Here is a 62662-nt window from a genome sequence, read left to right as displayed (position 1 = left end):
AGTTCGAATGGAGTGTCTTGAAGTAGTTTGATCATTGTACATGAATACATATACTGCATGCCACTATTAAAAAGCATAACAGGCACCAATACAGTCCCTAGGGGTAGGGGTACCTCAAGGCTCAATTCTTGGGCCACTGCTCTTTTAAATTTACCCTCATGCTTTTGACTAAATAATACACTTTTGCATACAAGTCTCATTTTACATAAGAATACTGGGGCACTTACTGTATGTCTAAATCCTTAGAGAAGCTTTTGCACCAACTCCAAAAAAATCTGTTTAACCAAACAATCAAACCTCTCCGTGAGTTCTTCACATCTGTGCTGTGAAAATGTTTTAGTGTTTTGGTCTAATCATTGTATTTTGTATTTCTTTAAAAATGTGTATCTTTTTTATTTTTCTCTTGTGTACCATATGGAGTCACACAAAGTCAAACAAAAGATTAATGAATGAATGAAACTCAGTTCATGTTCAACCATGCTTGGTTTTAAATTATCACAGGACCTTTTGATGGCACATGAGGGTGAAACATATGCTACATTGAAAAGCTTGTACAGTGCATGGTAGTATTTGTCATTCCTCCAGTTACCTTGTGTGTGTGTGTGTGTGTGTGTCTGTATAGAGACACAGAGAGAGAGAGAGAGAGAGAGGGTTACAGAGAGAGTGAGAGAGTATCTATCCTCCTGCCCTGTCCTTCAACTCCAGTTAGCAGATTGATCTAACAATGGGAATTAAATCAGTGAATGCCACAGAAGTGGTAGATGCATCACTTTTATTTTTGTTTCCACCGATTTCTGTGTCACAAACTATTTGCAATTTGAGCTCAAATGTTCATTAACATCTATTACCAGTAATTACGCTACTCATTAAGTACAGAGGCAGAGGGACCCATTAGAAGTGATGATTTTGACCCTGACTCAAAGTCCCATTATGAGGTCATCAGAGCACCCTTTGTTTACGCATGACGCATAAACAACAGCGTCACCATGTAAGTAGAGAGGGATAAAAAAAAACACTGGGCTTTCTTAACTTTTTTGGCATTAATTAAAATATGACATTTAAAACCAAATAAATGGGATAAAAATATATGCACGCTTTTCAACCCACCTGTTGTTTTCCTCTGTATGTTGAATTTCCACCACCTGTCAAAGATTTCTGGATACCATTTTTATTATTTCAGGTTAACTTTCAAAGTCAGCAAAAGCAAAAAAGCAATTAGGGTCAATATCTGGATCCCACAGACATCTGTGGAAGACAATGCAAATTGTTTTTCTTCCCTGGTACTATGCTTTACAAACCTCGGCTTAACAAGCTGACCTTTTCATGACAGGCCCACCTGCCTATGAAGCACTAATTAAGAATCATAATAACATCGGAGATTTTGCCAGCAGTTCCTTAGATATAGGCGCAGATGGAGAATAAAAGCTCTGGGGATCTTCTGAAGTTAGTGGGGGGCACTAGTAATTACAACTCAGACTTTGCAGAGAGGCGATGGTAATTGGCTATACTGCTGGTACAGTGTCATAAACATGTATGTGCTATATAATATATATGGATTAACAGCAAACATAATATTACAATATACAAATAGACTTGATTGCCAGCAAAGGAAATAACCAAATGAATTTAATTTATAATGAAGTTAAAGTAGATTTTTTAGGTACTCGCACTTTACTTGAGTGTTTTCATTTTATCCTGCAACACCTATATTTTTAAATAAAACAATGTTTTAGTCATCTAGATGTGGCCTATTTGACATAGTTAAGTTGTTTGTAGATTAAGATTTTACAAAGAAAACAACAAACAAGAGAACCTTTAAAAAAATCTGTTCTTAAAGATGAAACTACCCAATAGTGTAAAGACCTAAATTAAAGAAATATCAGCTAGATCAGGAGCTGCAGCATTGCAAATGCTCCATAGAAGTTAACATGTTAAATGTTCCAACAGTATATTAAATATATAACATTAAATAGGGCCACTCTGCATGAGTACTTTTAATTTGAAGCTCAGTCATCTGGTCCTGTAATCAAAATTTAGGTAATAAAAGTCACAGCTTTCTCAGCTCCCTAGTAAATTTTTATTTTGTGATATTTAATCCTGAGATTAATCTAAAAAAAAAAAATGTCCTAATGGGCTGTTCAGGAGCGTTGTTCGACTGTGTATCTTCACAAATATTTAAATGCAGAGCAAACAGTCCTCCCATTCCTCTGCGTTAATTGATATGCAGCCTCTGTACCTGAGGACAATGAAGTCTACTTTAGTGAAGGCTGCGGAGAGGCACTCAGTGACCAGGAGAGGGCATCTCAAGTCCTGAAACGAGCTCCAGTGAGCTCAGTAAAATCCTACCCCAACATCATTCCTGTTGCTATACAACTGATTTATTCTTGATGCCACGGTCAACGGGTCTAATCCACAGCAGACTGCGCCTTTTTCCTCCTACTGTCCACATCTGAATTGAGACATATCTAACTTGTCGGGTTTGGACCACAGTTTATTCTTTTTAAATTTCTTCACTTGGTGCGTTTCCAGTCTCTTTTCTGCCACTTCACCTACACTCAACAATTGGCGACTCGGGTGGAACAGTGTAGGCTATTTTACAGCCTCAAAAACGCGCTAAACAATGTCGTTGTCGTGAGGACACAAGCTTGAGTGCGTCCATCCAAGGGCTTAGGAAGGTGGCAGTCAGAAATATGCATTATCAAGCCCATGTTGTGCGGTAACGTGGGAAACTACAGGCAGAGGCTGATGCACACCTTCTGGAGCCACTCTCATCTCCGACAGGTGTGCGGCAGCTGTGCGCAAAGCGGATCTGGCTGCGGCGCAAAGTGCGTGTATTTTCCGTGCAGACAGGCGTCCTGGATGCTTGTCCAACTATCTGGACAAAACGCCGAGTGCGTCTAACATGTGGACGTGGAAAGCCTGCAACAGAGAGCCCTAAAACATGAGGAGGAGCCGACACCGCGCAAATATGGGTATGTAGGCTGTTCTGCAAGGTACTTAAAGCCTTATTTCTGTGCAAAGTCTTTAGTCGTTTGCCAGTTACAATTCACTTCAAGCTAATGTTCCTGGTGTCTTTGCCCCCCCTTCGGTTTGTGAATGATGACTGCAGGCTGTGGGATGTGAAGGAGCCTTTCCCTTTACAACTGTTTGACAGATTATGCCTGATGCATGTGGTTCTCAATCACCTTTTCCATGTCTCAAGAACATGACTTTGACTGTGATAATGGATGTAAGTGTGCGTGTAGATTTGCCATCAACGCAGGGATGCAAATCAAGAAAGCTGCAAATAACCCACTCTGTTATCAAATGTCTGAAAACACAGTATGGGTGATAATGTTTTTAATTTCTTTAATTCATTCCTATTTTATTCAGTTGTGCCTTATTCTAGTCTGTGCAGATTGGTTCTGTTTGGTCCATGTTTTGTGCTCTGAAATCTATCACTTTTCTGTGTGTCTGCAGGACTTCCTGTGCTTTTCAGATGGCTTGTATTCACAGTGGTGGTGCCTGCCTGGTTGCTTGCTGCTCCAAGCGCCATCCGTGAGCGTCCCTGCCCCCAGAGCTGTAGATGTGATGGGAAAATAATATACTGTGAATCCAATGCCTTCCGTGATGTGCCAAGCAATGTGTCTGTAAGCACACAGGGCCTGTCCCTGCGTTACAACAGCCTGGTGAACCTCAGAGCCCACCAGTTTGCAGGGCTGAGTCAACTAGTTTGGCTCTATCTCGACCATAATTACATCAACGCTGTGGATGGCCAAGCTTTCCATGGGATACGGAGGCTCAAAGAACTGATTCTCAGCTCGAATAAGATCACACAGCTAAAAAACAACACTTTCCATGATGTTCCTAATTTACGCAATCTTGACCTTTCGTACAATAAACTCCAGGTTCTCCAGCCCAATCAGTTTGTGGGCTTACGGAAACTGTTGAGCTTGCACTTGAGGTCAAATTCCTTAAAAACCATCCCAATGCGAGTTTTCCTTGACTGTCGCAACCTAGAGTTTCTTGATATTGGCTACAACAGGCTACGGAGCCTCACACGTAATGCCTTTGCAGGACTCCTTAAGCTCATCGAGCTTCATTTGGAGCACAACCAGTTCTCAAAGATAAATTTTGCTCATTTCCCTCGCCTAACTAACCTGAGGGCGCTCTATTTACAGTGGAACCGTATCAAACTGCTAACCCAGGGTCTGCCATGGATGTGGACTTCCTTGCAAAAGCTGGATGTTTCAGGAAATGAACTCCAAGTTCTGGACCCAAGTACATTTCAATGCCTCCCTAATCTCCAGACTCTTAATCTGGACTCTAACAAACTCAGCAATGTGTCTCAGCAGACGGTGGAGGCTTGGATCTCCCTCACCACCATAAGTCTGGCTGGTAATTTGTGGTATTGTAACCCCAACATATGTCCCCTGGTGGCCTGGCTCAAGGCGTTTAAGGGTAACAAGGAGTCCACTATGATTTGCGCTGGCCCTAAGGAGGCGCAAGGAGAGAAAGTGACAGATGTGGTGGAGACTTACAACATCTGTACAGCAACGCCGGCTCCTGTCCCCTCAACAACATCGCCACTCACTTCTGCATTTCAGCCAGAGCTGCTGCCTCTCCCCACACAGTCTGTGGTGGATAAGAACCTGATCTGGAACATGACAGCCTCCCCGACTCCTTCCGAGGCCTACCCCACCATCCCCTTGCCAGAATATGTGTCCTTCCACAAGATCATAGCTGGTAGCGTGGCCCTCCTCTTATCTGTGGCTATAATTCTACTGGTTATCTATGTCTCATGGAAGCGCTATCCCAGCAGTATCAAACAGCTTCAGCAGCGCTCGGCGGTTAAAAAGCGCCAGAAAAAGGCACGGGAGACAGAGCGCTCCCTTAATTCACCACTGCAAGAGTACTATGTGGACTACAAGCCTTCACACTCAGAGACTATGGATGTGCTGGTTAATGGGACAGGACCTTACACTTACACCATCTCAGGCTCCAGGGAATGCGAGGTATGACCGTTGCCCTCCAAAAATCCATTTCCACTGCGAGGCATGAGAGGTAAATTTTCTAACAATCTGTGGAGAAAACTGTTTTTCTCCTCTGCTCTTGTCTGTTTTTTTGGGATAAGGAAGTAAAGGTCGGTGCATGGTGACTTGTTCTGCAATATGCTGGGTTTGTTCAGTTCCATATGATTACCCAGCTGTTGTTCTGAATCATGCAGTTTTATTGCTAAAATATGATTCCCATTAGCTGAAACTGCAGTGGCAGCTCCTCTCCCTGCATAACTTACATACAGCAAGATGCATTACACACAAAGTGGGTTCATCTTTCATTCCTGACACAAAAGAGCTCATTGATGAATCTATGTATTATCAGCCAGCCTGTTATTTATTTATTCATAAATGGCTTGCAGTCCTGAACGAAGTAATAAAAATTTATGTGATCAAGTCACTGTGCAGGTGGTCCTCTCCTATCCTGTGTGTTTGCTACAACATCTGTAGTAGCAAATACACAAGCCATTTGAGTTTTGATATTTTTCCCTGTATTAAGTATGTGAATGTTTACAACCACACCTGCTGCTCATATATCCACTTCTGTTTTTCTGCCTCCAGCAGTCATGTACTTAAGATTTTACTCTTAAATTTAATTTACAAAGTTCAAACAGTCACCGCAGGCTGGAGAACACTCACAAAGCCTGAAGCCAAGAAGAGGATAAATTATGCATTTGGGCTTGATTTTTGTCTGGCTTTTGTGTACTACTGCAGTACCAAACTGCATTAAACTACTTTTGTTTAATCCCAGAAGTATAAGAAACTATTTGGCTACACACGTGAAACTTTTTCCCAAAGTGAATTGAAATTGAAATTCTCATTCTAACGCTGGTCTCCCCCACATGACTGACTCTGAACCACTGTGCAGCACAGAGGGATTGAGCCAGAAAGACTAATCAATTTGCTCATGCTTAATTAGCCACTTTTTGCCTGTGTACCCCCCCCCCCCCCCCCCCCCCCCCCCCCATGCCATGCATCTGTCTTCCTTTGTCGAGCAGCTTTTTTTTCTGTCGGAGGTATGGTTAAGTGTGATTAACAGGACATGTTGTGTTGAGAGAGATGTAGTGTCACTGGAATCTTAGCTGCATCTTTTGTCAGGCTAACCAGACGTGCTGTGGGCTGCAGGAGACATCTTTCTTCTCCATTATATCCGTCAGCACAGCTCAGAGATGAAGTTTTATCTCACACTGCCATGCAGCTCATTTCCTATATTCCACGTTGACTCTATAAGTCATTTTGGAAAATGTTTTAAGTCATCGGATTGTACTGTAGCACCACTTACATTCTTGTTGTCTCCTTTCCTGAGGTTGCTGGAGAGTCCAACACAAATTTGTTCCATTGTTTTCAGTAATGTCACATACCACAAGGTACACAGGTTGCTAAATCAGCTCTTTGTCAGATTATCTGTGGCAGAGCATTTCTCAAACACAAGGGAAGCTTAAGGTGAGATGGCCGGCTTATCAATCTTGTAGCTTTCATGTGAGAATGTGGTGTGGGAGCATTAAATGGCAGACCTAATGGGGCTTCTGCTAGCTAGAATAACTAATAGCCCATCAGAGGTAAGGAGCCGAGACTTCCCTCTGCTTTGTTATTCCTTGCCCTCTACAGCTCAAGGGAGCAGCCTGAGTTGTTAAAAATGTAATGGGATTTTTTTTTCTGTGTGTGTGTGTGTGTGTGTGTGTGTGTGTGTGTGTGTGTGTGTTTATGCCAAACACTGCAATGCAAAGCAAGAGTATACAGTACAACAGGGGAGTTTTAAAACCACTATCAGGGTTTTATGCGTGTTTAGGTTGGAGTGCACTTTTAAACTGTTTCAAACTGTCAGTCCAATACTGTATCATGTTTATTAGCCTGACACCAGAATACAGTGGCCTATAGGTTGTAGTACAAGAGATCCAAGATGTGCAGTGAAAGTGCTGAGGTCTATTTGCATCACTATAAAGGAAATGTAGCGCGACATCTTCTAGTGTTTGAGAAGGTTTTTCTGTTTTATTGAATGGCACAGTGGAGAGTGTCAAGGAAGATGAAAGTGAGACCAAGGTTGCATCTGAAAAAGGCTGCTCCGGGGTTCAAACCCACAGTCGGAGGCATAGTGTAAATTTCCAAACCCAGAGAGCCTGCTGCACATTTTAGCTATCCCAGATAGCAAGCACTTAAGCTATTAGCTGCATTTTCAATTAGGAGAAAGAGCTTTGTAATTGAAGCCTGTTATCTTCTGCACATGCCCAGACCAACAGACTTGGAGTTAATTTGTTTCTATAGATTTTCCGCAGCACAGCTCAGCAGGTTGACTTCGACGCTGCAAACCGAGCTCGCCGAGTGTGAATTTTGATGAACACTTTGAACTGTGCGGTTCCACGATCTTCCTGTGACACATTATTTTTTTAAAAAAGCCCTCTCCCTGCCTTGTATGCCATCCACTTCTGTGCTCACAGAGCAGCTGCAGTGGTTGTCGTCCACCCACAGATCATCCCCTGCAGAGTTAGTTCAGAAAATATTAAGGTGAAAATCCCACCGTCTCAGCCAAAGGCGATTCTTGTGCTCGGGCAGAATTTTCAAGCATTAACAAGGCGAGGGGATCCTGCTCACGGATAATTAAAGTGGGCTGTGAGAGGGCAGATGAAGTGAGGAGAAAGGAAGGTTTGGCACTGCTGGTGCATCTAACTGACTGATAAAAATGCCTGAAAGATTAGACTAATAATTGCAAGGGTCAGAAATATTGTAATGTCAACACTGGCGAGCAGCCCAGTTTTTAAAATAACAATTTAGGCCAACACAAGCCTTAATCATGCATTACGTTGTTTTCATTTTTCTCTGCATTTGCACTCAGAAATGTGGCACCCAGTGTCCCCCTCCTGGTTATATTAAAAACTAATGGCCCCTATGGATCTAATTAGTGTTTGCCTAGAACAAATCCTGCAGCTGTGGGTACATTTTATTCAGCAAATATTTGTTTTAATTTTTAGGCGCTAGAGTATGAGCCCTGTCTTTACAATGTCAGGAATAAGACACAAAGATGATGAGTGATCAAAATACACTGCCTCTACTTGGCGAGAGAACAGCTTGCACTTCATCTGCACGTAAATGCACAGAAGGCAGGTTTCCATCATGTGGAGGGAGTTTGACAGCTTTCTGTGTTTGTCATTCACTTGTCAAATAAAGGGAAGCTGCATGGGCATCTGATGGCATCTAAAAAGGATGTGTCATATTTGAATACATTAGTTTGTAAGTTGTGTGTAACTTAAACGCATTTTAATGACAGTACTGCACAGCACACTATTGTAATAAGAAGTAACACATACACTGTATGACAAATGACTCATCATTTTTGTTGGTGGTTAATCCAGAGAAAAACTATATCTTTTGCCATTAATTCTCATTTTGCTTGGTCGTCCTCTTGTTTGGTGGAATTGAAAATTACTGTAAGTGCGAGACTGGATGGCAATGATCCATGGGTCCACAGAAGTAGACTACTTAGCTTTTATCATACCTGATGATTTTGTGAAAAATGAGCTTTGGTCAACTCCATTCAAACCAACTGCAGCAAAATGCAGGAAGAAACAACCTTTTAAGTAAATTGGCTGAAATTGCTGTTACACAACATCATTATTTTAGTGTCATGCTTCACATTTTGTAAGTCGTGGTAGATTTCTGTGTATGATCAAGCACATCAGACAAGGTGCTTTGATGCACTGGGGATTTGTATATAATTATGGAAATTTTACTTTTTTCAGTTTGAAATTCATATTTTTATGGCAGAGCCAAATAAATTACTCTTGACAGCAACAGGCTCAATTATATAATTTATATTTTAGCTGTTTAAAGTTATAATATGTAACTTTTCCACGTTAAAATGTCTGAAAATGACTAGACCTGTGTTATATATTTTTTGAGTTATGTACTTACATTATTCCAAATGTTTCTAGCAATTCTCAAACCAAATGAATAGTGATTTTAATCATGGTAACTATCCATTTAATTTGGTCGCCTGTCAATCACACCATGTCCCCTATGCTTCAGCCTTGTGCTTCACCTGAATGTTTTTCAGTAAAGATTGAAAAAAAAGGTTGTAGTTGATTACCAGAATCTCAAAATGGACTTTTGTTGTTCTGTTTTACGCCACATTTATAGATTATAGTCATCATATTTCTGGATCTTAAGTTATCAAAGATAACTTAAGATAACAGGCAAATGCTCAGGCCCCCGCCACCTTATGCTAAGCTAAACTAATTGGCTGCTACAAGTAGCCTCATATTTAACTCTAACTCACTCTGTGAAAGGGCATGTTTCACAAAGTGATTGATACTTCAGCATTTACTTACTCAGTGAAGACTAATAATGTGCATGACATAGTCTTTTCTGAGTTTTCGAATGTTCACCCACTTTTCCTGCGCATCACTTCAAGTTCTGAGGCTGGCTTGCACCCACAGCATGTTTGCAGTTGGATTTACTTCTTATCACTTAGTAAGTCGACAGAACATAGAATTTGCCAAGAGGTGCCCAGACTTTTACATACAACTGTAGTAGACTTTATACAGAATTACCCCCCTGCTGCGCCTTTCATTCTAGTCAAAGCTGTGATTTCATGCTGAGTTAAAACGTTGCAGTGGGATTCATTAGCACAAATGCACATAATCACACCTCGGACCAATCTTTGGTGTTAAGCATCTCTCAGACTGCTGTGTGTGTGAGGTGAGATCTCCCCCAAATAAACATACTTGGCGATATGTATGATTCAGACTTATGACAGATGTTCCTCTCCGATGTGCGATGTCTGCTCCGGTGAGGAGGTGGAATACATTTAGCAAACTCGAGGAGAGGCAACACAAGATCTGTGCAGTAATAGCCTGCAATCTGAAATGGCTTGTTACAGTGAATGTGACAAATTCTGTTGTTTCATAATGATTAATCTTAGCATCTCTTCTTTCATCCAGTTGCTGTTTTGATGATTTTATTGTTCATATTATAGTGCACTAATGGCACATGTGCCAGCCTACTAATAGCTTAATCTGGCACAGGCAGAAAATATGATGTTCTTCCTCCACGCTTCAACACAGACAATATTGAATTTCACTCTGGGTTAGATGTTCTTATTTACAGAACATATACGATGAACTGCTGTTTGTGTCTCTGACTGACTCATTACAGACTCTTGCAGGAGCCTAAAGCCAGGCGGGTGATAGTCGTTGGTAGATCACTGAGAAAACATTCTGCTGCTGAGAAAAAGAAATGAAAGTCATGGCTTTGTTGACCTCCAAACCTCCATTTTAAATTGTGGTCAGCATTGATTGACAACATCATTAACTCTGATATGCACTTGATATTAAACGATAACCTAGTCCTTCACTTAAGTCCAAGATCAAATTAACTTGTCTGTTACAAACAAATCAGGTGAGTCGGTACATATTATGACTATACTATATGGTTTAATGTACAAACGAACTCTGGAAATTATGAAACAGAATTTATCTAAAGGCCTGTTTTTACCCAAACTAATTTGGATATAAATAAAAAAAGACCACAGAGATAAATCAAACTAATTCATCCTTTCCCATCATACAATCTCCAGTGGCCCTTCCCTCCTGCAGCCACACACAAACCATGATGAATATTTAATGTGATATTAAACTTTGCTGTTGTGTTCAAGGCCATTTTGTTCAGAAACAGAGAATCTGCCAAAAAACAGTTTTGTGTTAATTACAGGAATGTTTTGATGGAAATCTTCTCTGACAGTGAAACTCTCACATTCGAGACAGTGGGAACAGCTGGATACATTACTGAAAGCAAGCGCTTTGCAAAAACAATGTTCAGCATTTTAATTGAGTGTGTTAGCATGCTAACATTTGCTCATTAGCACTAAACGGAAGCACAGCTGATCCTCATGGAAATGTCATTGTTTTTACAAGTATTTAGTCATAAATTAAAGAACTGGCCAAACTGAAACTGTGACCTCATAGTGGCACTAGAGGAAAAGTTACCAAGGTGAATCAAATTCTTTCCCCAGACACCATGTTTGGTATGTCTGTACCCAGTATCATGGCAGTCCATCCATCCTTGAATTTTTTCACTTAAAACCACAAATATCAACTTGATGGTGGCACTAAAGTAAAAGTCAAGGGAACAGTAAGGGTTGAATGAATCTCTGGACCAATCCATGAAGGAGGTACTGAGATATTTCACTGGATAAGTAAAAACTTTGACCTGCTGGTGGCACCAGATGAAAGGTCAGGGAATCATTGTGGCATTAGGATTCATCCACTGGAGACCATAAATGTCTGTACTGGCAATTCACCCAGTACTTGTTGAGATATTTTAGTTTGGATCAAAATGCTGACCAACAGACCGACACTGTCATCCGTAGTGTCATCTGTAGCATGGCTAAAAACCCAACTCCAATCAATACTGTTACAAATAACTGTAAAAATGCTAAACTGGAACTGTTGTCTGATGATCAGAGCTGATCAAAGATGGTTATGTAAGGTTTACACACAAATGACTTGGTTAAGGTTGGAAAACATTGTGCTTTAGGCTAAAATTTCTTCTTCAGAAAAGTTAGGGGACTTTTGTTGTCATGGTTACAATTATATGCACTATTCAAGGACAGTGAATGAACATGGTCACAATCAAAAATAAATCAACAATGACTGTCAGGGAGAAACTGGAAATGGACTGCTATCTCCCTTATTAAAGTCCAAATATAGACCCAACAAACTTCTTCAACTTCCTCCTTGACTTTCTAACAGTAGCTGCATTTCTTTTACATTTTTGTGCAAAATAATATAACTTCAATAAACACGGCGAGGGATTTCCAGCGTTTGCTAAGTGCTTTAATCGAAGGCAATGATGGCATCTGGTGCACGTAATGACCGAAAGACAAAGTCCTTATATCTGGGAGCAGTCACATTCAGGGATTTTTGGGAGATAGTGGTCTACCATGTTTTTGGATGTCATGTCACTACTCATGTCATGTCATGCGACTTAAATGAAGAAAAAGTGTTTCCATTTCACTTTTGCGAAATATTGCTTTGTCACCTCATGCGAGCGTACAATTTTTTTTTCCCCTCAAAATCATATACAATACATTTCCATTACTTGTTTTTTAGTTTACGATTTCAAATCGTGCATTAAGCAGGTTAATGGAAGCGTGGCTAGTGTCATAATATCTTCACGTCTGCTCCTGACAACAATAATAATTCCTACAGCCACTAGAGGGCTTTGTCATTAGCACAGAACATATTTGGTTTTGGGGAATATGTTGAAACAGCTGATCACTTGTTTTTCTTGGGAGGACAGTCTAAAAAAAAACTGAAGTCAAAAGTTTTAAATTGTTGTTTTTCAGCAGTTTCAACATTCTGCTATCAGGGGATATGTCTTGCCTTTCTGGACTGATATTGCTGTTTGAAGATGCAATGTCTCCTCCACTGCAACATTTCCAGTTGGCTATAACTTCAGGGGTAAACATCTAGTTTTGGTGTCAGACAGTCTCAAAGATTGGCTCACAATTTTACACTGGCATTCAACAGCCCATCATAAAAGTGAATTGCATTGTAGAAGAGGCACAGAAACCAATTTCTCCACTGACAGCAACCTCAATAGACCACAATGCAGTGGAGTCTCATGATATGCTGTGGTTTGAGTGAGGTGTGTGACTTTTTTGCCTCTCATACTCTTACTCTATCGCTGTTGCTATAATCTGTCTGCCAAAAACATTCACCAAGCTCACCCGCATTTTCTGTCGGTTATCGAAAGGCATTCAGGGAAACGCAGGAAAACTCAATCTGAAGCAGATGTGAGAACTTGAGGGAAGCTGGATATCCAAAAAATAATTTATGTCAGCCTATTGCTAAATTACTCCCGGCATGCACTGAGCATCATAGTTTGATGATACATAACAATGTAAGTGTATCCAAGGGTGGATTTTTTTCCATTAAGTCTTCAGTCTGTTGGAGCTGAGGAGCAAAAGAACTATTTCACCTCTCTGGGAGTATGGACAAATTTTTCTCTTGAAATAAAGTATTTGCAGAAATCCGTAAATATGCCTAAGAAATCTGAATCCCATATCGAGTGTCCTATTATCATGGCATATCTATCAATCAGTAATCACATGCCCTGGATTCCCTCAGTTTAAGCGTCTGTTCACTCAATCAGTGGCAATTTTGCTTTAATAGGATTTGACAGCTTATCTAGCACTTTATGAACAGTCGGGCGCTGCAGACAGAATGAATAATATAACATGAAAATATTAGACATAACATTTTATGCTGTTTTATGGTCCCAGCAGCCACGTAAATTTTTCAAGTTGGCTCGAAGCAGTTGCTGCCTATTTAGTCCACTGTTTAATAAGGATAATTAAGTTAATTTTTCTTAATTTTTAAGATTCTGTAGTTCTGCCTACTGTGTCGCTTTCATTTACTAGGACTTGAAAGTGATTCTTGAAAGAGAATGAAGTGTTGACTTGACACATTACCACATGTCTTAGTAAGTAGGTGGACTGCAATTTGTATCTCCACCCTCGCCTCTATGAAGACAGAACAGCTTCTTTTACCTTTTTCCAGTGGGAAGGATTTTGATGTTATGTTGAAGTCTTAGAAGAATAGTATTGTGATTTCCCCAGAAACTAAAACCTCTTCTTCATGTTGCTACAATGTCTCAGGCTGTCTGACGGGACAAAATGGTGAGTTAGTCAGCAGAAACTGAGAATGATGCAGCATCTCTGCCAGCTTCTCCTCAGGTTATTGTGAAATGCCTGTCAGACGGCTGCATGTGTGGGGGAAGATTTCCCCAAAAAAGCACAAGCCGAGACTTTTCTGTTACTGACTACCAACATTCTCCTTCTCTCTTTTATATGAACTACCACTTCTGAAATGGAAACAAATATTTGCTACATGGCAGATTTGAAAAAGACTAAGAGTCTACAGCCCTGCTAGCCACTGTGTGAGGCTGTACTTTGACAAAGTGGTAGTTTGTGCTAACTGCTAACATCAGCATGTTAGCATGGCTTATAGACACAGTGGTATTCTGAGCTGAATGTGAATGACAGCACGCTGACATGCTAACATGCTGATTTTTAGCATAATGTTCACCATGTTCACCATTAGCACATTAACAATGCTAACATTATTAAAAAATTTTAAATTACCCAATTAGCTGAGGCTTATACCCTTATTTGTAACTAGTTTTACAGGATTGGACAAATTGAAAATTTCACCTGATAATGATGTTAGATTAAAGGACCTATTTCTAAGTTTCGCTATTGCTACATAGCCAAGGTTAGCATTAACAGCTGTTTACTTACCAGTGCAGAAGAAATGTTCAGCATCAAACTTTGTTCCTTTACTCACCAAGAGCTGTCTCCAGAGGTGGAAAGCGATGCTAATGTTAACTCTTGTCTCTGTCATGTCTTTCCCTCTACTGTAGTAGCACGCTAACCAGCTAGCCCTGGCCCATGGTCACTTTCCAAGAGCGACTCACTGTAGCCTCCAGTCTAACCTCAAGATGTAGCGCTGCTCAGAAGCTGTATTATAACCTCTTGTCTTGTAAACGCAGCACAGCTCTTGTCAAGCGACAATCACCTCCACCTGCTCCCTGAAACCACTCGGCAGCAGAGAAAACTCACAAATAGCCAGCAGCATAACAATTATTATAATTCATCTGCACCATATTTCATGGTAATCCATCCAAAAGTCATAAAAGTCCATTGATATCTGTACAAAATTTCATTGCCATCTATCATATATTTGTTAAGAGAATTCAGTCTGGACCAAAGGAGAAGACTGACAGACAGGCTGACTATGCCTTCTCTAGAGCCACACTGCTAGTGTGGATTTAATGTGCCCATAAAGAGCAGAAGTGGCAAGAACCAGCCTCAATCCCCAAATCTATCACACTTTTAATCTCAATCTTATTTGAATAACTCCACAGCCTTCCCAGCAATCTGAGTTTATTGACTCAAGCAATGAAATGTTGCCAGTGTCGGGCATCATTTCTGTGTGCAAATGACAATGAGTGCTGTAGAGATGTTTGAGTATTTGCTGCCGTATAATTTGTTGTGACATGTATTGTGCCCAGGTGGAGGGAGAAGAAGGATTCAGCTCTTAGCTTTCACTCTGGATGCCAATGCAGCCTTTTCAAATCAAACAAATGGGTCAGCCCTTTGTTCCAGCAGAATATTTTTACTTGCCCTATCTAAAAAGGCGTGTAATACACTCTGATCAGCGGGGTGTTTCAGCGCTCCAAAATTAAAACGTTTTTTAGATTTGAGTTAGCAGACGTCAGGCAAATATCAACCTAAAATGTCACTGCATGCTGGGAAAAATCAGAGTAAATTTGGTCATTCACACAAAAGAAAAACAGTACTATCTACACAATACAGTATGTGGGGCAGATCATCCTGTTAGGATTAAATGTGCTCTGACTGAGCAGAATTTAAACAGACCTCAGCTGATTTCAGGCTTTCTTTCCTCTCAATTCTCCATTCCCCAGGTACCTTACTCCATGTTTCAGTGCCATGTTTTAATCCCCATCGTCCTCTTCTAAACATGTTCCCTCAGTCAGTGAAAAAATAAACGTGCCAACAAACCAGGTAGAAAGACAGAAGGAGTATAGAGAAGACAGAAAGCTGCTACCAGCAGAATGTCAAATAGGATACAGGACATTGTTTTGGTCAGAAAGAAGAAATCTGTGAGACTCTTAAGTGCATTTTGCACAAAATCATAGCAAGGGACTCAGGAAATAAACACACAAGAGAGCAGCAGAAATAACCAATTTTCTTGGAGATGAGTTAATTTCCCTGCCATTATGCTCTGCAATCAAATTAACTTGCTAATGACAAATTGAGATAAAAATTCTATTTTGGCTTTGATGCTGCTAATGGGCATTACAAATAGTGAGAGCCAGTGTAAAGGTTTCTTGGTTTGGAGGTTAAGTCATCATTAACGCATGTCATCTATTTTTCCCATCAGTATGAACCATTTCAGTTTTTGTGAGCCGCTCTTCAAACAGAGACGCTGAAATGAGATGTTATCACTTATATAGGTTTGGAAAATGTCACATTCCTTGAAGTGAGCCTAGAGAGTTGATGCCGTACCACCAGTTAGCAGCTTTAGGGTGCTGTCACACCTAACCCGTTTGGTTCGGCTCTAGTGAACTCTGGCATGTTTGCCGTCTTAGTGCAGTTCGTATGAGCTGGTCTGAAAGCTGGCACTCAAAATCTCGAGCGGTCTCGGTCTGGTTGCTTCCAGGTGGACTCTGGTGCTGTTCGTTTGTGGTGTGAAAGCAGATGAGCCAACCGCAGGATTTCGTGATAGAAGTTATGTGACCTCTCAATAACTAATGATACATCCATCTCCTGAGTGTCCCCCGGTCAGGAACTAATCTTAAGCGATCTGTATAAGTTATATGTATTTATAGAAATAATTTTATATCCATGGTAACACATAAGTGCAACAGCAATTCTGATAAGTTGAATATTTATCCTACTCTGTGTATTTCATTCGGTTCATTAAAAACTGTGTGACATAGCTATTCAACAGTAATCCCTGTGTAATATTCCTGTACATTCAAGCTCTTTGTTTATAAGAAGCCAGTATGAACATGAACTGTGCCAGCAGTAAAATGTATCATTTTTTCCCTGTGTCTGGTCCACGTGAATCGCCCTACGGGTGCAAAAGCAAACTGTTTGCTGCAGTACTGCACACACTATAAGTTTTTCTTGAAACACAAATGCTATTACTTCACCTCACTACACATTGACAGGTTCTCAAAAAACAAAATACATTTATCTGTCATTGTTTCCCATTTCCTGATCTGACACCGCCCATAATTTCATTATTTTATTCTCCATTTTGATCTACTAAGGCCAATTGTAATGTAGATTGGGTTGCTACCAGGGTTGGGAGGTTGTTGTTAGTTGTGCATTTCCTTTTATATGTCTTTTGTATGTTCATTGTCATTTGTGAGGACCCCCCTAAATTCAACACTAATCCCAGCCACTGTAGTGATGTTATGATGGTTATAAACCAAACATTAAGATGTGTCTGTAGACTGCAAGAAAATATTTTACTGGGCTCCCCACCCTTGTGGCAGCGCTGCTTAAACTGGGCGAGCTGGAAGCCCCTCCGAACACCAGGCAGTTGTACCTGAATAAACCCTTGTGTGTGCTTATGATATCTCTCTTTATCCAGTAACAGGTGCTGGTCGTCATGGCTCTCATCCATCTTTGTAAATGTTAACTTTGTAAAGATCAAGGTATGGGTTAAAATAACTACTGTCAAGCTTAGAGAACCTTCACTGCCATGGTTAAAATAGTACTATTTGTTAACTTGACAAGGTCCTCGCCAGGGTACGTTAATGTAAGTCGTTAATTTTAACAGTTGATCCAACATGTACTGTATGTGATTTTAGTGTTTAATGTGGTGTCACTCTGTGGTACCATATAGATTTAAACACAGGGATACCACACGTTGTGCAGAGCACAGATAAATCAGTGGGTGAGATAATCCCGTGAGCCAGCAGGAGAGGCATTTCATCAATTGGAGATCAGGACTTTGTATTGATCTCGCAGCCCATGCATGTTTGACATTACTGAAACCTCCCTGTTTTTGGTGACTCTTGGATCTCAGTCAATCCCCATTTCCATAGAGCACAGAGGTGTGAGCTCACTGCAGTGGCAGGGCTGCGAGGTCGTGTGGTTGTGTTGCTCCAAAGGTAGTTTTTTCTCCTTTTTTACACCCACCTGTCAAGCTGTTCTTTTTTGTAATAGTCTAACTGTATTGCGCAGACAATGTGCTCAAATCCAATGGATTTTCAGCCTTATGGTCTTTGGTTTTCTGTTCTCCTTTTGACCCAAGCCTGATTTTGTGGTCTATTGTCTAAGCTAATCAAATTGACCACTTTTAAATAGCAAATGTAGTCCTCTGTGTTACACCAACTTAATTCAGACTGTAATGTCTTTCTTTGTGGAATCAATGATTATGTTGCCCACAGCGCATTTTTAGTGCTAATGTTTTTCCAACCACATCTCATCTATTACAGGGACTCAGCACTCGTCTCTTTTTTACTCTAACTTGACATTTCGGTGCCACAACACACTTGAAGTAATCAAGAAAGGGGCTTCATGCATTTAGATGTCTCAAGTGAGCAGAAAACAAGGCAGCTGATATGAATCGTTATTTAGTTCAGTCTGCATAACCTCGAACCACAAGTCACACAGATTCACATTCGCACACACTGCTGGAGTCATGCGTGCTTTGACTTCTCTCCACAGCTTAGTTTTACACACACACCCACCCCACAGTCACACTGTAACATTCATTCCCAGTGAGCTGTGTGATGCGGACATGGTGGCAGTTACATCGGGCTGCAGAGTGAAGAAAGCCAGTGTTTTTTTTGTTTTTTTCATTGTGGAAATTATGAATAAATCCTTCATCATGCTCTGTTTGTCAGCAATTTTCAGAGTCAGGCGGCTGGTGGTTTTCCAATTCAGTGACAATTACTGCAACAGATAGTGGAAACCCATGACAAGGGCCCTAAAGCAGCCCCCAAAGCTTGTGTATTGGCAAAAGGGGCCAGCTGACATCCCATCACATTTCTGTTAATGTACTTGAAAGATGCTGAATGGGGAGATTTTTCAGTCTCCTGAATTTCTCTCTTGGTTAAGTGTTCATTTATATTACTACTGGTTAGACTCACAGAAAAGCTTTTCTCATACAGTTATGGAGGCTCCGCTAAGATTGCAATAAGTGAAGCCAGGGCCACTGTACGCTTGTGAATTTTCAAAACAAAATAAGAATTCATGTTCTTTTACTTTCAATTATCTTTCAGGGTTTTTGTTGTTTTAGGAACTGACAGTAGCATTCTGTGGCAATTACTCTAATTTTGCATAATTTACAGGACTGAATTTTTGAGCAAACAAGAAGACCTGGGTATACTTGACAGAGAAACTGGAGAAAAGAAAATTCTGAAGTCGAACTTCCTGACATCTCAAAATTACTTCCATTAATCATTGCTTATATGGAGGCCAACAACCATGGGCTCTATTTACAGGAATCAGTGGTGCAGGTTATCAAGTTCCTAAAAAGCCTCAGCTGGTCCTTTCAACATGGCGGCATAGCGGCGGCAGGACACTGAGCGCCACTCAGATCATTGAACTTCTCACCCTATTATGCAAAGTGAGCCCAGCCGCTCTGTGAAGGAATCTCATTTAGCTGTTTGTGACAGTAATGATGGCGTTTTTAGGCCCTCGTAGCTGATAAGCCTGTGAAACCCATCACAGTTTTTTCTTGAAGTCGGTATTGAATCAACATTTATAACCACAATTTTTAACTTAATCAAGGGCCTCCAGTTGCCTACACATATCTACACCCTTTACTTCTCTGCAATAGAACTAGCTTTACGTAACTACAGCAGAAACAAATGTGATTTCATTTTTATCTGCACACACTTTTGGTGTTGGTGTTCAATTCAGTGATCATTTATCCTGTACAGATATAAGTGGATCAGCAACACATATGGATTTTGAGATCTTTTGATAAGAGTGTGTTTTGTATTTGAAACTGTCCTTAAAGCTAAATGAAGACATTTATGACCACAAAGAGTCAGAAAACTTATGAACCCACATAAACAAACCTTGGTTGTGTACGAAATGACCCCTGATTGACTCATCTTTTATTTATTGTTTTGCTGCACTTCTCCTATTCAGGAGTATATTTAGTACAACAAATAATCTTAAAATTTTATAAATATATTTAGTGGGACAGCGCTGATAATGTATTTTAAATTGATTACAAATGAAGTCCTTTAGTGAATTGTACATATAATGATGCCAGCATGATGTAATCATTCTGGTGTCCATATAAATTTTGTTCTTTGCCTGGTTGGCTATTTGCCTCATGAAGATGTGATGGGGTTCAACTTTGCCTTTTCAGTGTAATAAAACATTTCGGAGCTATAATCCAGTGTACTTTTTTCCTCCTTTAATCCTGTTGTCCTGCACCTGGTCTAAGAAGCGGATGGGAGGGAGACACTGCCTCAGTACTTTATCCCGGAGTGAGCAGATTTCATGATTCTTCATCATTTTGCGACAGATGTAGCTTTACAAAAATTGAATTTTTGTTTTGTAATTTTCTAAATACAGTTATAACAAAATGTAATTCCACCAAAATGTCTTCATACTTTAATTGTTGTTTAAATGTGTTATTATTTCCTGTGTGGTGCTATACTCATAAGCTGAGGTGTTGAAAGTGTTTGTGGTTGAGGGTATTACTGCGTCTGTACCTGTGTTTGACTCAGAGTCTGATCTGTCCACATAAGAACGTTGCAGTAGAACAAACAGTGGAGCTACATCCACATTGTTGGTACTTTGTTTTCTCTTTCTCTCGCAGCCTTGAACGTGCAGCTGTTCAACAGCAGTACAGTGCAACTGGTGCTCCTCATTATGTAAATAGCTGTCATAATGAATATTAACAAATAGCGCTTCTTGTTCTCAATGATGAACTTGTCAGGACACACTTGCCTACACACTCTATCTGATATCATACACAACCTACACTACACACATGAATATCATAAAAACACACAACACACCTACACAAACACTGAAACCCAGCCAGATACACTGATGACTCCAAATTGCTCATACTGTAGGTGTGCCTAAGAGTGTGTGTGTGTGTGTGTGTGTGTTTGCAGTGGACTAAGGGCCTGCCCACAGTGTTTCCCTCCTTTCAGCCCAGTGCACACTGGGACTGGCTCCAGCCATTGGACATGGATAGGACTTACAATCCAGTACAATGAAAACAGATGTTTACTGTCACTGTGGAAAGGTAGTACTGTCCGAGTCAAGCACATTTGCATAAAGCACAGGAAGGTGAGAGCAATGATAATTCATTTCTGACAGCAATTATAAATGTAATATGGGCAAAATGCATCTGCACATTATCCTGACTGTTACATTATCCAAGTAAATAATTATTTTATGAGCATCATTAGAATATAAAACATGCAGAGGATTTTTTTTTAATGTACATGTATGTTTTTGCAACCCTCTGTACTGTGTCTTTGCATTATATTGTTGGTTGTGTTGATAGTTGTGAAGATAAACAGGAACAGAAATGGAAGCCGAATATCTGGTCTGTCTAACAAGGCTAAGATGAAAGCAGCCGTGTACTAACTGTGTCCATCGCCTCCTGTTGTGCCCACACTTTGTCACACAGTTTGGTCATGAAAGTGAAGTAACACACATACAGAGAGCAGTATTCTAATTAAAAATAATTAAAGTAAAAAGAAAAGACAAGAAAAAAACACTGCATGTGTTTCTTAGCTTCAACATAGCTGGCGGTGGTTTCTTGTTGAAAGTGAGAGCTCATGTCCTGGTTGGTCTGAGGAGATCTATGGATATGGCCTGAACCCACATGTTTATGTCCTCCTACTAACACAAAGAAACAACAGCTGACAAGAGGCAACACCTTGAAGTGTTTTGAAAGAGATATATGTTTGTCTACACTTACTCCCTCCCCGTGATAATTAATATGAATATTTGTTAATGTGACCTTAAACACTTTTACATGATAAAGGATTTTTTGAGTTGAAATTATGACTTCCGTGTTTGCAGGTTTTATAGTGAAATAAAGTAGTAAAAGCTGGTGCTGAAGAAGCTGATGGTCATAAACTAAAGTATCTAGCTGGATGAAAAGTCAGGGGATCACCAAAATTATGAGCATCCATCCTCAACCCATGTGGTGAACTGACTCACTGACTTTGCTGTCTCTCCCTAGACCCACACAAGTAGCAACACAAAGAAATGTCAAATTAAATGTACACTACTTTTATGTTTCTGAGATAACAAGCCCCACCTTGTGTCCTTGTGTCTGCATACCATCCCATCATGACTTGACATGACTTGGACCTGAGACAAGTCCTAAACTGCTCTTGATCTTGTGACTTGAGAAAAGATGAGTCAGTTCACATCTTTTGTGATTTTCACCTTTGGTGATTATACTGTAGCTCGGTGAGAGCCAAGTGTACAGGGCTAATTAGTCTTTCTGAAGTGATTGATATGAAGGATGGAGAGACATGCCAAATGAGAAAAGCCTGTGATGACTCATGCCTGAGCCAGGACTGAGTTTTGAAGTTTTTAACATTGTTCTTGAGTAAAAAGATATCAGACCTCAAGAAATGTTTGAATTCTGAGTGTCCTTGACAGAGCTCATATGTCACTATGACAGCACATTGTCAGAAAAATAACACATAGAAATTTGAGGTGTAATGGGAGATGTGAAGGTGTTGAGGTTTATGAATTCTTTGCCCTTTTTTGAAAGAAACTTTTTCACATTTATCAGAATATCTCCTGTCAATTTAAGTTAACTCCGTTATATAACCAGTTCCTTTCTGTTATTTATTTAATTACTGACACGTAATACTTTTCAGAATTTGATTTAAGTGAACCGAATGCTACAGAGCTGCTGGCATTTTCAGACTCACGCTGTTTGGCTTTTGTGACTGGTATTTTAAAAAATTACACACTACAACATTTTTTTTTTTTTTTTTTGCATTGCTGCCTTCAAAAACCCACCCAAACACACATCACTTCTTACTCACAGCCCCGCATGCTCCCAGCAGGAGGATACAAGTTCATTTTGGTGACCCCATGACCTTTCCCCTAACAGCACCTTTGGTTTGGAAAAAAAAAAAAAAAAAAGTCAAACTCTCAGCACAGTATCAACTGTGAAAGTAATGGCTAACTCGAGAAATTATTGGACCTTGTCAGAAATCTGCACTTGATGGACACCGCTTTAGCTTAAAGGAAGGATGCATCTCATCACTGATGATGCATCCTACAGCGATGTACATGATTTGTTCTCTCATATATGTGCTAATAGCTCCACTGATTCAGACCTTGGGGAAATTATACTCCTCACCATTGCATTTCAGCGTTGAAAATAAGGCTGAGTGGCCTGAGGGGGGATACAAATTACAGGCCAAAACGAGAAAATTGTAACATAACTGTGGAGAAATGTTTGATAGTTTGAGTTCACCAGGAACGTGGGAGCTGTTCTCATATCAAGAGTAAAAATCTAAATGTGAGAAGTTAAGTTAGTCCCAGTTACTGAGTGTGTTGCTACTATGCTGGGATTTTTCTCCCTCACTTGTCATGGTTTCATGGCTGTATGTAGTTACTCCACTGGCCGTGAATTTATCCCATCACATGATTACATCTTTTTTCCAGTTTAATTTTTTTAACTCAACATTTAGCTTTACCCATTCTCCATTGTCTGCCATGCTGATGAAGGATGAGGGGGGTTCCACGTCTCCAAATGTTTGTTCAGTCTCGTTTCTTTCAAGTGGTAAAATTTTCAAAGCAGCGCTAATTAATGTTTTTATAGTAACACTGGATCAAAGGACTATGTGTAACAGGACTGTGAGTAAAAGGTGTCGCTTGTAGGGATGAACCCACAGATAATTATTCCCACTCGCAGCTGTTCTTCTTAGCTCTGTGGAGCATTTTGGCCATATTCAGCTCACTGTTTTGGTTTTATGGCCTGCAACTTTAATGTTTTGGTTCACTGTAACCGCTGTCACCATCTCTCATTTCCAGTCACAGCTAGCTTTCAGTGAATAAGCTCTGATACAAACAATGTATTCAGCACCAAACAACAGACAGAAAAGTTAACAACTTGACTAAATAGAGGCTAGTTGCTAACTAATGGGACTAACCACCACACTGTACACTTATGGTTCAGACCCTATTTGTTTAGATCCTGGAGAGCAGCTCCACATTATGCCTTGGAGGGAGTCGTCATTATCATGTGTCGCTGCAAGACAAGAATTAGAATTTGCACAGTAAAACATCTGGTTTGAATATGTCTCAGACCACCACCTGCACTAATTTAGTCAATTGGATTTCAATCTGTTCTTAATGCGTCTTGAGTGTTTCTCCATCTGCTTTCTTCCGTGTTGATCCCTGTCTGGATGTATATATTTGATTGCTCAAGGTGCACGACAACATAAATGGAGTCAACAGTGAAGTGGGTAGATGGCAGAACAAGTGTACTGTATAATTAATGTATATATTACTTTCACAGTCAACAGTGTGTACACAAGATGGCAGACTAATTATGGTATGTAGAGTTTGCCTCAGTGATAGCACTGCAACAAAGGGCAGGTGTCATCAAAATCAACAGGAGTGTGAATATTCATAAGATTTCATACTAGACGGTGTTTTGAGAGAACAAACACGCAAAACACACAAAAACAAATAGATGGACCAAGGTGATCACTCCTTTGCAGAACATTAAATCAGCAGATTGATCTTCTTCTTCTTTGTATCTTAATCTGATACACAATTGCTTTCATTTCCTGGTGGATTATGTTTTGAGATAAACAGACAAACGACCCCCAGTCTGTAGCTACATAATTAGTTTGCATCCTAATTGTCTTTTATATGATTTGCTAAAATAATTCATATCAACAAAACATTTGATGAAAAAGAATCACAAGGTCCTTTTTCATCTCTCTCACTGCTCCTTCATTTTCATAGCTATTTATACTCTCTAATTTCCTCTTTTTTTATCTGAAGTCCAGTTAGCCTTTGCTGGGGTTCTGAGGTGTAGCAATAAATATCTCAGAGGCCCTTGTGGCCTGGGTACATACTAACCATCTCATTGCCCCATAAAATGAGATCTGTGCCCTTATTTGCACCAAGGTCCTGTGGCTCCATCTCTCCCACAATGAGAGAAATTGGCCACAAGGCTGGCAGATCTCGTCCATGGGCAAGAGGTTCAATTACTTCAGTTGTCATGGAGCAATAAATGACAAATTAAGTGGCTGGCACTGAACACTGCTTGAAGGAGGCTTTATCAGAATACTAATGTCAGCTGTGTTTGACAGTGGGTAAAGAGAGGCAAAGAAAGAAAGCCCCAAGCTTGGCAGAGGAAAAACAGACAAGTTATTTTTAAGCAGGATATATGCTCCACTCCTTGATCTCCCTTGATTTAGAATTATTAGGCCTGTTGGTTCCTTTGTTACTTGAAAGATGGTGCAGTGATGTTTTAATCGCTATTTAAAAGAACACCTTATTGTTATTTATAGCTACAATAAACAGCTGGTTGCATTGTTCAGTTGTATTCATTTAGATTAAGGCGTCTCTCCTGTTATGTTCTCTTCAGCACTCCATGATCTTTGCTACGACAGACTACAGCGGGCGTTGTAATCCTGTAATTAATAGAGTATGCACACAGAGTTTAGACACTGGCTAATGAAAGTCTACAGCCACACTAGTGGCCTTGTTAGACACTAATGCTCATTACACACCAGGAAACAAAATGAGTGGATGAAAATGGAAACATTTTGTTCCTCTCAGACCACTAATGGGACAAGACATGTAGAGTTCACTGTGAAACAGAAGTTAGGACATCTTTGTCCTTTGTAATGTGACACATCGCTGAGCAAAACAGAGCACCACCCTCACACATTGTTAGATCAGGAGGAGAAGGACAAGAGAGCAATGAACAAACTGGGGCTCGACCACAGTCTTATTATAAGTAAATATACGTTTTTGACAACCGAGATCCAAACACACACTTTCCACTATGACAAACCTCTGCTAGCTATGACCCATGAGCTAACTGGATAAATGTATGAATACGCTCCCATGTTCGATATAAGTCATGAAAAATTTTGTCCAGCTTCACGTAAAGAGAAAAGGAGTCATTCTAACATAAAAAATATTTTCTCAGTGTGTTTTTAGCAACAGCACGCAGAAAAAAACAATCACCAGATGGACACAGGATTAAAGCTTGGGAAATGTACATTTCATTTCACTGAGTGTTTATAGCTGCATAAATAGATTTTTGTGGCCACTTGTGGGCAGCAGAACAAGATGTAAACACAACATTCACATATTATCACCTTATAATGTGATTAGCAACAATATGTGACACATCAAGCAGACATGGAGCACAATTCATTTTGAGTAGTGTTTCTGACCAACCTAAGTCCAATATTCACTCTCCTGAAATGGAGACTTAGAAAACATAACTGGTCCTGTTTTAGCTTGAAAACTCTGGGGTTGTGTTGTAGTGAGGACGGGCACAAACAGAGGCCTTTGGGAACAATGAACTGCTCCCTGATTAGGTCTTGTCAGCTCCAACTACCATAGTATAGTATAGCGAATACAACATGGACAACAAATAACAGGCGTTACTGACCTTGTTGTTGGTAAATTCGGCAATTTAAGGTTTTAGTGCACACCAAGTTTTTCAGAAAACCCTCAGGCTTTAGGAGGTTGTTTCCAAACAGTGCTTAGGTTGAGAATGCTTTTTTAGAGGGCACCTTAGGTCTTGGGTTAATTACTCAGCCTCTGAAGCAGATAGAAACATTAAATAAAAGTCAATTGGGAGCTTAAACCTTTGACTTTCCTTGTAAATAATTGGCTTTCATCCATTTCATTTGATTTGATTCTTTGAGTTGTGAAGCACTTTGTAACTAGTTTCTGTGAAAAGTGCTATATAAATAAACTTTGCTTGCTTGCTAAAGCTTTAAGCTCTCAAATGATTTTTATTTCATGTTTCTATCGGCTTTAGAGGTTAAGAAATAAACGTGTCTCACCCTGAGCCTTGACTGCCTGGTTAGTTTAGCAGGTTGAAGTCAGTGTCTGAATCTTCCAAGTCGCCGTTTTTGTTGCTTTCATCCAGGTAACTGCTGTAACCTGCTTCAGTATCACTCTCCTCGCTCAGGTTGTTAGTCATTGTCCAAACTGTGAATTTTTGTTTTGTTGTTGTTTTTTTAATGGATGTCGCCTTCTTGGCAAATTTGAGCGAATCACAAGGCAATTCATGGGTCACACATAGTCATATACTACACATGTGCGTCCCATCTGGTCTTAATGGATTATGGAGATTGTTCGTGAAACAGAGCTAAAATGGTCGTCTGGGCAGAGGTTGCTTTCATTTTAAAATGAAAACGTATCAGTGTGAACGTGGCTTACATTTGCAGACCGTAAAACCACAACAGTGAGCTGAAATGCTCTGTAGAGCTGAAGGGAACTGCAGAATTTGATGTTATTTTTCTACAGATTCATTACTGTGGGGGAATCCTTTTAATTCACTGTTAATGTTTATCCACTACTGAGATCAGAGCAGCTTTAATTCAGCTTTTGACCTAAAGGCTTGGTTAAGCTTAAACATCCCCCCATTACGCCACTAGCATGACTAAAAATAAGGATTTCATACCAGAGCAGTGCAGTAAGTTTCTGTGTTAATGTGATTGCTGAGCGTACTAGATTAATAGTCAACCTTTAATCTGCTTGTTGTTTACCCCCCATTGTGAGCACCACTAAATGATCAAAACTGAGATCAAACTGAACCGCTAGATCTTATCATCAATTACATTTACTGTCTCCAGTCTTGCAGGACTTAAAGAACAGATGCAGCGTTGTGCTTTTGCCCAAGAACCAGAGACTTGTCTTATATCACTGCAGGATACAGACAGAATCCACTAACATCCTTTCTGCCTCCCTATCCTTCACCATATCAGCATTTAAATGCATGTTGCTCAGGAAACATTGAGGTTGCTGACCTCCTCTCCCTCGGTCCCTTCATTCTCTCATGCCCTTTTTTTTTTTCATGTGATTTATTACTGTACATTCTGCTGGGTACATTGCGCCATGTTCAGCAGACAGACAGTGTAACTGAGTCATGCTGCAGCAGTTTTGTCAGGGCAACAAAACGTTTGCACTGTGACTGTGAACTTAGATCCCCAAGGTGACTTCCAGGGAGCTCCTGTCAGGCTACCCAAGGTGACAGCTGAGCACCCACAGTGTGCCGCGCACATGTGGAATGTTCTGCAGCGAAATGAAAAGAAGGCGTCACGCGGATGAGATTCATTCATCTTAATAAAGTGGACCATCAAACTGATGTGGCTGCAGAGGTGCTAGTTAGACAGAGGAAGAAACACAGAGAGACAGAGGAGAGGCATGAGGCAGACAGGGCTGTGGGAAAGGCTTCTCAGCTGTAACTTTAATGTTGTTTTTCCCAGCCTCAATCCTCTGAATGGAACAGTACCTGTCTACCTGTTGGCAACATCCTGGCACAAAAGTTTGTTTTGTAGAGCAGCACGTTTTAGTTTGACTCCCAGTTGCTTGGCAGCACAATTAGTCTTTCAAGTAAAAATCAGTCACATTTTCATATAATAAATGTATTTTGCTACTCCTGACATATTGTAGCACAGCAGTGATTCAAAGTGTTGTTACTGTAGGAAGGCAGATATATTCCTGCTTTTAACACCCACGGTCTGAGGTCTTTCCCATAAGATATCTTCTGGCATGCAGGGAATGATGTATTTTATGTTGCCAGCAGTTTGTTTCTAATAAATACTCTGTAGTTAGAACAAGCAGTGAACAAACAAGGAAAACACTACCACCCACAGGAGCTACAATTTCATCAAATTTGACAGAAAATACAGGGGAAACGGGGCCCCTGTTTGATTGACAAGTAATCACCCAAATGCTAATAGGGTAGAAGACCTGTGTGAGAGGACAAGGCACATACAATAGAGAAAGCACAAAGATTAAAGGACACAGGCTCCAAATGCAGGAAAACAACAAATTACAAAAAAACATGTACAAATAGGGAAAAGACATGCAAAAATAATTTGCTACGTCAGAATTGCTCCAGGACTCTTTCTATATATCTTACATCAAATGTGGTAACATATCTGCACATAAAAGAAGCCCAGAAGAAGTCCACAGAGGCAGCGCTGGTATTAAACTGTCAACAAAACATATATTTATTACGTATTCAGCAGTACCTTCAGACAAAGTGGCATTAACTAATATTATAATTCAACTCTGAGACTGAATTCTTTCAGAAGGAATTATATTTCAAAAAGCAAGAGCCAGCAGTAAATTACCAAAGGGCTTGCTGAGATAAGACTATTCTCCTGGGATGACACTGACCGTCATCTCGGGAGTTGACTGCGAGCTGCTGAGATGATCCCCAGTATCAAGCGGCAGGCAGGTCCTGACATTTCTGGAAGCATCAGAGCAAATTTCCAAACAGGCATGATATACATTAACTGATAATGTGAATTTGATTGAAATTGAACTGAATCGTAATAAAGGATTAGGTACATACAAGTCTGATGGGCAGACAAAAGTATCTGTAATGTTGCTGTTCATCCACATCGAGCCCATCACTTCCCCCAGCGTCCTTCAGCACTGCTGATGTGAAAATCCCTGTTCCCTGCATGTGTTTTCCCAATTCGTATTCCACCAATTTTTTGTTTGTTGCCTTTCTGGATTTGAAGCCTGTCTGTATTTTATGTCCTTGTGCAAAAGAAATTGTGACCTCTAAAACTGCATGATCATGCACACTTGTCCAGTTTTGAGAGGTCCCTAAAAATCTTGCACTGAGCCAAGCGGCTGAGAAATAAAGCCAAAACAAAAGTGCTAAAAAAAACGCAATTTACACCCTACTTTGTGTAGGTAAATATCCCCTATGTGGCAACTGCATGGGGATACATTTTTATAATATATATATATATATATATATATATATATATATATATATATAATGATATATTAATTCATCAATTTAAATTTTATTACGGCGTATAGTTATGCATAATTGGGGGCGAGCCACTTTGAGTGACAGGTGGTTGAGCAAATGCTTCTAATGAACCGGCATACATCAAAGTCTGGGCTCCACACACGCCTCAACTCTTTGCTCATTTTTGGATTAGTCGAGAGTTAGGCAGCAGAGGAGCCCACTCAAAACCGCTCTTCAGAAACCCATGGGTGATGTCACAGAGGCTATGTCCATCTTCATATACAGTCTATGACGGGATCCAGTCACCCAGGACTCCACTGGTAGTGTAACAACAACAGATTTACTATAGCACAGATAAAGATGAACACTTCTGAAAACAGTGGCACCACTAGCTTTAAGATAAAAGCAAGACCAGAAATTAGTTTAATCTGAGTCTAGACACCATGTGATTGTCCTGCTCACAATACAATGGTGAAGCAAAGTTGGTCGCCGCTACAGGAGTGCAACGACACATAAGGACACTGTGGCTGAAGTGTTCTTCGGTTTACCGGGCCTGCAGGGAAGTGGCATGAGGAGCTCCAGTGAAACCAAATTAAAACAAAAACTATTAATCTTGCAGATCAGTTCAACGGAGATGACAGTTTGAGACTGCTAAGTGGGGCAACAGTTTCATCAACATCAATATGCCCCTTGTTTGACAGGGAGAAGAATGGCAAGATAATGTATGGTTCCATGCAGCAGCTACTGTATCACAGCACTGGCCTCACGCCATTTCCCTCGAGTTGTATATTAGCCTTCTGCAATATTCACATCTCATCACCACAGATGAAGCTTTGCTGGGTCTTTGGTCTTAATATCAACCCGATCCCCCTTGTGCACACGATCTTTCCTCTGTGGAAATAGCACGAGAGGCCAACAGCTGGCTGCAGTTCATCTCTTGTCCCCTCGCATTTTAAGCCACATCAATATTGGACAAGTCTGTTCAAGTTCAGAGGCTGTTTCAGACTGTAGCACTTAAACAGATGGCTCTCCTCTAGGCCTCTTTTGAAGGAAACAGACAAACAGAACAGGGATCATCCAAATCTGATATTTTTTCCTGTCATTCATTGTAATGATTATTTTGTGCAATCAATTATTTGCCAGTAGAAATGTTGGTTCTTCCAACCAATCGTGAGGAGAGAAAATTATGTGTGTGTGTGTGTGTGTGTGTGTGTGTGTGTGTGTGTGTGTGTGTGTATTTGCTTTCTGGTCAGTATCCTTTAAGATTTAATATCAGATTGGAAATTAAAGGGGATATTCACATAATGACAGAGCACATAAAATATCATGCAGCATACAGCATCAAGAGTTGGACGTACAGCCCATTCTCTAGAGTTATCACCATGGAAACTGGACAGGAGTGAAAAGCCTGTGCTGTGGTGGATGGAGCAATGGTACGTCAACATCCTGGGTCCTCCACTGTGACATTAATAGGAGATGGTTTAGCACAGTGTATAAACTTTATCTGTCAACTCCTCTGAAATGCAAAATGTATTATTTCCACTTTTAACACTGAATTAATGCAGTTCAACCTGAGGAGGGTCACTTTTCTTTCAAGAACATATTTGACAGTGACAACAGTAATGAAAATTCCTCAGCAACACTGTTTAGTTATACATCAGTAGCCAAAATGGTTCTCATGTTGCATCCATTCTGAGCTCTCAGGTTGTGGCATGGATTAAACCTAACTTCTTTTCTGCTTGAGAAAGTCAGCTTTTTCAGTAAATCCCGTGAATCCCAACAGGTAACACTTTTTTTTTTTGCTCTGTTCATCAACAGACGAGAAGTAGCTATTTATTCAGGCATCTTGCCTATTTGATGCTACTTTGATGCTAGTTTAATTTGCCCTGCCATAGTTTCACATATATAACTGTATATACACTGACGGGCACACACACACACACACACACACACACACACACACACACACACACATACACACACTGCGACCATCTGATTTTCACTGCAGTGCTGCTTGTTGTGTGTAGGTGCCGTGCTGTGATTAAACAGAGCGGAGGAGATCTATAGACAGACAGGGCATGTCACTTAGTTTGGTCTCTTCACCTGCTGCTTTACATGGTTGTAAATAGAACTTATTAGACAGTCAACACGAGACAGAGACAGAAAAGCCATAAACATAAACTGTTTCTGTGCGCCTTGCTGATTTTCAGTGACTGCGAATGCTCTGATTATTAAATGTAAATAATTAATGCTTTATTTGAGGTACCAATTTTGTTTTAGCATCATCATAAAATGTATTTGTATAGCAAAAATACTTTCTGTCGTTCTCACAGAGTAATGTATGCACACCCAGACAATTAAATTAATTCTCTTTGGAGAATTTAGCTGGTAGAGGGTACAGGAGGCAGGTGGTGGGTTTAGAATCCAACACCATCTTAGACAATAATTCAGGAGATATAATCTCAGCAGAAACTATCCAGGACTCAACATAATGCTCAGCGGGTTCTGCAGAAGAAGCTGGAGAGGAAGATTTTGATTTTGATTTTATATTAAATCTCATCTATTTTACTGCAGAGAAGAGACGGCTACTTTTGAGTCAGTTTGGAGTGTCAAAAAGAAATCTGGGATTAAATAAATTGTGACTGATTAATTTAGTAGTGAGTCCAAAAGACTATAGATAGAGCTGTGTTTAACTCACCAGAGCCAGAGCCAGTGCCAGCCAGCCACACCCCCGCCTTACACTGTAGCTCGAGCAGCATGTGCATTAGCGTAATCAGGTGGGGAAGCTTCATTAAGAGGTAAGATAATATTTGGTTTAAGCCATGCTGTATCAAGCGGTTTATCAGTAATGCTGATAAGTGATCTGATGTTTAGGAAACCAACTGTGAGTGCCTTGTTGAGGTGGGAGTTGTCAGTAGTAGGCCGATCAGTAAAGCTACTGGCAGATGAAGCACTAATTCATTGTCCGGATGAGGTAGCATTAACTGTAAGGAATTAGAGGCTAATTTGATAAGCTAAGCTAAGCTAACAGAGCGGGAAACAAGCTACTAACAAACAACTCAGAGTGAGACGAATCTAACACCCAGTGAGTAGCAGAAGTATAAATAATGATTATTGAATAGATTTAGAAACAAGAAGAGTAGAATTGTAGACAGGAGAGAGAAAAGAGGGCAGCTGTCAATCTCGTGGAAAATCATGATGTGCATCACAAGAGGCAGCATAACATTTACACCACACAGTTCTCCCAAATTTTGATTTTGTGGTTCCAGTAACTGATAATCTAACTATAAATGGAGGACTTTCTGTCCATCTGTGTGTCTGCATTTCGATTTTCTTGAAAACAGCTCATCTCATTTGACCTCAAACTTGGTGGGTGTATTGCTGAGGACCGAAGCAAGTGCAGTGCTGCCTGTGAATTTTTTTTTTTGGATGAGCAGCAGATCATTTACAGCACACACATGCCAGGGTTTTAAGAAAGGCAGAACTCAACTGCAGCGGCACTTCCTACACCATCACCCAGACGCTATCGGAGCAAAGTGGAGCCACCAAGTCCGGCAGTACAACGGAGATCAGCTGACCATACACACTGCAGGGTGTATTGCTCAGGACTCAATGAAGTGCAGTGTCCAGAGTGAAGTTATTTGAATGATGCTCTCAAGAAAGTTGCAAGCTGGATTAACACAGGACGAGCAATCAGCCCCTACCTACAGGCCCATTTAGAACAGGCACAGCACTGAGTGGTAAACCCACATCCCATCTTGAAGGTCCTGCAATCATAGACTGAGTCCTCTGATTTCTGGTACATGTAAAATGTCCTGAGTTACGTGGATTTCTTAAAATAATCCAAATCCTCAAATGCAGAGCTTTTTGTACAGTCTTCATCCTCTAAATATAGCACTGGAGGGGAAACATAACCAGGGAACAGTTTGCACATGACTAATTACCTGCCTTATGCACAATTCAGGTATTTTTTTGTAAATTAGTGGATAGCTTGTTAGCTTGACTGCTTCGTGTTTTCGTTTCTCTCACAATTGCAACAGAGACTGGAAAATAGAGTGGAGGGAAACAGAATGTAATTGTGAAAAAGCCAACAGGAGGTTTATAGCAGTGTCTCTTGAGTCAGACATAGACATAGCCCCAAAAAGTTTAGGTTTATCCCAACTATGTTTTAATCCTAAACCCCAACCTTTAAGTTCTCCCCCAAATTAACCCCTGCCCCAAACTTTCACCCTTCCTTTTCACATAATTTTTAGTTATGGCCGAGCTCTGCAAACTTACTAAGAAATACCGTCACTTAATTGGACTGTTTGTATAAGCTGTGAGCAAATTGCCTTATCTCTGATTTCCTGGAGTACATGCTTTTGAGCATATTCACTCAGATTTAAGATGTTTCAAATAAGGGACGACAGATCCCAACTTCAGAGACTGTGTTTAGTAACTAGCTGTAAAATCTTCCTAATACACAAAATATGCCCCTTTTCTGAAGCAATCAGCCAACCAGTCAATGAGCTTTCAATTTGAACCAAGGTGATTGTATTATTCCCATATCCATTGAAGGCACGTCTGTCAGTCTTGTGTTTCATATCTTTTTTGGACTTACTAAATTATCTGTGATTTGCAACATTAGCGCGGTATCTCATCTGGACAAAGCAAGGCTGATAAACTCCAGACATCCATTAGAGAATGAAATAGCTTTGGCGCTGGTGCACTGAATTCCTTTAAGTCTTTCTTTTAGTGTAAGTGACTATGTCACTCTCAACAAGCCGCCCTTCTTTTGGTGAGTCCAAGACATATCTTACATATAAATTGTCGAGAATTAGTGATCTGTCGTCCTTTTTAAATATATTTTTGTTACTTCTCTAAAATGTGCTTGTATTTTGATGGACTGTTAACCTGTCCTTGTCTTGCATCCAATGCATGCTGGGACAGGCTCCATATCCCTCTGTGAGCCTAAAAAGCAATTAACAAGTTAACAGAATCTGTTTATATCAAACCTGCTATAACAGTTTTTTTTGGGTTTAATAGAAACAACAGTGATATGGCTAACTTGTTAGCAAACAGTTGCTAATTTACACAACAGGCAGATACAAAGCAACATTAGCAATTGTTTGGAGTTGTGTTCCTGGCCACCTGGCAAGTGTAAGTGTAATACTCACTGTTCTAACAACTCCTGAGGAAAATATTAGACCTCAGCTTTTTTTTTCTTTTCACAGCTGCCTGCTGTGATGGTAAATTATGCGATGAGAGCTGTGAGCGTGCACCTAAACACTAACTTTACAAGGCATAAAACCAAAACAGTTAACTAAAAGCTGCTGAAAAGCTACATAGAGCTGAGGGGAGAACTGCAGAATCTGGTGATAATTATCTGTGGGTTCAGAATTAATATAAAAATATTTATCATAGCAGCTTTAAGTTTATTTTAACTGCCAGAAGCAGCTCGTTGCTGTCTGTTGAGTCGATAGTCAGGAGTTTGTTCAGCCCGACTAGCTGTGACATTTTCTGAGATTTACCCGTGGACAGCACTAGAACATTATGATAATGTCTATGGTCGAGTGTTGGTCGCTCTGGATTCTCGCTTTGGAGGAAAACGGTTCAAAATATTTTCTTCAACAGTCCAAGGCCATAATAAGAAATAATATTACAAATTAAAATTAAATTACATTTTCCACATTAAATCAGAATTAGTGTATGAAATGAAGGTCCAATAAATAATACGAGCAGTGGCTTGTAGCAGTCATACATACAAATCCCAGCTCAAACTTCATGTTACATGTTGTACACTGTGGGCATTATGGTCCAACATCTGGCATACAATCAAATGAGATTACTTTAGTTCCCTATCTGAATGAAAAAAAAGCCTATGCTGTAGATTTATTTTTCTTGTTATAAAGATTAGCAGCATTGCATCAAGGACAGCTATATTTAGTTCTCAGTGTAATGCAAGTTAAAGAGCAAAATAATGCAATGTTTTTTACATGAATTACCTATGAAGCTTTGAATAAAAATGACAGAACATTACACTACTGCATGATACCATCATGGTTACAAGGAAACAACTGTGACCTCAGAAGCAACACATTTCTGATTTTTCAGGATTGAGCCATTTAATGGTTGTTTTGACAAGCCGCATCACAAAATGTGTGTGTGTGTGTGTGTGTGTGTGTGTGTGTGTGTGTGTGTGTGTGTGTGTGTGTGTGTGTGTGTGTGTTCAGGAAAGTGTGTGGGTGTGTAAAGAGAGAGAAAAACAGTCAGTGAGCGAGACTGAACCAAACACTGTAGCACACACATCTTCTTACTGTATGCCTCCCATTCAGTATGGATTAATATATGCATCTATATTTCTTGGCTTCTGTATTCAGGTTACTTATATCAACATACATCAGAAAAGACTATGTAGTGACTCATAAATTGTCCATCCAGGAAATAACAGTAAATCTCAGCATGCATTGCCAACATTGATGAGCAGAAAATGGGATGAGCAGCATTAGGAGAAGATAAATCCCCACATCTGAGGGATTATGGTTATTTTGACAAATGCGAAACGCTTTTCAAATAGAAATGTAATTACATGGTGAATATTAAAGTCAGCAAAAGATGATCTTTCTGGAATTCCAGCACATGCAATATTACAATGTAAACTTTCCTATGCCTTTCAGATGAATGTCAGTTTTTTCTCTCCTGATTACTTCTTAATCCTCACTGGGAGTGTGCTAATGGTCTGCTGTCTACAACATTTGTCGCCTGATTTATTAAATATTGTGTTTTATTCTGCAAGAGAAAATCCATCCTGGCTTTTCATACACATTTATAACGGTAATAATAATGAACATGTACAATCCACAGTCTTAATGTGTACAGCACCCACAATACAGTATGTGCCGCTTAATTAACTTTGCTGACCACTTGTTATCAGCTTCATGTCTGTGCCACTCACCCTGAAATCATTTTTCAATTTATCCATGCTAAGCAACAATCAGGGAAGGAGGTCTTGTGGCCATTAGCATGCCATTCAGCATCCATGGGTGTGTAGCCTAATAGACAGCGATGATAATGGAGGCTTGTCTGTGCTCTCCCACCGCAGCGTTGACCACTGAGTGAATTATCCAGCTGACAGAGAGCAGCAGCACAGCTCGGGCGGAGGATGTTGTTAATATGCCAATGAGAGCTCATGCCGCCCGTGCCAGTCTGAGGCATGCTGGCATGGTGCAGCTGCCTATCACCTAATTGGGAATCATTTATCTGCAGCTTGACCTACATTCAGAGCGGTGCAAAGGGGGACCACCTATGTGAATGTTTTTATTAGCAATCCAAAGCTAATAGCTTGGGAATTAGAATTAATTGCTGTGTGCTGTGTCACAGGAGTTTATATCATTGTCCTCTTCTAAATCTGCAGTAAAGTGCTTTAGAGTGGGTCAGTGGAGTGCTTTACTGAAGAACTGTGCCTTTTGTTATAAAAAGCTGCATTTGCCAGAGAGATAGATTTATGTAACATTTGAAAGTTTTTGATTTAAGGGCGTTACATAGAGCCAGGCCCTCTCTTCTAAATATTTTTCTTTTAAAGGATTTCATTCTCTTATCTGTACTGTAAATATGGGAGACTGCCCTCCTGTAAAAACGTGCCCATAGGTCGTTTGTGCAGCAGGTTATTGTGAACCATAGTTACGTTTTGTTGTTAGGTGATAGTGATAGTGATAGTTAGGTGAATTTTTCCCCCAGTTTCTAGTCTTTGTGATAAGATAAATGCGAAGCTAGCTTGCCAACAACACATGGAATAACTTATATTTAGAGGCGGATTTACCACACAGACATGAGAGTGGTATCAGTCTTCTTATCTAATGCTCGTTAAGACAGAAAGTGTATACCCAAAATGTGAAATGTTTTTGTGAGTATCTAAGCAGTTGGCAGGATTTAGAAATTCTGTGAAATGTCAACATCACAAAACGACTTGGTGTGTGCTACACAGACCAACATTTCTTGAGCTGAAATGGTCACTAGAAGTGGTAGTGAATAATTTGTTGTATAACCTGAGGTGAGGATTTCAGTGCTGATGTTTTGCAGGGGGCAAACTAGAAAGTGTATGAAAACCACACGATCCCTGTGATCTCTGTCTCTGCATGAGGCCCATTCTTATCTGTTTTCCTTGACTTGTCTTTTGCACAATCTCCATGTGTCTTTTTTTTATTTTTGTCATTTATATGTTTTATGTTTTCTCTTTTTTTATCACAGCGTCAGCCACTTCACTTTTTGTGTCATCAACACACAAGCAGCTAAACTAAAATGAAATAAAACAACTGAAGAAATAATAAAAATTGCAGCTGTAGCCACTTAAAGCCCAGACTATTCCTAGACCAACTGAGAAGATAATTTCTTAACACTTTATACTCCATATGTTTTCAGTGATAAACAGTGTGTCATGGTAGCTTAGAGGAAGATGCAGCAAAAAAACAAAAACATATCATAAAATTGAATGGGATGTATTAACCTGAGATATTTATTTCACAATATTAACATGCCACAGAGCTCCTGAAATAGTGGTGTCGTTTCCACAGGTAACAGACTTTGAGCAGAACATTAAATGTATTCTCTTCTCTTTAAATTCACCTCAGGGTAAATAGGTTGAGCTGCAGTTTAAACAGTTAATATATAAAGTGAAGACTAGATTGGGTTGATGCCAGATGCTTGCTTTAATACCTTGGCCAGTGGCCAGTGACTCACTGAATAACAACGTACACTTGTCAAGAGGAAACAAGCCTTAGATAGCTATTGTAATCAAGAGATGTGAATTCATTTTACATTTATCCGGTTGTGTAGTGCACAACTAGATTGGAAAAGACTTCCTGAGCCATTAAACTTGAGGAGAGATGGTGATCATGCCTCATGCAAAATCCGACTGTATGCAGCGTGCAGCCTTAAGCAGCTCTGTTGGCGGCTGTCCAAGCTATGCTAGCCCATGACTCACCTCTCTAAGAGCTCCAACCATAACAGCCAGCATTTCCCCAATATTCCTGATTAAACCTGAATGCTCTGTCTGCTTGGTTGGCAAAAAGGCTTTTTCCCCCCTTTTCTTCTGTGCTAAGACATGAAACTGATCTTGTTTTAAGTTTACTGCTTCACAAATGTAGAGTTTTCTTTTTCTTTTTTCTTGCTGAAAGGAAACAGAGAAAAGACTGTATCTGCTCAGTGTGAGTGGAACATGTTTAAATGGCAGCGTAATGTTTTGTTGACCTGTGATGTGGCTGTAAATACATAAAATAACATTTATCCAAATATAATGACTCTAGACTGCATGGGGACACTTATTAAGAGAGATGACATTAAGTTAATTTACTTTGTTTTGACAGTTTTTATTTTAGTCATTTGTGGATTGTCTCTCATATCTAGAGTGAAAAAAACTCGTAGGCTGCATTGAGACCAACTTTACTTCTGCATGGAAATCAGCAACAGGCATCTACACCCTTTCCCCACCCCAACCTCCCCTTTCAAAACCCACCATCTCTGTGTGTTATTCAGCTGTTTACTACACCAATGAGAAAAATGGCCCTGACGAAAACATACCTTGTCATTCCAGTAGTAGAAGGGCTAATAAATCTCTTAAATTCAGGGCCTGTCCTGTCTCATGATTTTGTGCCTGTCTCTCTCCTGCATCTTGCTGTAGTCTGTCTGGACATCTTCACCTTTCTGCACTCCTTCCTGGCTGAAGGGGGATTAGGATTATTCCTTTGAACTAACACCAGTGACAAAGCAAAATCCTGCACTTTCCTTCCTCAATATTGTTAACATTTCCTGGACTAGTGATGCTCGGATCGGCTCTGATGTAATCTGAGTCCACATGTATGAATAACCGCTACCTGCCACCCAAACAATCAAATCTTTTTCCCAATATAGGGACCCGCACCCAATCACACGTTACCATTATTTCTGTATGGGATGATAAGTGTGATGATACAGTAACCTATTACACTAAAATAGGTTGGTTTTAAATAATGAAACATTTATTTAAAGTAAAGTTCCTTCCTCTGTTTTGGTAAAATGAAAATGGCATTTTTAATCCATTCAAACTACAACTCTGAATGTCGCTGCTACTTCCTGTACACAAACAATTCAAAAGCTAACATTTGGCCACTGCCCAAAATAAACAATAAATAATAACAAGATCAGCAGTCCAAACACAAGTCTAATTTGTGCCTGACGAAAAATTAGGCTTAAACTATATTCACATTTTAGAGAATGTAATTAATATTTTCCTCATACATTATATATAATTTCACCCACCTGCAACTCATCCATCCGTCCATTAGCTATACCACTTATCCTTATAGGGTCGTAGGGGGACAGCAGACAATGAGCGAGGGCGGGGTACACCCTGGAGAGGTCACCAGTCTATCCTAGGGCTGACATATAGAGACAAACAACCAGTCACACCTACGGGCAATTTAGAATCTCCAATTAACCTAATGTGCAGAGTACCAACACAGAGAGAACATGCAAACTCCACACTGAAACTCCAGGTTTCTGCACCACTATGCCACCCCACCTGCAACCCATCTGCTGTTAATCAGATTGTTAATTTTTATGACTCGGCTGGCCCAGTCCGCAGATTGACCACAGAGCCCATGGGCATAACTGCGATCTGCGAATCACTAATCCTGACTGCAGTTGAAAAGCACAGAGGAGACATTGCACTGCTTTTTTCACAGCTAGACTACAAACTTCTTTCTCTCTGCTGCAGCCGCCAGCCTCACCAGCCAGAATGGTGAAAGCTGAGGCAAGGACAGCTTGACAAACACACTTTGGCTATCGTTAGTCACCCATCAAAGATCCTAGGATTATCCTATATGCGCAAACTTCCAAAAACTACTGCTCTCCTCTACGCTTGACAAATTACAGCCTTTGTCAACGGGACACAGTCATGCCCACAAAAAAGACAGAAATGATAGACACAACAGCTGGAAGGCAAGCTAGCTCCCAGAGACAATTGCATACTGCTGGCGCAAGTGAACAGTAAGAGATGAATGTACACGGGCAACTTCAGATCCTTCATGGGTCAGAACGGTATCTGAGATCAGATAAAAGAAGAGATATCACTTCTACTTCTACTATGTTCTAGTTGTCTGTTTTTAGCTTTAACTGCCTTGCTTGCCTTGACATCACGCCATTGGTGAAAATTCAATGGATTTAGTCTGGTGACACAACAGGGTGCAGAAGACTCCAGCAAAAAAAAAAAAAAAAAAACACTTTTTGCTGTAATTCAGTGAGACTGGCTGTGCTGGCCAGTGAAATATATTCTACATTAATTATTTTGTAACATGAAAGTGTTGGAGTACTACAAAATACCTGTAACTGATCACCTGCTTATTCTTGTTAAATAGCGTAGGCCTATATGAAAGTATGCCAATATATACAGTAGAGCACAGGACATTCAATGTCATTAGGTGGCTGTGGAGGAGGTTGCGCAGGTTTTCCACTAATCCAAAGGTCAGCGGTTCAATCCCAGTCCACATGTGTCCTTGGGCAAGATATTGAACCCCGATTGGCCCTCAATGTATCATCAGTGTGATAAAAAATCACTGTACGTATAGAAAAAGTGCTGTATGGATGTGTGAGCGAATAGGTGAATGTAGTGTAAAGCACTCTCAGTACTTAAAGCATTTACAATTTAACAATTCATACTGTAAGTGTGAAAACCCAACGTTCACCACCTGCTGTTTTATATCCCACATCACTGACTGTTTCCCTGAGACCCATTCTCAATGACAAGTGCTGAAGAGTTACAAATTCAGTGATGTTTCTGTCTCTGTGTGACTCCGTGGTGTCTGTGGGACACCCACACCATGAATTCATATCATGAATTGTGTAGTATTTGTGAAGTGTGGCTTTAGAGGGTTGATCTGGAGCAAGTCATCTGGGCTCAAGTGTTTCTGTTTCAGTTCTACTTTCCAACATTTAAGAGCCGCAGATACCCTTCTCTCAGCTGTAAGAGGCCCTGCAAAAATTAAAGACCCCGTGAAATAGAAATTATAGTTTATTTCATGGTAAGCGGCTTCATGTGAATAAAAAATGTGAGTGTAACTTAGTGAACTGCAGGCTGAGAGTGCATTTTATGTAAGCTACTCTAGGTGACAGTTACACGCAATGCAGGAAAAGGCTGAAACTGACTAAAGTGTTTGAGGAGGAGGCGATAAAAAAAGAAAAAGGTCGCGATACAGTGTGTGTGTGTGTGTGTGTGTGTGTGTCTGTGTGTGTGTGTGTGTGTGTGTGTGTGTGTTTTTTTTAACCAACTTCCCCACCAAACTTCCTGGGGGCAATATGTGTGTATATTTGTGTGTAACTTTATACATGTATGCTTTTTTTCATTGAAGTAGCATAAAATCTATGTCAAACGAACCAAAAAAATTGCATGCATTTTCGGAAATGAGTTTTCCGTGCATCCACTTCTTGGTTGGAGATGTCACAATGTTACAGCACTCACTCCAAGCCAAGGCATTACCACACATGTTGCATCACACTGTCGCTCCTGGGCGAGCAGAGAAATGTGTTTGACATTGGCACAATTTGGAATCTCTGCCATGTCACTTGTAAATGTTCCGGTAAATGTGTACTACATACAAAAAGTACCTTGTACTTCTGTGAGTCTAGAATGGGCACAAACGGACACAAAAACCTTGACGTTGATGTGTTTGACGCAGACTGACTTTTGTCAGGTTCTTGAAGAAGGTGAAATCAATCTGCACAGTGATGGTAGGCAGGATGCAGCATATGTTTGAAGCACAACAGATATAACTTGACACCACAAACAAGCAGTCACTCTCAAAGCTTTGCATTGCAATTTTAAACTATTTTACTTTCCCTTTTGACTATTTTGAAAAACAAAAATGCTATTTTAGTCCCAAACAAAGACTATATGATTCCATCAGGTCATAAGCAGTTTTTTATTATAAGTCTTTTTATGCCATCTGGACTATTCATACTGTTTACAGTGAGAAGACCTATATAATAATAGATCTATACCTCTCTAAAGGTGCATTTCTGCAGAGATCCCCAGAGCTTAGCAGCAATGGGCAAAAAAAAGCCTTTTATTTCCCAGTAACTGCGGCTCAGTTTACTCTGTGGTGTTTTTGGATTTCAGCTGAGATAAACTGGTAATGTAGAGGTTAGAGGAGGCAAGAAATGTTGAAAAGACAAAGGTTATAGGTGCTCTGTCAACTGTTGCTCTACGCAGAGGAAGAGAGGGGCATTGGTTCAGCCAGTCAACCAGCAAAATTTATATTGAATTCACCACTTGTATGTTTGACTTTTTATATTGCAATAACTGGAGGAAACAAGTCCACAATGTAGCCTCTCCCCTTGATGCTTTGTACAGAGAACTCCCAGATCCAGACCCCCGTCACCCCCCTATTTATCTCATTTTGTATTCAGAGCATTGTTGAATGAATTTTTTATTAAGTCCTCTGAAGTGCGTGTGCAAAGCTTAGTTGTTGAATTAGACAATAGTCACAATGTAGAGTGTTTTCAACTAATCTTTCTGTTATAGCTGAGAACAAACACTGTTGGGTTGTTTCCGGGAAGGAAAACATAACCTTTTGAGAGCTGTGATTTTAAATTTCAGGGTGTGAATGGTGACAGCGCTGTGAAACTTGACCTAACTAGATAAAGACAAAACTCATCCAAAGGACATTTCTGCATCAAATCAGCTTTAAGTAAATCCTTTTGTGATCCAATAAAATAATCCAACACAACATATTTTACAATACATGTTCTGCTCCCAGCTCATATTACAGCACTCTGTATCTCTATAAGGAGATGAGCATCAAAACTGAGAGAAGTTGACTTTCATGCATTCAAGCACTGCATGTGTTCTGTGTTCTGTCCTATATGAATGTTTCGATACACTGTATTATGTTGCTTCCTGCATTTCGAGATGCATGAGTGCATCCATATTTTGTGTGAAAGCCTTAATAGACATTAGGATATTAATATCAATATCACACAGACTTTATCCCATTTAATTGACATAATTCAGACCACACTAGCACGTAAAACTAAGAGGGGTCTTCGAATCAGCAAAGTGCTTGTAATGTAATAAGCACTCTCTTCTAAATGGAGCCTTGACTCCATTTAAAAGAGGGCAGAAAATATGTGTGCACTCTTGCTTAAGGCTTTCATCTTGCATATAAATCACTCTAGCAGAAAGTGGGTGTTTGAGCACCACAGATTTCAGGTCTTAGGGCACGCACTGTATCACCGGCCAAGGCTACATTAATGACAGTGCTGTGCCACAACTGCATGAAGTAAATTAAGTCAATTCCAAATATTCTGAGAGCAGATAAAATGTTGAAACAGAGGCGTCTTTGGCACACTCAGAGGGCTTACATGTGCTTCTCTTTTTCTCTCTTCTTCCCTGTTCTGCTTTCTGTTTCTGTCTAGATACCACGGCAGCTGAGTGCTCTGACGTTGTACAGGTGTGAGCAGTCGGTTCTGGATTACTGTCATGCCCACCTGTCACTGCACCTCAACGTGGGCATGGAGCCCCAAACTCAGGCACTGGGAGGTCCAAGGCCAGCCGGGTACCACCCGGGCCTAATGGCTGCTGCTGTTCCCTCCAAGCCTGTGCTGCCTTGCCCCCAGACCCACTCCCTCCACCAGTGAGCTGTGCACACTGTGAGGCTCTTTGTCCAAAATACTTTATGTCTGCTGCACAGAATCAGTGGACCACTCAAATGAAACACAAGGCTGTGTGGGAGGGAGCTGGGACTGGTAAAGAAGCAAAGGAGACAATTAATCTACTGCAGAGCATCCTGGAACCAGGGTAATGAAAATGAATATTTCTCAGTGGAAATAAAGGGGTGCAGCAGTATTGATTAGTAAGCTTCTGACCTACCTGACCCTCAATGTCCTCAATTAGGAAGGAGGCTGAACAGCAGCATGACTTTCCACGTTATGCTTTGCCTCTTGAGGAGTATTATGGATAGTAATTTAATGATTTATTAATCTTATAAAACATATTTCCTCGACTTCTCCTAATCTGTGATTCCCCCCCCCCGGCCGTGTCAGGTGAAGCAATCAAATGCAAAATGCTATAAACAGAGCAGGGAAACAGCATGATAAGCAAATGAGTAGCAGAACAAATGAAAGATCAGCCGAGCTAAAACGTTTTCTTCTGCTTTTTCTGCTCACTCTGTCAGTCAGAGGTCTCTCCCTGACTCAAGTCCCTGTAGCATCTTTCATCTCGGGCCACTCAAATGAAATTACCCAAGACAAGAGACACAAGTTAGAAAATAATGGACAGTAATTGTCAAATAAAATGTACAGCCTACACATCTCGCCGGCAGTATATATAATTTACATGGTGACTTTTGATTTCTTTAATGATTTGTGATGTGGATCACATTATAATTAATTTAATCAAGCTGAAAAACGAAAAAATGGAAAATAAACACAGAGTACAGATCTTGCACTGGAACCTTCAGATATTTGCTTTTCCTCAACCATTTACATCACCCTTGTAGTTAATGGTTTTTATTTTCAAAATGTGTTCTTCAACCAATTATCTGATTGTACACTCATATATCTACATGTGTGTGCTTTTTACAAGATGTTATATTATAATATATGGTAAATAAACTGTGGTAAATGACCAGTAACAGTATCATTCATCAAGAACAGTGGTCTCAACCCAAATGACTGTCTGCTGTATTTAGACAGCTGTGTAGGTGGCTGAAGAGACTTAAGAGCACAGCGCTGAAGGCAAGACTGTATAATAATGATGTTTGTCTGGTTTTTGCCACAGTGATCAAGACCCTGATGGTAACTTCCACTTCCTTTTTTCTCTTATTGTGACTGTGTGTGACGGTTATCTGACGTAATATAGTAAACTCGGCTCAAGGCCTTTTGTTCCAGGAACGCAAACTTGTGTCCAAACAGTACAAGTCCTGGATATCAATAGACAACAGCTTCATGTTCTTCACACGCATACATTGAGAATGAAAAGTTGGTGAAAGCTAAATAAGGTAAAATTGGAACATTTGTCAACTATGAATTGACCGCTAGCTAAACCAGTCCCCTGAACAGCAATTGTCCAGTCATAGTTTGGCAACCATAAATAGACACAGCAGGCCTGTCAAGCTTGTAGAAACATTGTGCATGGAGCTGTAACAGGCTGAATCTTTTTATTTAGTCTTTTATTTAGTCCCAAACCATAAAACAAGAGCATAAGTGTAAAACATAAATTAAAATTTAAGTTAGTGTGCTCTAATGTAAGTTGCAAATGTTAGCATGCCCGGCTAACTAGCTTACTATCTACAGCAGTAACTGTCCTGCTTCTGAGGCCAAGGAGCATTTTATTACTTAACTAGATTTTGCAGGGTTACATGACACAGAAACCACTCTTCATAATCAGCACATCCACTGCGAGGTATTTCCCCACTGCATGAAAGCTGGTCACCAATACTAATACATAGGTGTAGGGTAATGTGAGCAGCTCTGTCCTGCTCCTGTTCTGCTGTTGGATTTGGGGACATTTGCACTCCAGCAACCCCTAGCAAACTTCCTACCGGAGAGAGCGCTATGTTCAACAAGCACTCCTATGAAAATCCTTTTCTCTGGTAAAATTAAAAGTGAAACATATTGTTCAAAAATACATATTTTAAAGAATACATCTAACCGTTGTCTTGTTTCTCTCCAGATGTGTAAGAAAATTATGTAGGAATTGTAAAAAAATTTAAACTTAATATACCTTTAAGACAAAGACTAACACTCCAATACAAGAGGAGTTTCTTTATTTCTAAGTCTGCACTGATCCTCAGCGGGTGCAGCTTTTAGCTTTAGTTTCGGCTTTTTAGCACATCATGTAGGCTATATAGTACGGTGACCCTGAGCGCTCACTGCAACATAAGAAAACACATGCAAATAGAGAAAACACAAGCAAATTCAGAAAACATCTTCATCAAATTGACAACAGATGTGCTGCAAATGCAACACAACCAAATTCACAAACACACTGCAAATATTCACAACACAATGTTTCCAGGAGACACAAAAAAGGGATGAACCCAGCTGGGATGTACTTGGATGGATGTATTATAATTAATGGATTAAAATACATCCATGTGCACTTGCTGTTTAATGCTTTTAACTTCAAAAGTCCCAAAGCACTGAACAAGTGCATCCCATCCAAGTTCATCACTTTTTGGTGTTCCCTGGAAACACTTCCACTGTGTTGTGAGTACTTGCAGCGCCTCTTTGGTTGTGTTGTGAGTATTTGCGGCACATTTTTTGTCAATTGATAAAGGTGTTTTCTGAATTATCTCGTGTTTTTTCTAGTTGTGTGCGTTTTCTTAAGTTGCAGTGCAGTGGACTCTCCGGGCCACTGTACTATATAGCCTACATGATGTGCTAAAAAGCTGCAGCTAAAGCTACATGTCCCAGGCAAAATGTCATCATCCACGAGCTGATAATCGGTGCAGTGCTCTTAGGGCCACTGTAATAGAGCCATCAAATTCATATTTAAGATGTTTTCTCATTTTCAAAAAAGTCAACTGGACACATTGAAAGGTCAACTGGAGACAGCATTTTCAACCAATTCATGGGGATAATTTTGCTACCTTAATTACCTGCAGGTGATGAAATATGTGAGCAACAGTTGTCATTTGGGAAATTGAGAAATATATTTTCACTGGTTAGAAATGAGAAGTGTCTTTTGTGCACCATCGTCTGAAATCAAGGACCCATTGATTCAAACAAGAATGTTGAGGAGTGAATCGGTCTCGTTACTACGGTAAACTGCATAGAGCCGAAAAGCTTGACAGGCAGAGCAACAGTAATTAAGTGATGCAGGGCTTAGCAAGCGGTCAATTACATGTTGCTGGATGGATTTTTACAATATTGATTTGAACAACAAAATGTTTTGAACATGTGACATAACAAATTAAATTGTCTTTAAAAAATGATGTATTTATTATATATTTGCTTTTTACCTTCCTTGTATTTCTTTGGGAGGCGGGGCATAGTACGATGAGGGATGAATAGTATTCTGTCATATTTCACAGTCGTTATCAAAACTGTCTATCATACACAAGCTGTAATAACAATATTTCACAGCTGATTGTGTAAAATCATCATGATGTCATCTGACATCACAATCACAAATGAATGACGCATTGATTGTGTACAACTGCATACATGTATGTCAGATTTTCAGTGAGTCTTCAATAACAGACGTTTTGTAAATGCTCTGCCTGGTGTTCTTCTGTGAAAGGCAAAAAAAAAGGCAGTGCAGCAGATATATCTGCTTATGACAACGCGCTCTGACACATGACAGATTCACGCTGCTGGAGGATTTACTGCACTGTCGCCACACACAGGAAGCAGTTTAACGACACTGATAGATTGCATATACGGTACTCACCTCAAGTGTTCAGAAAAGCCTTCGGTGAAAGAATCAGGACAGGGAGGAGCAGCAGACGCAACAGAATAGCATTCTGACTGATCGGTTCACATGCATTTACACTAACAGGCTGATGACTTATGATACTTCAATCAATAACCACTTCTGGAGCAGTTATGTCTCTATGTTACCCACAAACTAGGAAAATAATTATCACCCAGAACACGTCTTAAATCAATCGTGTGACTCATAGACACACAAGAGAAGTACAAGATATCTTCAAGGCAGGAGGGTTGATCCATGGTTTCACAGGTCACAAAATGATTTTGGGGTGACTTTTCAAATCAAGAAATGTATCATCTGAAGCCTTGAAATGATTCCAACTGCCTTTAATTAAGTATCAACTGCCATAGCCTGGAAAACAAAAAGCCCCTGTTCACAATTTTGTGCATGCACTTTCATGTCAGAGGTCATTTGAGAAAATCATTTTTTAAAGGACCACATCCATGCCTGCACAGTGCAGAACAACAAGCATTATGCTCCTTCCAGAGGCTGACTGACATTATATCCTTTTCTATCACAGGCTTAATTCTCAGAAATGAGAAGTGTCAGAGTAATGGCAGGAGATATTTTTTGGTTTATTATTCCCTTGACATTTTATCTATTTGGACAACATATTGGTCCTTCTGACAATCTGTTGGCACCTTCTTGGAAAGCAGACACAAGCTATTTTCTCCCTCCTCAGAGCTGTCAAAGTAAGCCAGACAATGTAACACTTTATATTACGTGGGCTTAAAATCCTCTCATCTTTCATTCTGTTCCATTGATTTCATCTAGTGATCTTATTTTCTGTGGGATTCATCAAGGGAGCTCTCTACATTTACAAGACTCATAAAAGCACAATGAAGTAAAGGGTAGAGGAAGTGTAAAAACTCATGATAGCTTCTTCATTTTATGTACTTTTTGCAGTTCTTCCCAAACCAAATAATACAAATAACTCTATACTTGTTTACTCCAATTACCCAAAATCCAATAACACCAGGCCAGATGTTTTTGCTTGTGGCAATTTCTAACCTATATTCCCCTCATGGATGCAGAGCAGTTTGCACAACACAAAACAACTGGGAATATTTACCTTTTAAAGCTCCAACAGATGTATGGTTCATCTCAAACTTGCAGGGTGAAAAGGTTTATACTTTCGTGTTCGGCTGTACCTCAGGCAGCAGTGTATTTATCCGGAAACATGAGGCTTTGTCTTACCCACAAGTTTATGGTGTAGCTGAAGTATTCCGATTTAAGGTCGAACTCAAGTTTCTGTCTGTCTTCGTCGGCTTGCACGTTGGCCTGTCATTTTAGAGTTGTGTTGCAACTGCTGGAGGGCAGGGCAGCTGTGAAAGCTCTTGATTTCCCTGGGGAGTTACACTGCTGCTATGCCCACACTTTGAGATTACCTTTCCCATCTCACAGGCCCACTATGACACTGGTGCTGCTAGTTTATTTTTAAAGTGTCTCTGAAATCACCAGGCGATCGACTACTTTCCTGATACATTTCAGGGTCAAAGGTGTAGCCACCTTTTAATGCTCCCAATGACTCATAACTCTGTTTGTCTCATTTTGAGTTACTTTAATCTGTGATTCTTTTGAAGTGAAAAATTCTGTGACTCACATTTTTGTATTCAACAACACCAGCCTCCATTTTATAAATTATATCTCAGACTTGGCCATTACTTTGATGGGAAGGGACACTTATCCCTGTATAACCTACTAATCCTCTCTGCAGTATCATTGTTTTGGGACTTCACAAAAACAATTGGTGTGAACCCTTATGTTTCAACTAAACCCTAGTACAGAGACTGAATTGCTGTCTTTTTGGTGCAAAGAGCACCTTCATGAACCATGACACAAGTGGAAGTTGACTTTTTGTCTTAACTATTTATGCATCTATTAATTATACTGCAAAGGAAGGCTAAAACTAATGTAAATTTACCACCAGAAAAACATAAAAGACCCTCCCCTGCTCTCCCAAAAACATCAGACTAGGGAAAAATGACAACACCCTCTCCCTTGTCTGACCTCCTCTTTCCCCTGTGATAATTTTCATACAATCCCTTACACATTGTCATCTGGTTGTTCAGACACAAAATCCTACAAACATATACATCTTCATCACGTGAAATAATAAGTTCACATGAGGACGCCAGCATTATTGGATGAAGATTTAATACCTAATCCCACACGCAACATAGGCTTTCCCTCGGTTCCCTCAATAAAAGACAGTTGGGAAAAGACCTATTGATGCACCAGAAACAGGGTTAATACAGGATGATGCTTGGTAGCAGGGGAAAGGTAATGTATAGCTTCTTTTCAAAAAAAAAAAAAAATCTCTGGCTGTAGCCAAAACTGTTTCAACCACTGTCTCTGCTCTCGTAGCTGAGATCTGAAAGCCAAGATCATGCATAGTCAATTGCTGCTATTTAAATAGTGGCAGAATCCATCTCCCTCAATGCCACATTCGGTGTTGAAATTACAAATCAATTATGGTAAACAGAGGCATAGTTAAGCTGGTATTGTGCCTGTGTGCTTTGTATTAAAGGCTGAATGCCACTCATTTAACCAGGCACACGTTCACTCCAGGATTATAGTTGCAGTAGGTGCTATATAATGTGAAAATTCTCCATCCAGCCACATCCCATAAATGTAGTTAATCTAGTGTCACATTCAGCTGCGGTGTATTTGGGTCGGCCTGATTCAAGGATTTCTTCTCTGTTTCCTTACCAGTGGTCTCTGCACCAGCTCACAGATACTGGTTAGAAATGAGCACTGAGTGTCTCACCAGTGTAACAAAACCTTTAGGAAATTAGGAGGAAAGTCAGTTATATCTTTATTATTCATTTCCCCCATAGTGTGTGAACACTATAGGGGCAGGGGTTATCCCTTTGTGCGGGGGGACACAACCCTAAATGACATGGCAACACAACCTTTTACACCTAAATGGGATAGTGTTATTATACTATTCCTTTCTTCTATGCAGAGATAAGAGACAACGTACAGTAGTACATTTAGCTACTGTATTGATTCTGTAGTGAATAACAAACTGAGGAGATCTGAGGATCAGGACTTCCATAGGGATAAGATTAGATGTATTTTGTTAAAGGACTTGGAAGACCACCTCGTCTATAGAGACAAGTTTTTAGTTTAGCTTGTTAGTGCAGCCATGAACAGTGCAACTTGTCCCTGAAACATTTTAGATAACGCTAATCTAGTTTCTTCCTGCTATCTGCAATTCTCCAGGTTGTCTTTCTTTCCCTCGGTAGAAAAAGGCAGAGGTTTGATCTCATTATCCTGTTTGAGGTGCAACAGGGTGTGTTCCTACTCCATTTATCTCAAAAAAAAAAAAACTATAAGAAAACAGGTATAAGAAAAGACGCAAGTTATCATGAGGCTGAAATAACGTAGCTAAATAAGTGGAAATGTTCTTCTATCAACCATTACTGTTTCTATTAAGTGTTTAATTGATGCAGTCATTTAGGTATTTTTTATTAATATGTTGTTTCTGTCTGATTAGCCCCTCTTGCATAATAATTATACTGGTCACCATGCACTGCTCACTGCACAGATTGGTATTTGTACTGAGGAAAAAGGTTGCTAGGCAATCCATTGAGATCTAAGAAAAGGTCTGTATGAGATGTGGTGAAGACAGAGAGCTGGCAGTCGCTGGGCAAATTGCAAGTAGACAATCAAAGTCATATCACACTGAGATGGGAAGCCAAATGAGAGGATCAAGCTGCTGTACGAAGCTGTTTACCTCCTGTCCTCATACGCTGCAGCAAGTGGTTGATATCAACAGGCGACATGAACAATTAAGTACACTCTATAAATTAGCCAGTGATTGATTATGTCATTTTGAAAAAAAAAGAGAAAAGCTTAACATTCATCAGACCTTATTCAGGATATTACATGCTTATATCTGCGACTGACATGGTTAGAAAAGCTTAGGATGTGGCTCTGAGCAAACTGCTTTTGATTTTGAGTGGGACATGTGAAGGAGGTGGCATAATTGGGTTCACACACTGTGGAGACTGAATGACTCCCAACCCCCCCCCCCCCCCCCCCCCCCCCCCCCCCTCTCCCAAGCATGTGAAAAAAAACATCCAGAAAAATAATGGGCTGTTGATGAAACAGCACAAGTGTCTTACATCTGACTGAGTTCACCCACTGACATGGCACGACGGGGCAAACTGAATTTAGCTGTCTTTCAACTTAATACACAGGTGTGGCTGTGTGCCCTGCAGAGTGTGGGGGGATTTATGGCTGGGAAGACTGTAGCTGTCATGTCCCTGCAGCAGCAGCACCACCACTGCTCAGCATCTCTGCCAAGGCACAGTTTACTCTGCCAGCACTGCCCTTGCATCCCAATGAGCTGCATGCAGGAAACGGCTAATGTTACAGCCTCTCATCATGTATCCTGGGATATGAGCTCAATTAACTCAACATAAGCACTGTCAATGGGGATCAAAACAGATACAGGCCTCGTATTCAGCTGTGTCCATAATTACAGTTTATGTAACAAACTAAGCCACAAAAAGCAGTATCGAATCAATGTGATTGATAGCTTTGATGCTGAATTTCTTTGTTTCACACCTCTCATTTTTGCCTGTAATCCATCTTTTAGCGTCTGTATGCTCTGGCTGGGGCATTTGGGGTGATTTCGGGAGCCAAGAATAAAACCAGAGGATGCTCCATCAATTTTAGCTTGCTACGCTGATTTACATCTCCTTGGCAGAAGGCAGTTCGTTGTAGAAATCCTGCATTTTTCCCCTATTTTTCCACATGACTGGGAATCTTATCATGGCAGATCTAATCAAGAACTTCAAGAAAGGCTGTATCTCTTCTGATCACATTTAATCAGTGGGCTTATGTATTTAATCAGAAATGAATTAGAATTCTAAACCTGATTAAGTAACACCAGGATATGTTGCTACAAGAGTTCGTACTGATGAATGAGGGTCAGAGGACCCTCAAAAAAGGCTCTTTGTAACTGGCAGGGTTGCACAAAGGAGTTATCTCTTAAGGTTACATACAAACACCTGACAGGAGAGAAATTCATTAGAGGGATCCAGGCTGGGTGCACACCACTCATGTACCTGAGATCAGTATCATTTTAAGCTGGTTGGTGTAATGCTTCTGTCTCTTTGAACCCAGATCCATTTTTAAGTTCTTTGTGTATTCATAACAGGTCGATGACACATTTCATTACTCATTCATTGGATGATGAATAATGGACTTTACAACTATTAGATATTGCGTTTGTTGTAATATCAATGTACTGCCACATGTTAACAGTATCTAGGCTGTATAACAAAGTTCAGAATAAAAGCATTTGGAAATAAATAAATTAGGAATGTATTCAGTAACAAAATGTATTGTATTTTGTATTACCACTCTTGTAATACAAAAGTGTTATACACAGAAATTGTTCTTTTATAAATGTGCCATCATCCTGCAATGAATATGTTAAACAGTGTATGTCTAGCCAGAATCCCAATCTAGAGGCTGTTTTTCACCTCATTCTCCTGTTCTTATTACATTTACTCGCTAAATTAATCTACAGCTAATCTCCTGTTTCTCTTTTATTGACGAGAGTCACACAATTAATTTAAAATCATTTAAATATATAAAAAGGATTGTAAACCCACAAATGTGGCTAGAAATTATAGTTTTAATTGCTGTTAAGTCTAGCCATTATAGCTATTGGTTCATATTTTTTCCGCACCAACCCAGGAATATAAATGTTGTGATGTACTGTGAAGTAGAAATTAGCCTTCCTTAAAGAGACTGTTTAATAGTTGTTTTTCTCATCTGTCTTTTGGAGTCTTTAGATGCTGGAGCATCATGGTTGTGTGTAAAGCCCAGGAGCATCATGTGTACTGCAATGAACTGATTTATTAAATTGTTTGCCTCACAGCAGCCACAAATATCTCCCATATTACGGGGGAGCGGGAGACTGTTGACTGGTGCGTCAGTGCCACAAAATAATAAATTGCATTAAGAGCAGCCAAGTAAGATCCCTCGATCATACACGCTGTCTGACAGAGGTGCAAAGACACTTGAATTCATGCACACACTCTTACATACAGGACTTTCAGAGTTTCCTGTCAGTTAAAGGGAAAATGAATGATAAAAGGACATGTAAGTTGCAAGTGAATGGTGATTCTTTATTCTTCTCGTCTGACATCTTCTGTGTCAGATGTTCTTTTTGTAGCTTCTGATATTTTTTTTTTCTGTTTCTCTGCTCAGGATGTAAATTGATACCCTCCAGATATCTACCAAAACTTACATCAGTTCGATTTCACACATGTGAGCACCGTTGATGATGACTGACATTATTACACTGCTGCACATACAGTACAACGCTCTAAATCTCTAATGTTCCTGTTAAGTGATGGCTTAAAATATTATTATACTTCTACACCACTAGCATTCAGAGAGAACTATTGCTCTTTGACAGTTTTAGAGACTTGTTATTTATTATACTGATTTTACATAAATTATGTGATGAGTCTTCAAAATATCATGCACTGTTGTAGATTAAACGACCCTGTAGTAGCTATACAGACTAAATTAGCTTCACATCCACCAGCTACAACAAGTAAAATACTATTTACACACTTATGTACCACAATAAGTGTTTTTTGGGTTATATAACAGAATGGAAAACAGAATAGCCCCTTTTGTTTTAAATTGAGAATACTTTTACTTTTTTATAGGTACATTCTGCTGATAATAATTCACTAAATTGCCATTTCCACGTTCACAGTGGAGTATTTTTATATTGCTGTATAGCTACAGTCATTGTTAAATGACAATGGTAAATAAAGGCTGTCCTTTGACTGATTAAATTAACATTAGGCAAATTAATTTGTCATCTCTATTTAGCAAAGCACCCTCTCTGAATAAATTAAAAAACAAAAAAGTAGAAGAAGAATGAAAAACAAATAGTCAAAAAAGAGCTGTATACATGTTTGTGTATATGTGGGAGGAAGAACTGTGGAGCAGCCATCTTTGGGAAAATGAAAAGGTGAAAAACATCTGTTTTAATTAATCCGTCTTTCACAGGTTTCTGTGCTGCTGTATGTAAAATGCAGAAATCTGGATTCTGTCATTGTGTCCCAGTTCCATACTACACACTAAATGTATACAGTATACAATACATACTAAGTGTCTTAGTATATTGGTTTTGCTGTTAGTATATATGTGGATAAATTGAACTACTAGAAAGTAAAATGTTTTTTTAAAGGTTTATTATTAATATTATTATTATTATTTCTGGGGTGTTCACCAAGCAGTTTCACCACCAAGTTTTTTTTAAATGCAGCCAAACTGTTTTGAGTAAATGTAATCTTGGCCTAAAGCCTGCTTAGATTTGCTGTGTGGTCTGCAGACACATAGTGCTGCTGCCTTCAAGTGGATCTCACGAGGTTGTGGGTACAACATGGGAAGTCATGTAAACGGTATGCTTGGCATTCAATTGGTTAAGTTGTGAGAACACTGCTGCTAGGCAACAGCAATATGAACGCCAAAAGACTCACAGAGGCTAACAATTGAGCAAGCTAGCAGGCAGGTAATGTTGGCTAATGCAGGAGGTATAATGACAGAGGGAAAAGATGAGGCTGTCGGGATCATCATCATTTTCCTCAGATGTATTGTAAAATTACAATGAAAAACTCGCAGGATGGTTACAACATGTTTGTAACCATCCAACGAAACATGTCAAAACTCCTGAAAAAGGACATTTCCGAGATCTGAGGTCACGTGGACGCTTCTTGTAAATCAAAGGAGCTTTCAAGTTTAAAGTTGGATTTGACTTTGCACTTGTCTTCTCATGTTATTTAATATAAACATATGTAATTATCAGTGACATTTGGATACCAAATGTTAGTATTATCACATGTATATTTGATTTTTTCATTGATAAAGACCAAACATGACATTCAACTATTAATATTTTATCAGTGGTGGAAAGTAACACGAAGTTATAAGTTATAAGTCATAAGTTCATTGACTCAACAACAGTATAATATTGAGGCACTTGAGTTTTCCTATTTTCTAAAACGTTATATTTTTACTCTACTCCACTATGTTGCAGCAGAATATACTGTACTTTTTGCTCAACATGATTTCTTGTTACAGCTATACAGGTACTAGATACTTTGCAGATTGAGGTTTTACATACAAAACATAGTTTCACTTTAATAAATAGGATCATTTGTACTAATTTAACTGCCCAGCAGTATTATCTTAAAGTAAATTAGCTCCACTTTGAACAGCTGTGACATTCTGTAGCTGATACTTTTACAGGAGTTTTACTTAGTGCATTTTTTGATGTGTTTTATTGCTACTACTCCTTTGACTTAAACACTTCTTCACCACTGTATGTTACTTAAACACTTGTCATTTAACCTGTATTAACTTGTACATCAGGGACCCTGAAGGCCACAAGTTCAAATATGTTGGTCAAATAAAATTTGTCTGTTGACTACAAGTGTTGCTGGAGTTTTGACCCATTAAGAACTTTTCTTTTCTCCATGCACCTTGGAAGTAGGTGAAGTTTTGCCAGATGCCTTATTTTGATTCTACATTTATCCTGTATTCACTACATGAAACCCTTCACCCCTTCATTTGCATTTCCTGGTGAAGGCCTGGGTCATGGGCAGCAGTAGTCACCATCTACAGAAGCCTGACAAGAGATCTGTGGATGTGCAATGCATAAACACCACAGAAATCAGCATCCAAGATGTCACTAAATCTCAAGGATTACCACTGTGTGTCTATACCAATAACTGTGAAAGGCTTCAATGTTTGCTCAAGTGGCTGTTAAAACACTGCACTCTGGTCGACTTTCTCTGCCAGCGTGCAGCTAAAAAGTTGGCTGTTTAATTGAACTTTTGCACCAAACTTCAGAGACAAATACACAAATATGAATAGGAAATCAAATATTTTATTTATTTTAAGTACTTTATGCATCAGGATATTAAGTGAGAAGGGATGCATTTACAAACACATTTTAATAACACAAGGTGTTCGCTCAGAAAATGCAGCGTTTTCATCTTAAAAATAAGTAAATAGATAAATAAGTAAAACATAAAAAATTCACATCCGTGAAGTGCATGTCCACACTGGTAAGAGGCATAAATGAAGAAAAATGAATTATTCTTTGTAAGAGGAAGAAAAGAAAAATTGTTGTTCCTTTTGAGTCCCGTTATCTACATAAAAATGTTCCCACAACAAGCCACACAAAACCTCTCACACCTGTCAACTCCAGAGATCACCCACACAATCTCTGTGTTTGTCTGTCTGCCCTGAGTAACAGCTCATCAGCTACCGGCCCTGTGGACAACTGCTATGCCACACACACACCACACACACACACACACACACAGAGAGAGAGAGAGAGAGAGAGATTCACCGCCTCCACTGCCACCCAGACCTATGCACATCCATCATAATTATGCACAGCAGGAATTCAAATAGCTCTTCGTACTTCAGAGCAGAGGAACATTGCACCAATTTCCCTCCGCATAATACAGCACAAACAAAACAAGGAACATAAAAATCTATTTTGGTTATTTTTGTTTACTGACTATGACATCGGAGATGCATCGCTTAATTCAGCAGAAATCTGGAAAAAAAAAAAATCTATTTGTGCTTTCTATGGTTTCTTTATCCGCCTTATAAGCATCACATGAAAAGGCTGCTGCACAGAAAATTTGGAATACTTGGAGGCTATATTGGGTTACTATGCAAACCATGTTTCTGTCATAACCTGTGCGATATGTCACCTTTTCTACGACGTTTCTCAGTCATTGAAAGAACAACTTCAAGCTGTGCTTCCCTGCCAACGTCATATCCACTCTCTTGCATCTGAGACTGAGTTGACCTACGGGCAGTATACATAAATCTGCACCAGTGCCACAAGGGCCTATGTAGCCCCTCTCACGGTGTGTGTCACAGGAGTAAAAGGTAAAGATAAAGGAGAGACAGATAAAGAAAAAAAAAGAGATTAGGGGATAAAATGGTGGATCAGCATTGCTGTGCAGAAAAACAGGCTGCCCTCTGTGCTGAAGCCAGCAAGTCTGTTTTTGTTGAACAATTTCATTTCTTTTAGAATCCATTTATTTAATTAAATATACCCTTGAAGTAATATTGTTTGGGATGAAAATTAACAAATGATTTGATTTACAGGCTCCACAGACCACCATCTCCAGTTCTTTAAGGACCCCTTAGGTTTGTGGGTGGTTGTGTGTATTGTTTGGATTTTATGTGTGTTGTACATGGCCTTTGAATACACAGCACTGTTTAGTGCAGGGGATAACAGGATCAGTCTGATGTAGACTAAATGCAGCTCTGTAAAATTAAATCAGGATTGTGCTGTTTATGTGTGGAGTTTGGCTACTGCGACTACAATTCTGTCTTCAAGTCTAGGGTGACATATGCGGTCATGGGGCATCGCACAAAACACCCAGTGATTAAAAAATGGGATTATTTTTCTTGAAGATGGGATTATTCTCAATCTAATTTAGAGCTAATCCACTTTGATATTTCTTTCAGTGAATGCTGCACGAGATGTAAAATTGAATAATGACGAATATGTTTATATTCAGGTCGGGTCATCTGCTTCTGTGTTGCAGTGGGTCTGTAAAGGAAAATGCTCTCTTGATGTCGCCTTAGGGACAGGGAAGGAGAAGGGAAGGAAAGATGAGAATCGTAAACGTGAATCACAAATCATAAAGTTTTAACTCCTTGAAAGTGGAAGGTTGGAAGAAACTCGGGGGAGATTAAGTGAGATTAAAAATTCTTAATACCTGGCAGCTCATCATTGGGCAGCTTTCCATGAAGCAGTGACACGAAAGGTGACTTTGACACAAAGAGCAGCACTGTGGATGACACGTCATGTGGGAGCAGGGATTTTTTCTTTCTTTAAATAAACTGCAAAGGCTTTGGTCACTGGGCTGCTTTTGTACTCCTAAAATCTTTGGTGATATATTATTTGGTTTGTGAAAACTGATACTATACTATATGTAGAATACTGTTTGACCAGTACATTGCCCTTTTAAGCTCCTATTACTCACACCACTTAAATTAGTATTTATTAAAGCTGTCATCATACTGTGTGAACCAAGTTATTTTTTCTTTATTTATTTTTCTTTTATAAATGTCCAGTGGAACCTATAATACCAGCTATACATTAAAGGTGTCACTGATCACAGTGGGCTGCCCAGTGCCTCCACGTACTGTAAATGTTGGCTCTATATCTTAGGGTTTCATTGAATTGGGCGCAGCAAGTCCATGTTCAATTTCCTCCCACAGTAATGTTCCCCCGAATTAAATGGGTTTGTGAAATTGGGAATATAGGAAACCATTTTGGTGAGATAAAATTATTTTTGTTACAGTGAGAGCAAAGTGTATATCCTCCTCTAAGTGATTTCAGGGCTACAAAAATCAATAGCTCTCTAGTTGCATTTCTGCCAAGTTGATGGAGGTGCTTGAGTACAGGTGCAAAGATAGATCAAGTTGGAAATCAATCAAATCCGAAACATTCCATTTGAAAGGCGAGAAATGTAGGGCACTGAAGTGAGCAGGAGTCAATTTCAGAGCACTAGAGGTTCATTCATGTTGGAAAAGCATACGCCACCTTGTCGAGGAGGGTGGGGAGGTTAGGTCTGAAACATTACAGGTTAAATTATACTCAAAAATGTAATCAGCCATGTTATTCCTTAAATTCTGCAAAATGTTTCTGTCCTCTAATCTCTGGATTACTTGCCCCTAGAAAATATGAAATTAAAGCACTTTTAAAACATTAATGCATTTAATCTACCTTAATCTACTTAACTGGTGGGGTAGGTAGTGCTTCAAGAGTGTGTAATTTAACATGCCCAGCACTTAAACTGTCTCAAGTGGAAATGGAAGTGTTTCAGCTTTTTTTTTTCTCAGCCTCAAGTGACAAGACAGATTTTCTCTCCTGTTTTTTTCTTTTCCTTTGTTTTGATGTTTTTCAGCAAAGAGTAATGCCTTACACTGTGCTGATTTCCTTTATCACTGGACGTGACCTTTTGGTGGGTTGAGAAAAAGACCAACACTTACCTGTGAAATGTCACAATACCACCCTGGATATCTCTGTAATTGTATTTTGCTGGGAAAAAAACAAAAAGGAAAAGAATAAAATTGTGGTGAGCACGGAGGTGGTATCTTGCAGGGTGACAGGAAATCTTCCTATCGTGTGTGGTTTGGTGCATTTTCTGAAATACCTGAAATACATTTTGATAAATGACCCTAAAATCTCAAACAAATTATATTTTGTTAACACAGATTCTGTGGATTATTATGGCTTTATGTTTGCGTCTTGTGCAATGTATCCCTTAATACAATATCTTACCAGATTAACTTCAATCACATCTTCAAACACTAATGTCATTGCACGATCAAGGACCAGATCCACTGTTGTTTGACAATGGTGGACAGTGATGAGGTTAAAGGTAACTGATGCTCTTTGTCACAAAAAAATATCAGAAAATGACTCCAATGATTTGATACCATGTTTAGTAAAATTGGAAAAGACAGAGACTGCAGATGAAGAAAATGTTAACATTACTAACAAATCACAAGCCAGCTAAGCTAAACAGTAAAAACAGGGGGTAGGAAGTACTGTTTAAATGAGTATTCAAATTAATCAGTTCAACTGAATGACTTCAGTTTTCTTAAACTTCCTTAAAATAGCAGAAGCACTCTGACAGTGTTTAGTCACCATGGCCTCAGGTCTGTGCCAGATGTCAAGCATCTCCACTTAGCTCCCGAGGTCAGAGAAACTGAGCAGGTATGTACATGACAAGTACGAATAGCTGTTTGTGTGAGTAGCCATAATTGCGCCGATAGGAACCATTACCTGTCCTTCCCAGGTGAGATTATCAAGTCAATGGTCTTGAACTAATGACCAGAACATTGAGCCCAGGCCCCTGTGAGCTGCTCGGTGCCTGAGTGGCAAAGAGGAAATCTGTCTGAGATGAAGCACCAATCAGCCCTTTCCTCAGCTTCTGGTAGGAAACCTATGGACAAATTAATGGCACTGCTGATAGTGAAGAGCCAGTTCCCTGTCAGAGGAGAAATGATTCACAGTTGCACTTTGAACCGTTTAATTAAATATTGCCGTTGAAAGAATGTCAAGTAATCTTCATAGGTCCACAGTTTATAAAAATGTTGATATAGATAAATAAATTGAAATGTTCAATTAGATGCTCTAATCAATATTTTTATATTAAGCTAACTGTTTTGGTTTTACGACCTGCAGCTTTACTGTTTTTGTTCAGTCTCACAGCCAACAGGCAGCTGTTCTCAGCAAAAAGCTCTAAAAACACACCTGACTTAGCATTTTAGCTTAAGGGCATTTCCAAACAACATTTTTATCCAGATCTCCTCCACAGCACAGCAAAGTCAACCTGAAGATATTGTATTAGCCAAAAAAAACACAGGACGCAACACCGGTAGTTTTCCATATTCATGGACTGTCCAACAGTCACTTAAATCACAAGCACAACTTTGTATGTTTGCAGTTTTTCACTGAAATATAGAAGAGTGCATACTGTTAAGGCTGTTCATGGATTATTAATCAAACTATTATTATAGAAGATCATGAGTGTTTCCCTTTCAGAAAATACTCAGGAGTTACCTTGCCATACAACCTTCATAGGAATGTTCCTTAAATATCACCTTACACCTGAGTAGTAACTTTTTAAAGGGGGCCTATTCTGCTTTTCCTTATTTTCTGCCATATACATAACGTTACAGTGTCAGATGTCCATATTAAATGTGGCTAAACTTAAAAATAATAAGGTAAACTTATGTAAGAGTAATCCCTGTGAGACAGAGCTCAGACGTCAGGCCGCTCTGAACTCTAGGTTTCCAACATTTTTTCTACTTACATGACGAGCTGACATCATCTCGTCACAGATTTCTTTATCTGGCCAGCCACTCCAAGCACAGCTCGTTCTCCCAAAACAGTCTACTTGAGCAGTGTTAGAGGAATTTAACATACTCCAGCATACAAATAACCAGCGGATCAGGTTTACTATACCATCGTTTGGCAACAGTAGAATAATATCTTTCGAGCAAAGTTAGCTGGTATTTCCTGACCAGTGTTGGTCAAGTTACTCAGGAAGAATAATAAGTTACTTTTACTCATTATTCCTTTAAAAGGAATCATATTACTTTACTTATTACTTCATATCAAAAGTAATTAGCTACATCACTTGCTATAACTATATTACTCATCGCACGTTTAGGGTGATACCATAGCTTCTTGTTTTGTTATTTCCTGCCTGACATATTTCAATCAGGAGAGACAAGTGAATGGAGTGAAAGTAAATATTTTAATTAGACAAGATATGTGATGATAGTGCTGCAGTTATAGACTTTGGCGCTTGGTCTCATGGGGGAGATGTTTAGAGTTAGGATGAGCAGCAGCAAAATACATGTGCGTATATGTATATAATCCCCCCGAGACCAGACACTGGTGGTGGTGGCGGCTGACTATCCCTCTGATGCTGAAGATGGCTGAGAATGCTCCGAAACTGATAAGGTTGAAGATCCCTCGACGATGGGATGGCTGAGAGACCTCTGACGTAGAGATGCCGAAGTACCCTCTGACGCCGAGA

The 62662-nt window shown here is 39.7% G+C and overlaps 1 protein-coding gene across 2 annotated transcripts; it reads left to right on the top strand.

The window, feature by feature from the left end:
- Positions 1–2209: 2209 nt before the first annotated feature.
- LOC139623758 (leucine-rich repeat transmembrane neuronal protein 4-like) lies at positions 2210–47777 on the top strand. 2 transcript variants are annotated; one of them, XM_071482248.1, is made up of 3 exons: positions 2210–2972; positions 3460–4994; positions 44000–47777. In XM_071482248.1, the coding sequence occupies exons 1-3, from the start codon at positions 2942–2944 to the stop codon at positions 44219–44221; spliced, it is 1788 nt and encodes a 595-aa protein (XP_071338349.1). In that variant the 5' UTR covers positions 2210–2941; the 3' UTR covers positions 44222–47777. The 2 variants fall into 2 exon arrangements, with proteins under 2 accessions (XP_071338349.1, XP_071338350.1); XM_071482249.1 differs by having other exon boundaries at positions 3460–5043; positions 44000–44124.
- The last annotated feature ends 14885 nt before the right edge of the window (positions 47778–62662 follow it).

This window comes from Trachinotus anak, unplaced genomic scaffold (genome assembly GCF_046630095.1).
Source record: "Trachinotus anak isolate AG129_WGS33_773 ecotype Australia unplaced genomic scaffold, CSIRO_AGI_Tana_v1 ptg000008l, whole genome shotgun sequence".
In the NCBI taxonomy this organism is placed as follows: Eukaryota; Metazoa; Chordata; class Actinopteri; order Carangiformes; family Carangidae; genus Trachinotus; species Trachinotus anak.
This window is presented reverse-complemented; position numbering and strand designations above follow the sequence as displayed.

What these genes read in the sequence shown, in the direction of transcription:
- LOC139623758 (XM_071482248.1), top strand. Translation starts at nt 2,942, where the DNA reads ATGAGGAGGAGCCGACACCGCGCAAATATGG. An exon ending in CCGACACCGCGCAAATATGG is followed by an intron (nt 2,973 to 3,459) that starts GTATGTAGGCTG and finishes GTGTGTCTGCAG; the next exon opens with GACTTCCTGTGCTTTTCAGA. An exon ending in CAGGCTCCAGGGAATGCGAG is followed by an intron (nt 4,995 to 43,999) that starts GTATGACCGTTG and finishes GTTTCTGTCTAG; the next exon opens with ATACCACGGCAGCTGAGTGC.